General features: G+C 33.0%; 2 protein-coding genes across 2 annotated transcripts; both read left to right on the forward strand.

The window, feature by feature from the left end:
• The first annotated feature begins 10219 nt into the window (after window positions 1-10219).
• LOC100263084 (uncharacterized protein At4g15970) lies at window positions 10220-14576 on the forward strand. Its single transcript, XM_002270757.5, has 4 exons — window positions 10220-10462; window positions 11188-11553; window positions 13006-13484; window positions 14328-14576. Exons 1-4 carry the CDS (start codon window positions 10301-10303, stop codon window positions 14359-14361), a joined length of 1041 nt encoding a protein of 346 aa, XP_002270793.2. The 5' UTR covers window positions 10220-10300; the 3' UTR covers window positions 14362-14576.
• A 10079-nt stretch (window positions 14577-24655) lies between these two features.
• On the forward strand, window positions 24656-55147 carry LOC100240822 (uncharacterized protein At4g15970). Its single transcript, XM_059733999.1, has 5 exons — window positions 24656-24877; window positions 26321-26686; window positions 53174-53655; window positions 53779-53881; window positions 54995-55147. The coding sequence occupies exons 1-4, from the start codon at window positions 24656-24658 to the stop codon at window positions 53828-53830; spliced, it is 1122 nt and encodes a 373-aa protein (XP_059589982.1). The 3' UTR covers window positions 53831-53881; window positions 54995-55147.
• Window positions 55148-72089: the final 16942 nt, after the last annotated feature.

Consider the following 72089-nt stretch of genomic DNA (forward strand, 5'->3'; position numbering starts at 1 on the left):
TGGGTAGATAACCAAGGTATAAGAACTAAGCTTTTTGATAAGGAAATTCTTTTTGAATTTGCTAATCCAACTGTAAGCATCACTCCTTTTAACCAAGAAATTAACCTTGTTGGGTTAGATGTCCCAAGTAAGCTAATAGGCAACCAATTCATGCATAATGACATTTTAAGCATTTCTTTATGCATTTCAAAATTTCAAATTGGGATTTTGAATCAAGAATTTTTATTAAAAATTATTTTCAAAAATTTTGAAAAAATTAAAAATATAACTTTTAAGTATGATTTAATTCGCTGGTATATTATTTTAAAATCTAAGTTTCAAAGTTACTTTATTAAAGGAGATTATTTCAACCCTAATCAGCTATCTCGTGAATTTTGCAGGGTTCATGAGATCATGGCCCCTAAAAAGAATACCCAAGCTTCTAGCTCTCAAAAATCCCAATCCAGTCAAGCTAACCAATCTCCTTCTACCCATAAAATGCTTTGGAGTCAACAAGTTGAAGAGGAAGAAGCACAACTTTTGGCAAAGCTTCATTCTTCTAAACCTATGCATGAATCCAGCCATATGCCTAACAAAATGTTAACCTTATACTATGATCATTCTGATCATTCTAAACCTATTAAGGCAACACAATATCCAGCTACCTCAGGGTCTCAGACCTTTAAGCAGGTTACTATGGCTAATCCCTCTCAAAAGGAATTAGCAACAAGCTCTTCTTTTTCAAGCAAACAAATTGTGGTGGCTGCCAACCCCACACCTCTTTCAACAAAATCAAGATATTGGCAAAATGATTTAAATCAATCTCTTTTAGTTATTGAAAGAGAATTTTTCTCTGAAAACCCCAGAGAGATTGCTGCAAAAGCATTTCAAGAAAATTTTCATTATCCCTCTAGTGATATTTTAAAAACAATAGAGTTTTATGAAGCAGTCCTTATAGAAACTGGTTCTGTTAAGATTAAGCATAACGCTGATAAATTCAGCAATATGGGCTTGGCATTCTCCACCTGCCATATCTATAAGATCCTTACAGTCAAGCAATGGGGTGGAAATCCTAATCTTTCTAGGGAATTTTCTGAACCATCTAAGCCAAGGTTTTTTAACTATTGGGATTATCAGAGAGCATGGTTTAATGCTTTTCTAATCCAGAATAGGGACTTCCATCATTCATGGATGTTCTATTTTCCATCTAAGAATCAGCTTTCCTCTTTCCCATTTTGGTTCTACAGTTGGTGGATTTATTATGGCCCAAATATTAAGATTCTTCCTAAGCCCATTCTGGATGGCTTTGAACTATTCAGAAGTTCTTTTAATATTCCCAGAGAACTTTTAGCTTTTCCCCCTTTACTATTCTTTTTCAGCAAATTTGGCCTGGCTTGGATAGTCCAGTGGGACTATATTATTATTACAGATGAATCAGCAGCCTTTCCATCTCTGGGAAGGACTTTTAAAACTAAATGGTGGGATGCATTGAAAAATGATGCATCTACTGAGGCAGTCAAGCAGTATTTCCTCAAGAACCCCTCACAAGTCTCAGCCAGTGATGATATGTCTCAGTTTCTCCTCAAAAAGCAGCAGTTACAAGCCATGCTCGCAGCAGCTAAGACCCCTCAAGAGTTTCAGAAAATCCTTGATGAAGGAAGCTCAAGCTTTTCCCAAGAAAATTCTTATGCAGAGTCTGACGATTCTACAAGCTACCTTCCAGACAATGGTGATGACTGTGAAGGAATCCTTCCTCCCATAAGAAGATCTAAGTAATCATCAGCCTTTTGTCCTCCATCAAAAGTATTTTACAAGCCTTGCAGTTTCTGTTCCAAAAGCAGCAAGCATGTGTCTTCAGAGTATAAAGCAGCTTGCCAGATGTCTTCTCAGCCGAAAAAGGGTGTTTCGGAGTTTTTCGGTATAAAAGTGAATCTTACTATTCACTATTCACTATTCACTATTCACTATTCACTATTCAAGCACGGGTCTACTGTTCATGGTTACTGTTCAAGATTCCTTTTTTGCCTATTTAAGGAGGCTCGGGCCTCATTAGTAAGCACGTTCAATTTTAAGCTGAAGCTCTCCCTTCTTTCTTCTTTCTCTCTCTCCCTTCTCTCTTCTCTCTCTCTCATCATGTAACCTCTTCAAGCTTTCAAGCTTTCTTCAAGCTTTCCTCCCTTGTCCATTGTAAGATATTTCTCCTTATGTATAATATAAGTATGTTTTGATTACCTCCTATATGGATGGTTTTTAATTAAGTTTTATTTTTCATTTTATTTTATGTTCTTGTACCGCCTACATGGTCGGTTTTAATTAAGCTTTATTTTTAAGTTTATGTTTTCATTTTATACCGCCTACATGGTCGGTTTTAAGCTTATTATGAACTAACAAGTTTTTGGTTCCTTCTCTTTAAATTTCTTTGTTGGATATCTTTTGTATTTTCTAACCCTCTTCTTTGTTTTGAATCACTGAATCAATCTTTTTGCTGCAGAATATCTGATGACGGGAATCCGCAGCAATGAGATGCCTCATGTTTATATATATGTCAAAAATTAAATCTAGATACAAGAGATATACAAGTAAAGCAATCCAGATCAAAATATATAAAAATAAATATCAACACTAAGCATAAAGAGGAGGCGGAGGAGAAGCGGAGCTTAAGGCGCCTTGAGAGCGGATCCACAAGATAATATAAGTGAGCTGACCTTGGATCTCAAGGAGCTAAGTGTCCTATGAGTCTATTCTTAAGTGAAGATGAGCCATGGAATCCATGATCTCTCAAGAATTTGAGTCGACTGAAAATGATGCAATGTGAGAAGCTTGGGATGTACTAACATGATTAGGACTGGAGCGAGTCCTTAGAGCAAGCTTTGGAAAGTTAACCTATGGAACTAAAGCATCATGTTCCATCACTTGGATCTCATCCTCCTCTACAAGAACCTCCTAAGCTAGTGTGGCATCTTAAGGACCATGGTGAGCAAGGGGTGCCATGGGATTGTACACATGGCTATAGTGCTTGGCCTAAGAGCTCCCATTTAAAAAGGCATGAGAAGCTTGGAGTTGGGAACCTCAGATTACTCTATTGCCATGCCTTGGATCTCATAAGGTGCATACATCTATCCCTAGGCATCTCTAAATCTATCGCAACAAAAACGTATGGCTATAAAAACCATATTAGGATAAAGATCTAGAGATATAGTATTCATACATGTGATCTGGATGCTTTCATATCAAAATCCATCCGATGAAGAAGAAGCTTAAAGAGTCCGAAGGTCTCATGCGTGCACCCAAGATTTTTCGCTCGATGACTCAAACCACGATCTTGACACTCCAAAGTATAGACAATGGAAGAGAGAAATCTTTGGCTCTCTCTTTCTCTCTATCTCTCTAGAGGTGGAAGATGACTAACTGAAAGTCATTAGGAAATTCTAACCCATAAAGGGGTATTTATAGGGTTACCCATTAAGCTTAAGTGACTTAAGTCTATTAAGGTTAGGTCACTTAATCTACCCTAAAACGGGTTCTAATTGATTAATTAACCATATAGGGTCATCTAATTAATCAATTAGCTTAAACCAAAGACTTTGTTCATTATCCCCTATGCAACTTTGTGTAATTACCAAAGCACCCTTATGCACAAGAATGAATCTAAAGTCAATTCAATCCTCATAAATCGTGACATCATGGTATACAACCTTAGAGAAAGGACCTTTAGGACCCATAGGAGTTCTAGCTCCCTCAAAATCCAATTATGAAGTTGATTCAACATTCCACTAAAAAAAATCAACTGCACTCCAATACCCTATGTAAATAACAATGAGATGAAACTTAGGTCTGTGACCTACTATCGACTATATGCAAACTTCCCATGAATTGAAGTTCGTAATCTAACATAGTAGTTCTATCACCTATCAAGATTACATCTCCAAGCCTTGAGTTATAGATCCCACTTATTATGTGATCAACTAACCTACTATAGCTCCAAGGAGCATATGTTAAATTCCACTAAAAGAATTACTATGGCCACAAATTTCGTTATCACATGTCCTTTGGATCATCTAAGAAGACACAATGTCTCAATCCCATAAGATATCATGGTGCCTCTATTGAGAATACTTGTTATCATCAGTCTCCACCAATAGTAACGCAATCCATAGGGACATATGACCACTTTAGGGTCTCACCCATAGGTAAAAGTCTCATGTTGATTTTGGCATAGACTCAATATCATCTCAAGGTTGAAAATCCATGCAATATAGTAGTTTGGTACAATTGATAGCCTTGCATCATGATTCACCATAGGTCCTATCTAGTGTGCATCACATACATTAGTGCACTCACCATGGGAAACCCATCCCAACAACCAAGATAAGTCATCCCTCCAATTGAAAAGTGGTGCATTATAGTCTCTACTAGATTGCACAAATCCATGAATCAATTGTAGGCAACTTATCAACTTACAAGGAACCCATGACTTGTATCTCCTATGCAACTCATAATGCACCCAAATCATGTACAATGTAAGATATATGGGTTGAATACTCAAATCAATGTCAATACACTAAAACGATAGCAAGAGGATAGTTAGGTCTAACTTTGCTACATCATGTCTTGCTTTTAGGGGCTCAAACCCAACACTTGGGACCCTAAAGTAGGATCGATCTTGAATCTAACATCCTCTAAGATCTAAAAAACAAGGAGGGTGAATGGAAGGCCACCGCCTTGGTAAAAAGGATCATAGTAAGGGACCATCACGTCTAAGATGACTTGGTTGATGTCGAATTGCTGGCCATTGAGAATGGCATGAATGAGCCTAGCAGACGAGCAACGAATCTAGTTACGATGAGTGGAGGGATATAAGGTATACATGAAGAAGGAAGAAATGAGCCATGTTGGCTTCAAGAAACCAACAATGGAAATATAGAAAGGCATCGTAGAAGAAAGTCGGAATGGCATCAAGCTCCCCTCGAGTGAGAGCCTATACCTTTGGAGAGAAAAAAAACGTGTGCATCAAGTCAAGGCATGTCGAGTACACACGTGATGGATTGGGAGGAGACAAAGAAAGACTAGTCATAAATAGTCACTTTGAATGTGACACCGACAATGATAGAGTGCATGTCCGCATAAAATATTTGTACTAGGTGGGATAGTAGGTCCCTTGAAGAGAAAGCAAAGTCTACTATTCTCGCTCATGAATAATGGTGGGGAGATAAATGTCCTGGGAAACATAAAGGTTAATAGGACGCTCAAGTTCAATGCGATAATCACATAAAGATGCATAAAAATGATCACGAGCCTCTTGAAATTGGAAACACTCCATTAGGAGGTCTCTCAAGTTGAAAGGACCTTAGAGAGTGATGCCCTGAATGGGCCCAAGTGACCCAAGAGGGGCCCTCTCACGTTAGCCCCCATGACTAGCCATATAAAGTAAATGGAATGTGAAAAGACGAAAATTGAGAGAAACTAAGAAAATTGTGAAATAAAACTAATTCACTAGAAATGATCTAAAAGATGCACTAAATAATACTATACGAACAAAAACGCAAAAAACAAAGCAAACTAACCTCAAATGTCGAAAAGACGGAAAACCAAAGCGCTTAAACTAGTTAGGATGGATGGAAAGTGAATATGGTGCACTGGAAAGGCCTTTTATACTTTGTAGAAACACTCAATGTAGATTAGTGCTCAAGTATCACGACTGTTGGAAGCGGCGTTGCAAACAACTTATAGCGCTCGAATGGTTTGACCACTAGAAGTAGTGTTGGATACAACATATAGGGCTCGAGCGCTTAAAGCGTTGAAAATGAGCACTTGAGCATTAGTGACAATGATTGAGCGCTTGATGTAGAAACTCAACACTAAGAAAGAAATAAACACATACCAAACACTTTGAAATTGAACTAATCTACAAAAGAACTGAAAAAATGGCAAGAAAAACACCTTAAGACAAAATCATAATGCTCTTAAACTCTCAAAATTGATTGATCAGTAATATACCAAGTGAATTTCCTAGATAGCATACATCAATCCCTCAAGAATAAAGTTTCAACCTCAAAGTTAATCTCAACTTCAGTTTAGAAACCTAATGCATAACTATTAGTGTATATGAGGGCCAACATAGAAACACGAGTGTTGATTTTCAAGGGAATACGACTTAATGTCTAGTCCTATATTTTGAAATCGATCACTTAAAAGAGATCCAATCATGCATTTGGTCAAATTAAAGCATACATCCAATCAATTTGTTCTAAGATCGTTGGATTGCTATTTAACATGACCTTGTTAATCTACATACAACACAACTTGACTTACCCTTAATTTGATATCATATATTTCTTTTTTTTTTCTTTTCTTTCTTTCTATTTTTCTTTTTATTTTACTTTAGAAAGTAGAGGCATTATACACCATGCCTTTGTATCTATTCATGGTTGTCTTTATATCCAGTTTGGGGGTGTTTCCAAATGTTGCAAATGAGCAACTTATATTTAAGAGCATGAATCTTGGAAAGTGTATGTACCATACAGAGAATCACATGGACAAAACTAAATATAACTATTAGGTTCCCAAAACATCTCATCTCCTTCCACTCTTTGTACATACACCTTGAACCACAAGCCCCCTCACTCCTCATCAGTATCTCTCTTCTTCCTCACATATCTATCCACCATGTATAATATTTACAATTTCATCTCCATCTCATAACCTTTACCCCTCATGACTTAGAATATTTATAGAAATATTCATAATAATTTTTCTTATTGTATAAGGAAATATAATATTACAATAGGATATCAACTTAGGAAATATTTTATATAATATTCTTTCTAAAAAGAAATCTATACTAATTAAGAATTTGGAACACTTTCCAATAATTTCTTTTATGAGAGAGTGCATAGTAATTAAGACTCTATTTTGTGTGATATCATTAGGCTTTATTTTAAGAGTTTAACTATTTATTATAATCAATATTTTATCACAAAATTGGTAAATGAGGATATTATTACTGCTTTAGATTACGTTGACAATTTTGTTTTTAGTATGCACTAGTTCCAACTCTACTTACTTCTTTAGGTCATTACCATCATGATCAAGTTCAAGCTAATCAAATGGTAAATTTGATAGAGGTAAGTAATTTGGAGTATTATAACAATATGACGACTATTAAAAATAAAATAAAATTGAAATTCAAAGGAAAAATACATGAAAAAATAGTAGAAACTGGGAAGATAGGAGGAATGTTCAAACATTCCCCTTAAATGTCCCACAATTGTTCACATGCTCAACCAATACTCAAATGGCTCTATGAGCGGTTCAAATGCTCAATAATATTTTTGTAAGACTTATGGTTTCTAATGATTATATATAACCAAGGATGAAAATATCAATTTGAACGAATATATCAGTAACTCGATTTTACGAATATATTGGGATATATCAGAAAATATCGTGGATATTTTAACATAGAATATCGATGAAATGAAAATTGATCAAAACTCATCAAAATGTTGAAATTTTAAAAAAAAAAATAATAGAAGAAGTAATAATAAATATTTTAAAATTATTCTATTGAAGAAATTGATACATGTATGATATAATTTGTTATACTTAATAATATTATTGCATGTGTCAATAAAAAATATGAATTTTGTAAGTGTACATTGATTATTAAGTTACATTAAATATTATTTGACAATAATATTATGACATTGATAATAATATGTTCAACTTGAAAATATATTTAATATTAATGATGATACATGAATGATATTTTTTAATATTTATATTTAATTATCATATAAACGGTATAAAAAAGACTTATTAAAAAAATTATAATAATGGTTTTATATTTTGGTAATCAATTAAATGAATTTTAAAATAAAATAATTAGAATTAATTTATTTATTAAAATATTCTTTTAATATTAAAACTATAATATTTGTGCACATATATAACTAAGGGCGAGCTTCACCTAGTGGTTGCCAAGGGTTCAATTTAAACGTTCCTACCTACAAAGTTAAACTGTTTTTATTTTTATGGTTTGACTTTGTTGAATTCCCAAAAAATTAGGGAAAAATAACTAATAAATGCTATAAAAACAAGAAATATCAACAAAATATGTTGATAAATTTCGAAATTTCAAACCTTGTATATAACTTGTGTAAATAAGTCATTGAGGATTTCTCCATAAAAACCTAGACTTTAAGTTAAGGTGGTGTTGATGTACATATTGAATGCATAGGCAGTACTTTTGCCTTATAACTCCTTACTTTCAAACTTTTTATGATTATGTCTTTAAAGCCCTTTTAGTAGAAAGATATGCGGTTGAAGTGCTGTGTTAAAAACGTAAATGAGAAGTATAGATGCTAACTAGTATGAAGTCTTTTGAGAGTACATACATCAAAATCAAATAAAACTATTTATATTTAGTTGATTTTATTTACAATTATATATGACATGTGGTTTTAGATATGTAGGGTTCGAGGATACTTTTTTTTTTTAATTTCGTGTGTAACCCACCAATGTTCTCTATGTTAATTGATTTATTTAATAATTCCCAAAATATAAGAAAATTAGGATAAGATTTTAACTTAAAATAAAAAGTTTGGAATACTTATTTACCTATCGCTTATATTCTAAAATTAGTCCAAACCACATTCTTCTTTATTTTAACCTAACCTGACCATACCAAATGTTTAAGAATCAAAGGGGATGGATGTCGTAAATTTCAAGCTAACACCCTCCCAAACCTCCTCCTCTCTCTCTCTCTCTCTCTCTCATTCTTCTTCATTTTAAGTGATAAGAATCAAAGGGGATGGATGTCATAAAAATATTTCAAGCTAACACCCTCCCACTTGCGTATATAAATAAGAGACAACCTCCTCTCTCTCTCTCTCTCTCTCTTTCTATGTATATATATATATATATATATAAATGCAAAAGTCTTCAACTGCCACCAATAGTTTTTGGTCATTATGTAAATTATCCCTACCATTAAAAGTATAAATTTCTAAGTCTATATATATGTTGTGTATTTTAATGTGATGATTTTGAGTGTTGTAGGGAAAAAAAAATCTAAGTCTTATATGAAACAAGTGGGAAATCAATATTTTATAGGAATTAAAAGAAGACAGTTGAAGGGTGGCTATATAAAAACATATTGTTCTAGATGAGGTGACGAAGTCAAGGTTCATAGTCTCTGCGTGTCAAATAGGAAATACGAGGACTTGACCCTACTCCTATCATTTCTTGCTTTTTCTTCTTTTGATTATAAGTCATTCATCACTTAATAATTTTTATATCTACCATGCTAATAATTTACCTTTATCTTATTATTATTTTTTATTTTAGAATTTAATATAAGCTTTGTTGTAATGGTATTAAATAAAAAACCAAAATTTTAGAAAAATGTTGATCTCTGTCTTAAAATTAACATAAAAAAGAAAAAAAAAAAAGAATTGTTTAGGTGTCATGTAGAAATTTTCCATTTAAAATCACCTACTTCCAAAATTGTAATTTATTCAAACATATTTTGATGAAATTAGAATTAAAATTATAAATTTAGGGTGATGCCCCTCACGTGTTATATTATGCTCAATCAAATATTTCAAAATCAATCAAAATTATTCAGCAAGTAAAGATAATTATTTTTAAATATTAATACTTTCTATAATGTGGGGTCCAATCTCATGAGAAAATCCCGTCCATTCCTAATTTTTGTGGAAGAAATTGAAGGATGGACTTGCAAATTGCTTGCATTAAATTCATTGATTTGACTTGTCGGGCAAAGGAGAAGACTTGAAAGCCAAATATCACAATTACTTCCTCCCTCTATGTGTTCTGAATAAATAAAAAGAAAAAAAACATATAATTTTAATTGGTATCAATTCTATTTCTAGATCATAAACTCCACAGAAAATCAAACTGTAGTGTTAAAGACCTTGTTTGGATCATTTTTAAGAAATCAGTTTTTTTTTTTAATAAATAAAAAAGAAAAAGGAAAATTCCATGGGAATCATGTGTTTGGGAATTCAAACCATCAAAATAAACCAAAAGTATGTGAAAGTGAAAAGTCTGTTGGCAATTCAAGCCATACAAGCAAACAAAGAATTAGAAAAGTCTTCTGATTTTGTTATTATAAGTAATAAATAAATAAATACATAAGTGTCATGTGAGTGGGCCTTTCATTGTCAATTTCACTATCTAAGACTTCATTTATTTTATTTTTGTTTTTACTCATTTCGTACAAATTCGGTAGCGCAATCGATATTCGTTCATTGGGGTAAGGAGAAGAAGATTACTTCCACAGAGAAGCACAGACGCCATGGAAGTTATTACAAGCGAAGCCAAAACGGCGTCGTACGACACCACCCTCCTCAGAAGAATCGTTAAGATTACAGTGTTTACGGCTGCCTTTGTTGTGGTTCCATGCTTCTTCTTCTACAATTCTGCCTTCTCTTTCCAGTTTCTACCCATCTCTGCAAAGGTTGGTAGTTCCCTTCTTCTTCCTACTCTTTTTTGAGGGTTTTTTGACCTTTTTGTGTTCTTTTATATATATAGAATGAGTTATGGGCAAATTCATGTGAAAAATAAAATGTTTTAAGGGTAATTTTTAGATGAATTTTTATGGGCAAATTCTTTTATATGAAAATTGTATCTGTTTGTGGACTTTAATAATTCATTAGCAGAAAATAACAGGGCTATATATTTCCTTTTTTAAATTTTGAGTTAAGCTATTGTGGGAAATTAAATAATTCATTGGAGAAAAAAAAAGAAAAAAAAAAAAAGGAAGCATCTCAAGAAGATTTTTCTCTTTTTTGGCTTAGCAAAAAGAGAGAAATTTAGCTGAGAAAAATCGCCTTTGTTTTTTTTTTTTTTTTTTTTTTGTTAATATTTATTTAAAAAAAAGCTTAGATAATTTGGAGAAAAAGTATAGGGCAAAATATGTGGTCAATTACCAATCTTTTATATGATTGAGAGTGATGTTTAACTATTTAGTGGATTGAAAGAGAAACACATTTATTTATTTATTTATTTATTTATCTTTTTATTGTGAAAATTAAATAAAAAATTTACAAATTTTATTTGATTTTGTTTTGAGTTTTCACTAATATAAAAATAAATAAATAATATTTTATAATACACGTGTGGGAATTCTATGACTTTTGGAAGAATTTTGACTAATTAGTTTGATTTCTAACAATGTTTTAGGGGAAGGAGGGATATAAATTAGATAAGATTCTGAAAAATGCAGCAATGGGAGACAAAACTGTGATCTTAACAACAGTGAATGAAGCATGGGCAGCAAATAATTCATTACTTGATCTATTTCTTGAGAGCTTCAGAATTGGAAACAACACCCAGAGGCTTTTGAATCATTTGGTGATTATAACGTTGGACCCAAAGGCGTACGCTCGATGCACAACTTTACATCCCCATTGTTATGCTCTCAAAACCAAAGAGATGGATTTTTCAAAGGAAGCCTTCTTTATGAGTCATGACTACTTGGAGATGATGTGGAGAAGGATTGATTTTTTGCGTTCTGTACTTAAGATGAGATACAACTTCATTTTCACGGTACTACTACTATTCCTCCCTCTCTTGATTTTTTTACATAGATTTTTAAAGGGGGAAGGTTTCACATTACATGTAGGGCTACAAATTTTTAATGTTTTAGGGCATATGCAACTTTTTCTTTTTTCCTTCTAACACATTTACGGTGCAACGACCAATATTCTGAAATCAAGAATTTGAAACCTATTCTTTAATTTATTAAACTCACATGTAAACCTAAAAAATAAAGATTACACATCAGGGAGGGTGTTGAAAAGCATGATTTGTATTATCGACTTAGAACTGGTTGTTCAACATGATATTAGATTCTTATTTAATGGAAGGTTTATCATTTCATGTTTATTTTTTCAATTTATTAAGTCCATGTATAAGTCCAAAAAATGGAGGGTAGTGCACGTGAGGGACCCATATGTAAACCCAAAAATGGAGGCAAGAGAGGGTATTAGAGAACATGATATATATTATGGTCCATGTACAACCCCATACCCGCATGTGGTCATAGACAAACAACCACGATCGGTCTCTTTTGAGCTTTAATAAATTAGGGAAAAAAAATATTATTTAGTGAGGTTCAAGTATATGACCTCCCACTATACAATATTTTAATACCATATTAAATAACCAATATTTCTAAAAATTTAAGTTTGTAAGAGTTAAGTCTACACAATATATCATGCTCTCTAGCATTCTGTTTTATATGTAGTTTCCATTTTCAGGCTTGCATCTGACTTTAATAATTTGATGAAATAAAGATAAATCGGTCATCTTATTCTTTAATTTGTGAAAAGTTTACAAATAAGGCTTATATCTTTCAAACACTCTTTCACATATATAGTTTCCATTTTTGGGCTTTCATCTTGGCTTAATAAATTGATGAAACAAACATACATTGGTCATCTAATTCTTTAATTTGTGTAAAGTTTAAAAATAAGGCTTACATCTCGACTTAATAAATTGATGAAATAAACATACATTGGTAATCTAATTCTTTAAAGGCTTACATCTCGACTTAATAAATTGATGAAATAAACATACATTGGTAATTTGATTCTTTAATTTGTGTAAAGTTTAAAAATAAGGCCAACATCGCTCAAACACTCTTTCTCATATATAGTTTCCATTTTTGGGCTTACATCTTGGCTTAGTAAATTGATGAAATAAACATATATCGTTCATCGTATTCTTTAATTTGTGAAAAGCCTAAAGATAAGGCTTATATCTCTCATTTTTAATGGGTCATCTTCATTATGCATCTTGCTCTAATTCTATATATAAAAGGTGGAATAAGGGAGTTAACTCTAGGGATGACAATGGAAACCCTTTAATCGGATAAGCTTAGGAAAGCATAAATGGGTTAAGATGACGATGTAATTATTTTTCTTACATTTTCGGCATCATATAAATAATACAATTTTTAATTTTTTTAATGATATAACTAATTATGTCTTGTTTTAGGATGCCGATATTATGTGGTTTCGAGACCCATTCCAACGTTTTGATTCGAAGGCTGATTTTCAAATTGCATGTGACTACTTCAATGGCAACTCCAGTGATGTAAACAACTCACCAAATGGAGGTTTTACGTATGTGAAATCCAATGATCGAACCATTAAATTTTATAAGTTTTGGTACTCCTCGAGGGTCAATTATCCAGGGAATCATGATCAAGATGTACTTAATAAGATTAAGCATGATCCATTCATAACTAAGATTGGATTGAAAATGAGGTTCTTGGATACGGCTTACTTTGGTGGATTTTGTCAGCGTAGCAAAGATCTTAATCTCGTTTGCACTATGCATGCAAATTGCTGTGTTGGACTTGGTAACAAAATTCATGATCTTGGAATTATGCTTCATGATTGGAGAAAATTTACGTCATTCACACCAAATACAAATTCAACTTCATCATCTTGGACGGTTCCACAAAACTGCAGGTACGTACTATATATATAAAATATTTAATTAACCTTTTTTAAAACTTTTTTCACCTTTTTAAGAAAAAAAAAAAGAAAAAAAAAAGAGAGGGGGAGTATGTTTTACTTTTTTCCTCCATTTTTTTAATAATATTTTTTCCTCATTTGTTTTCATGGTATCCAAATATAAGGAAACCACTTACCTTTATTTTTTTTAGCTAGAAACTTTTTAAAATAAGAAAATAAAAAATCTTCTAAAAATCTCTTCCCAATTAAATTTATGCATAATATTAGGTGCAACTTTTTGACTCTCTAAAATCCCTTTCTATCTATTAAAAGAGATTAAGAGCGTGTTCGGTTTTTTACTTTTTTATTAAAAGTAATTTTCTTTCAAATTTTAAGTTATTTGTTTGTTTTACTTTTATGACTTATTAAAAAATTTTGGCTGAATAGAAAAAGTTATTCAACCAAAATTAAAATATTTATTTATTTTAAATAAAAAAGTAATGTGTTGGTTTTTTTAATTTTTAATATTTAATAAAAATAAAATATTATAAAAACAAACAATGTAATGTTTAACATTATTTAATTTTAAATTCTATTTAAAATTAAGAAAAAAAACAAACACCGACTCCATCTTTTTATCAAAAAGGATTTAATGCCTAAGTTTTTTTCTCACCTAACTTAAACTCCTGGTGAGACGTTTTTTTCATGTAAGAGTTTCAACATTTAAAATTTATTAAATTGTAAACAAACCCACTTTGATATAATGACATTATTTATTCATTTATTCATTTATTTATTATTTAATTATTTAGCCGGTACATTATTTTTATTTTATTTTTTGTTGTTGCTGACATCCAGTCTTAAATCCTTCCATGAGCGTCATTCACCATAGAAGACCAATGCTGATAAGGGAAGCAACTATTTCTCGTATTGCACAAGTATTTTTTTGGGTTCAAGAAGCATATTAGCTTTTATAGATTGGTTTGTTCATGTTTCCATTTTTATTTTTATTTTTGTAGTTATTTAATTGAATTCTTCTTTAAACACTTATGGTGACATTAAATTGTATTTCATTTTATAAGTTTGATGTGTTATTAAGATGTAATTACACAATCTTGTACCACGTGTGATTATGTTACATAAGTTTTGCATTACTTTTACTAACACAACATGTTTGATAACTATTTTTTAAAACAATTTTATGTTCTACAGAACAAAATATCATGAAAACTTGTTTGGCAATAAAAACTTTTTTTTTTTTTTTTGTTCTTAATAACATAAAATATAGTGTTTTTAGAGAATATCTTTTAATTGTTTTTTATTTTTTTTCACTTGTTTTGTAAGGACTTTTTAAAAATAATTATACAAATATTGACCCGTATTTTTCACGTGTATCCCCACTTGACAATGATACTCGCTTTTTTATTTATTGAAAATTTGATTTTTTTGAAAAAATATTTGGAGTCGCCACTTATTTATTTATTTATTTATTAACAGGAAAACAAAACAAGAAAGAAAACTCTATGTGACTCCTTATTTGGAAAAGACATGTCTGCAAAAACCGAATTTGGATTTGGGGGTCAAGTTACCTATTGGGAAAGTACGGTGATGAGTCATAACACCCCTCTAAGCTCGTATACGTACGGTCTCTACTAAACAAATTAAGGGAATTATGACAATTAATTAATTAATCAATCATGAATACCAATATTAAAAGAATGAAATAATATACACAAAAATGATGACAAAATAAAATTACAAGAATGTACAAGACAATAACAATAGAATTAGGCAAATTGATTTATTGAACTAATTAGAAAAAATGATATTAAAAAAAAATAGTTTTTAAGAAATTTCAAAGGATTTTATTAAAAATGATTTTGAATTAATGATTTCAATTTATTTATTTACAAAAAAGAGTCAATTTATTTTCTCAATTTCATTTGTGTTCAATTTTTTTTTTAAAAAAAATTATTTACAATTATTGTATCAAAAGAATTTATTACAAAATTTCAATTTGGGCACCAAAATTATTTTTTTACTTGCTTTTACTATTAAAAAAAATGAATTTTTATAATTTTATTTACAAAAGTATTTCAATTTGTTTTCATTTAAGAAAAGTGACTTATACAAATTGGGGACACAAGAAGAATTGGGGAGGAAGAAAAAAAAAAAAACAAAACGGAAAAGGTCATTCAAATGGAAAATAAAGCAACCTCAATGAAGGATGACATTGTATACATACATACATGCACTTATTCTTTTCTGTTCTTTTTTTCCTCCATTTTTTTTTTTTGCTTTTTTATTTTTATTTATTTTTACTTGCACATTCTCTAAATATCAACAAACGAGCTCCACTAAGAATACATAATGAAATGGATATACTCTCAAATAATGATGTACATGAACTCTCTATGACAAGTTGACCTTCTAAACTAAGGATCTCCAAACCAATGCCCATGAGATAGAAGTGAAAAGGGACATGATCGTCTTCCATTCATTGAAATGTGAAAGATCATCACTCATGGCATAGAAAGAAATGCGATGACAAAGACAAAGGATAGAACAAATGATATAAACAATGAGGTATGATGAAAAACAAAAAGCCACAGAAGCAAAAATTTGATTTCATGAAAATAAAATGCCACATAAATACAAATGAATTAACCAAGGGGCATTATTTATATAAGAAGATTGAGTTAAACTAGTTAGAGGATCACGAAAGTAAATAAAAATATAAAAAAACTCAAAACCCTTTTTTCCCCCTAAATCATTCTTGTTATCTTGAGTAGGTAGGAAAAATATTCAAAAGTAAAATAAAGTTTAAAATTTTAGAATGCATTAGAAAAATAAAATAAAATCTTTTCTTTTTTATTTTTCATTGGCCAAATAAAAAGTTTTTTTTTCTAAAATTTTCCCTAAGAAACCAAATAAGTACTATTATAAAATTAGTACCTTTCAAGAAATATGACTTAAATGAGGTCCAAAAAAGTTTAAATTAAGTAAAAATGAAAACTCTATGGAAAGTATTGATAACTATCCTGGTGATATTGATGGTGTTCAGTTCCCTTCTTCTCACATGGGCATGGATGACACATTTGAAGGGAACTATGGTAGTCAAGCATAGCAGAGCATTTGTTTCTGACCTGTTGCTGAAATAGTTCCTGGGGAAGCGAGGACCCCACATGCATTATGTGCCAACAATACTTGCGTTTTTATGTTGTGTGCTGTAAGCCATCTGCTTTTCTATGTCTTGAACATTAGAAGTATCTTTATGAATGCGAGTCCAACAAGCTTTTGCCATGCGTGCAGGGTATTCCCCACATGCATGCGGTGCATGCATGCATGGCTACATGAAACACTCCACCTCCCACCCTCACAAGAATCTATATACCCATCACCACACCAAATCCATTCCTCCTCACCACCTCTCCTCTTGCACGCACCCGTGGCCATCTTTCAATGTTCATTCATCCTTCATCCCACTTAAACTAACCCATTCTTCTCTTCTTTTCCATACCCATGCATGGCACCAATTCTTTCTAAACCCATTTCTCACTAACTTCCTCACACCCGTCTCCACATATACCCATCCTTCATACCTATATTCCAATGCCCATTAAACCCATTCTTCATCCTTCACATTCCACCTTACCCCTCATCAAAATCTGTCATCATACCCTCACATGTCCATTTTTTAACACCACGTATCCGCTTTTCACTCATACCCATTAAACCCGCTTCCTCTCATCACTTTTCTCTTCAAATTGATAAATTTGCACACCTTTTGACATTGCTTTTCTAACACCATGCATCCTGGTGGAAGATCCATATATACTTTTTCAGATAACTCGCCATGCAGAAAGGCATTTTTCACATCGAACTGTTGTAATGGCCAATCTAGGTTTGCAGCTAAAGACAGTAATACTCAAACTGTGTTGATCTTAGCTATAGGTGCAAATGTCTCTGTGTAGTCAATTCCATAAGTTTGAGTGTACCCTTTTGCTACTAGTCTTGCTTTAAATCGTTCAATAATACCATCTGCCTTGTATTTCACAGTATAGATCCAACGACACCCAACTGGCTTCTTTCCTGGTGGACATTCTACGAGTTGCCATGTTTCATTTTTCTGCAATGATTTCATCTCTTCATTCATGGCTGCTTTCCACCTTGGATTAGCTAAGGCTTCCTGCACACTGTTAGGAATAGCTACAGTAGATAATTGATTTACAAATGACTTATTTGATTCAGACAAACGATGGTTAGACACATAGTTGCTCATGGGATATTTGACTTTGGTAGACAATTTAGGTTCATATGTGGGTTTAGGAATACCTCTATTATGACGAAGTGGTAACCGTTTCATGAATGGATCAGGTTCCAAATTAAGAACACCCTCAACAGATGACGATTGGTTTGGTATTTCAGTGAAGACATCTTCAGACCCAAATTGTTGACCACTCATATCCAACTCACCCGCTTCCTGGTTCACTAGTTTAGATTGTCCAGATTCATTCTCCTCAGAGATATGATAATCATAATCGAGAGTCTAAATTTCCTTATGGTACTCTCCCTGAAGTTCAGACTCAGATGAAAAATACATTGAATCTTCATGAAACACCACATCCATTATAATATACATTTGTCAAGTTATTTCATGTAGCAAAAACACCGACATCTTATTAGGGAGAAGCAATCACATCTGCCGCATACTTGATCAATCGGGTACCTTCCAGCTCAATTAACTTCCAAACACCTCTCCAAGCTCTTACTAATGCCGTAGTTGCCCCAATTGTCCCAAATCTACCTCCTCGTGTTTTTGGTTGTGTGGCATTTGTGCATCTACGCAAACACCAACGCACCAAGTTAACTTCCCATGCATTGCAATGTGTGTTTGTTGGATATGCATTGCACAAAAAGGGATATCAATGTTATCATCATTGTGCACTAACCCCATTTCCCGATACTGCACTGTCGTTTGATGTCAAGGTACACACCCGCTCTCACTCTAGCCATTCTTTATGCGTGTTTTAATTCTCATGGGTGCATGATCATGTTGATATTCATTTATCTCTTTATTAATTGTCATGATTACTTTATTTTATTAGTAGAGACCCATTTTTAGGGACTTAAAAGGGTGTTACGGTTTTTACCGTACCTTCCTAATAAGTAACCTAACCCCCGAGCTCGACTTGGTTTTTCACAAATCACATTTTCCAAAATAAAGAGTCTCGCTTAGGGTTTTCTTTCTTATTTTGTTTACCCTTTAAAAATAAAACAAAAATAAGTCGCGACTCCAAGTCATTTTTCTAAAAAAATAAAAATAAATCATTTTCAAATAAAAATCAAGCTCGCCATCGAGTGGAAGTGCATGAACCAAAATGCGGGATCCACAATATTAAATATATGTTTTTACATAGAATTCAAAATAGAGAAAAAATTGATTTATTTTATTTTAATGCTTATTAAATTTATCTTAAAAAATGGTATATATTGATATTTTAAAATTTAAATATTTTTATTCCTTAGCTAAAGTGTAAATATTAATGGACAATACTTTTTTTTTTTGAAAAATCAATATGGTGTTTTCAAAATCATAGATTTGGGATATATAAATATACTAAACTCAAGCTCAATCCATTATCATTTTTTTTTTAGTTTCAAATTGAGCTCAAGGACACAAAGGCAAAGGCCGATATTTTATGTATTGGTCTGGCTAAACCGATATTTCAAATATATCGACGACTTTGTTGGCCACTAGCATGACACGCCAACAAAGATTTACATTTTTTCCCTAAAATTTTTAATGAGGCATGGTAGGTCGTGGCCTAGTGTCGACTAGGATCATCTTAATTTGTAATTGGGCCCAATTTCACCAACCATCACGTCAGAGCCCAATATCTGTGTTGATGTGTTATGGGGCACTAAGCTATTAGATATCAATCAAGTTATTCATGGGTTAGTTGGATTGATCATATTATATGGCTTTAAATTGGATTGGACTGAGCTCACACAATTTTTTTTTTTTAAAAAAAAAACCGAACCAGATCGATCGATTCGACTATATCTACCATTTGCTAGTCACAATTCCATGTTTAGTCTAGTGAATTGAGTCGAAAAATGGTTGAATCAGAATGACACTGTTCGAACTAGACGAACCAGATAGTTCAACCAATTTAATTTATTTTTTCCCAATAACAAAACGACGTCATTTTGATGAGTATAAGACCGACCTCTCTCTCTCTCACTCACTCCCCCTCCTCCCCATGCATGACTGTCCTAGCTGCTAGCTCTCATTAAGCTACTATCGCCAGCCACTGGTCGGTCGGATGTCACTACCGATCCAACTATATCTACCATTTTCTAGTCACAGTTCCATGTTTAGTCTAGTGAATTGAGTCGAAAAATGGTTGAATCAGAATGACACTGTTCGAACTAGACGAACCAGATAGTTCAACCAATTTAATTTATTTTTTCCCAATAACAAAACGACGTCATTTTGATGAGTATAAGACCTCTCTCTCTCTCTCTCTCTCTCTCTCTCTCTCTCTCCCCCCCCCCCCCTCCCCCCCCGGCAACCCAGCAAAGCCTTGTACCCATGACGTGTGGTTGCCCTAGCTCCACCGACAGTAGCAAAAGGTTTCATTTTTATTTTTTAAAATATAATTTTTACGTTTATATTTAATGTCTTATTTTTTGTTGTTTATAATTTTGATGTTATGTTTAATATTTAATATTTAATATTTAATATTTATAAATTTTTTCATTTTTTTTGTTTATTTATTGCACATTTTAATTTATTCAATTTATTGAAAAGTTAAAAATTAGGAATTAAAATAATTTGTTAGTTTTCATATAAAATCTTGATTTTTAAATTTTAAATAAATATTTGATTTGAAAGTAAATTTCTCATTTTGAAAAAATTTTCTTTTAAAAATTTTATAAATTTGAACTCTTTGATTTTTTAAATTGTTGATGACTTGATTTTTTTTTTAAATTAAATTTTCAATGACTTGATTATTTAATTTTATGATTGAAATTGTGATTTTTATTTACAATTTGATAGAGAAATAAAAATATGTAATCAAACTTGACCTCATCCTCTGGTTAATTCAAGTACTAATTCACAAACAACTAGAGACAAGATTGACCCTGCATGGGAGCATGTTTATGAAGAAAGATATAAAAATGGAAGGAAAGCTCTTGTTTGTTTGTATTATAAAAAGTTTGCAAAAGGTGGGGGTATTCATAGAATTAAGCAACACCTTGCTGGAGTGAAAGGGGATATTGGTCCATGTAAATCGATTCCTCTTGATGTTAGATTTTGAATGGAAAATTCTTTGCAAGAGTTTGTGAATTCCAAGAAAGTAGCCCAAGAAGCATATGAATATAGAAATTCTTATGGTCCTAATGTGTCACAATTTGAGAGTGATATGACAAAAGGTGAAGAAGAGGTTCAAGAAATGCAAAATCCTATGGTAGCTAGTAGTAGAAAAAGAAAAAAAATCAACATTGGATAAATATTTTGCACCAAGAAATACTCAAGGAGCTCAACCTTCCATGAAGAGTGTATTAGCTAGGAAAAAAAGCTATTTAGAGAGCAGATATGGTAGTTGGGAGATTGTTTTATGAGGCATGCATTCCTATTAATGTTGTGAATTCCTTCTACTTCAATCCAATGTTGGATATTATATTTGTAATTGGTTTTGGATATAAAGGTCCAAATTACCATCAGTTGCGGGTTAATCTTTTAAAGAATGCCAAGAAGGAAGTTTAGTTACTTGTGGACTCTTATCGTGCAATTTGGGCAAAAGTTGGGTGTACAATAATGGGTGATGGTTGGACAGATAATAGACAAAGAACACTCATCAAGTTCCTTATGTATTGTCCTGAAAGAATATCATTTATGAAATCTATTGATGCTTTAGATATTGTCAAGGATGCAACTAATTTGTTTCAGTTATTTGGTAAGGTGATTGAATGGGTGGGTCCACTCAAAGTAGTTTATGTAGTGATTGATAATACAACAAATTATGTGGCCACAAAGAGATTGATTTCTTAGAAGCATAAACACATCAATTGGTCACCTTATGCAGCTCACTGTCTTAATTTGATCTTTAAGGATATTGGTAAGATGGACCATGTTGCTAAACTTATAAGACGTGCATCAAATGTGACAATTTTTGTGTATATTCATGTTGCTTGGTTAAGTTTGTTGAGAAAAAGAGAAGGATAGGCAGAAATTCTCCGACCTGGTGCAACTCGCTTTGCTGCTATATTCATTGCTCTCAAGAGTCTTCGTGATCATAAACATGACTTGCAAGCTTTGGTGACTAGCAAGTTCTTTATGGACTTTAGATATTCAAGGGATAATAAAAGCAGAGCTGTAGTTTCCATCATCTTGGATAATAGATTTGGGAATGATTGTTTGATTGTTGTGAATCTTATGTCTCCACTAATGCACTTATTGCGTATTGTTGATTGTGATGAGAGGCCTTTGATGGGATATGTGTATGAAGGCATGTATAGGGTCGTTTGGGCATCAAGAAATTATTTAACCAGAACAAAAGACTATACAAGCCTTATATAGAGATCATAAAGCAACATTGGGATCAACAACTAAAAAAAAACATTCATTTAGCAGTTTATTAGTTGAATCCATGTTTCTAATATGATTAGAAATACTTTTGTAATAAGCCAATTGTTATTAGAGGCGTCATGGATGTTATTGATTAGAAAGTTCTGGAAGGCAAGCTTGATACGATGAATGAAATGAAATGAAGTTGTTTCGTGATCAATTGGGAAGTTTTGAAAGAGACCTTGCTTATTCTTCACGTGAAGTACTTCAACCTAGTCAAAGATAATTTTAATTTATTAGTGTGCTTGTTCTTTTTCATTAGTTACCTACTTACTATTTAATATTTTAAACTTGTTAATGATTTTTTTTTTCTTATTTTTAATGTGAAAATGGTAACTAGATGAATGGTGGAGGCTACATGGATACAATGCACCACATTGCAAAAGTTGGCTATTTAAATATTGAGCCAAACTGCACTGTCTTCTAGAGGTGAGAGGAATTAGAGTGTCATTGAATGTATACATACCAAAAGAAGGAATAGATTGGAACATCAAAGACTTAATGGTCTCGTATACATTTATTACAATTTGCGGCTAAAAAATCGGTATAAATGCTTTCTTAGTTGTTTTGAATTTAAATTCTTTCATTCACAATTATGAATAATTATACGCTTTTCTTTTTTAGGTTCTATAACAAGAAAAGAACCTATGATCCCATTGACTATGCATGCATTGATGAGACCGATTTTTGGATAGTTGATGAGGATCGACCAGTGGAGCTAGATGTTGAAGATTTGGAAAATATTCTATATGAAGAATGGTCAATTTCAATAAATGAATTGGAAGGTTCAAGTTCTTCCATTGGTTAGTAAAATATTTAAACTTATAAAAGTTCAATAATTATATTTTTTTTTCTTCAAAAGTGATTTCTTGTTGATAGATATTCAATATTTTTGTAGATGATGAGGATGGTGGTGGCATGGTTGTAGATGGGCTTGATGTGGAGAACTTTGGTTTTCCAAATGCTCATTTTCAATCTCCATATTCCAATTTCCAAAATGAATGAGGACATGAATTTTATATTTATTAGTATGAAAAAATCTTCATGAATAATCAAACATTGACATGTTATATTTTGAGTATCTATTTAAGTGTTGTAGTTGACATTTGTATTATATATTATGGATAATGTGTTAAGTTAACAACTCTTTGATAATTTGGTAATTGTTGGTTTATTGCTTATATTTGGACGTAGGATAACAATGGTTTGATTATTTGATAAATATTAGGTTTACTGACATTATGAATGTATAACATCTTATATTGTGTTATATATATGATATATGATGATTGATGACTTCTATAGGTAAAAAAAATTTATGAAAAACTCAAGAAATGGAGTAGATGTTGTCAAATTTTAGATAGAATTTTTTTTAAAATTTTAATTATATATATATATATATTATTAAAATTAAAAAAATAATAATAAATTCTATCTAAATTTTGACAACATCTATTCCATTTCTTGACAACATATATATATATATATATATATATATATATATATAATGTTATTGGTTCAACCACGGTTTGACCACCAGTCTGACCAATGAACCGTGAACCGTCAACTTTTTTGGTTCAGTGACCAGTCCGATTCTAAAAACATTGATTATACTATAATTTAAATAGCAAATAGATAATATTTCAGGATCTTTCTATCAACATGAAATTATGGATGTAAAAAGGTATGGTTTGATTGGCCTTTAGAGGAAAAGTTAAACAAACCAACTTGGTCAATTTATACTTGAATAAAAAACAAACCAACCTTTTATTGATGAAAAAAAAATTGAATCCAACCAAACTTTGAAAAGTACTTAAAACCAATTTGATATATTTATAAATTTTTTACCCAAAATATAAAGATTGGATTTAAAAATTAATTTGACTAGTCTAATATGACATTCCAAATTACTTTGATCGGTTTTGCTTGGATTAGATAATTTTGATTGATTTTTGGATTTTCACTTATGCCTAGATGAAATAATATTGATATTCTTTCTTTAAAAATTTTTAAAAATAAATAAAATAAATATTATTATATACTATAAATTACAAATATTTAAAAAAAAAAATTATGGGTTAGATGTGAGTCATGTAAACCTTAAGTTGAGGCTAATCCAAATTAAGTTTGAATTAAAATAATATAATTCAAATCCAATCCAAATATTGAAACTCATTACATAAACCATATAAATGTTGAATTGGATTTAGGTTGGGTTATTTTGTATAGATATCCATTGATTGGGTGTGTACGAGTTCATTTATACATATCATGCAACTTGGTCCATTATGATCTGCCAAAATGAAAGCTGTTCTGATGTACAGTAAATTCCACTCTTCATCCATGTTTATTGCTAGCTATTTACTTCCTCTTCATAATTGTATTACAAGAATCGACCTATTGCATGCATTAATATGGTACGTACCTACCTGACAAATTTAAGAGCCCCCAATCAATGTACTTATCTTCTTCATCATTTCATAAGCTACTTACAATACAGAAAAACTCGGCCCCCCCTTCACCATTGCTTCTCCAAATTAAGAATACCATGATTACAGGCGGTGCCGGTGGTGGCGGCAGAGGTGGTGGTGGTGGTGGTGGTGGTGGTGGCGGAGAGAAAACATTGTTGGATAGTTCGGGGGTGGACATCCGCCGCCTGTACCGGATCGCTAAGATCATGTTGTTTATGGCTGTTGTTGTGCTTCCTGGCATGGTCCTACACAAGTCTGCCTATTCCTCCCAATTTCTACCCGCCTTGATTTCTAGATCGGTGAGCAACTTTATTATATGATACATATCAAATTTCTACAATTTTAAAACAGGAACTGAATGTTTACTATACTCATATCCTAGTCTTTATTTTTATCCAAGTAAAAGATTTCTGATAATGTTAAGACACTTTAAAAAAAAATTATAAAAACAAGAAATTTATAAGACATCTTTGGGAAATATGACACTTTGTTCCATATAGGAGATGTGAACTTTAATCTTGAAATCGTTTTTTGAAGATATGATTTTATCGAAATTAAAATTAAAATACTCAGCCAAAATTTCAAAAAACTCAAGTGATTCAAAACTATCTTAGTTGAACCACTTTGCTTTTCATTCATAATTTCAAAATTTTTGTATGAGTTGAAAATTATATAGTTGGATTCCTTTGGGAGTTTAATATTATATATAAATAATTTGGAATATAGTATGTATATATATATATTAAAAAAAAAAAAAAAAGTCCCAAAAGTTTGAGAAACATAACTACTTGGAACGGTTTATGTGAACCTCTCACCTATATTTCTCAATCTATTCAAAATTTTCTCTTGGGACAAATATGGTCCAAATATAACAAGACTTAGATGGTTAGACTTATGATCCATGAATATACAAATATATTTTCAAGGGATTCATAAATTTACCAAAAGTATCGTTGAGGGATACAAGAATAACATGATTAACCTTAAAATCTCTACACTCTTTAGGATTTTTAATTTTTTTTAAATCCTACCTAAAAATTGGGGATGGACTTATATCAAAGATCCATGATATAAGTCCCCAATGCTTGCAACAAGAGCAACATAACACGCACAATGTACATCAACATGAGTGCCTAGAAAAGCATCCCAGGGCATACGAACAATGCCACTAGGCAAAAGTATATTGTGCCAAGGAAAGTACATACTATTATTACTCAAAACGTTTGATTATGGTTGACTTACTTTTCCTTTATTTATTTATTTATTTTTATTTTTTGAAAGAATAATGCAATGTGAAAGGAGGTTATGAGTATAAGATATATATATATATATATATATATATATATATATATAGCAAAACGACATGATGCAAATATTTTGCTTCAAGTGTTGTATTAACATTGTATAGGCTAAGCATATTATATTTAGAACTAATACTAGATTTATCCTTTTGAGAGAGAGTAATGAAAAGGCTGGTAGGCGAATCAATTAATTCAAACATGTAAGAGTCCTGCATTGAAGACTATATAACATACAACCATTACACTAATATGAAATTTGAAGGGATGCCTTCCTTCTGTATCCTGCCATTATCCTACATAACAATTTTGTTTCATTATTATGATAAATGAAATTATAACCTTATAATTTAAATATTTATATAAGTATAATAAAGGAAAACAGTAAATATCTTTGTTTATAATTAAATTCTATTAGTGACTAATTCTTAACTAAAATTTTAGGAGCTCAAGGAATCTCCGTTGGATATAGTTTTGGAAAAGGCAGCCATGGGAGATAAAACTGTCATTTTGACAACTGTGAATGGAGCATGGGCAGCAAATAATTCATTACTCGATCTCTTTCTTGAGAGCTTTCATATTGGAAACAACACCAAGAGGCTTTTAAATCATTTGGTGATCATAGCATTGGACCAAAAGTCATATGCTCGATGCTTGGCTTTACATCCTCTTTGTTATGCTCTCAAAACAGAAGGGGTTGATTTTTCTGGAGAAGCATACTATTCCACCCCTAACTATTTGGAGATGATGTGGAGAAGGATTGATTTTTTGCGATCTATTCTTACCATGGGCTATAGTTTCATCTTTACGGTATTACTCTCTTCTCTTCTCTTCTCTCTCCGTCATAATATGAACTATTTATTGTATCGTAATATTATCAGAATATGCTTTAATGTGATAATGGTAGCTACGATGACTAGTTTAATGCTTGATTATTTTCAAACCATTAACATTATGTTTATATTATTACTAGATGTAGCATGTAGAATGCAGATGTTTCAATTCTCTGATGCTATGAAGTGCAATAGAAGTAAAATGATTCAAAGCGATTCAGAAGGAGAATTTTGAGACTCCGTAAAAGTTTGTCAAGATGTTGAGTTTGAAGCACATTGATATGACTAAGGATTTGAAGTAGTTATAAGGAGGTTAAGAAAAAATAAAAAAACATAAAATTTAACCTTTCCAACCCATGCTAGATGATATCTAAGAAATGAAGACGTTAAACACTTGAACAAAGAAAGATAATACACTGGAAAGCTTGAGTGAATGCAAATTTGTTTTAATAAGGAACCTTTAAAAAGACATTCTATTTTTTATTTTTGAAAGATTCCATACAAGGGCTTGGTCAAACAAGGGCTTTCCCTATTTATAAGCCCCTAAGAAATATTCTAAAATGTATGGGTTTCTGCAGACTCTATAACCATCCTACGCTAGGTACACTATGTAATTCTGGAGCATTCTAGATACTACTAGCTCTTACCTTAATTTAAAATTTTCCACAATGTTTCCTTTATCCAACTTCATATAGGAGTAAACACTTTTAGAGGACTCCAAACTCTTCTAGAAGATTCTATAATATGCCTTAGTGGTTTTTCATGTAGCATCTTGAGCAAGTTCCAAAACCTTCTTACCTAAATATACAAGGATGTCATTTATGTAGGGTCAGTAAGCAACATCTTTGTCAATGTCCTTATCAACTCTTGAAACTACTATAAAGCCTTTAATGAATCTAATGTGGCCTCACTTTCTATTAGTCCCTTTTAGTATATTATGTACTTTATTAATGAAGTTAGCCTTTTTCTTAGTGCACTTAACAATTCACTTTGAGTATATGGATTCCTTTCAATGGGAATTCTCAGGGTATATATGGCCCTTATTTGCTAACTTTTTTTTAGAATAGTTCTAAAAGAACAATTTTTGAAAATTGTTTTCTAATATGTTGTCAAACAAATGTCTGCTTAGAACCTGAAATATTTTTAACTTGTTAATTTCTATATTTTAAAATGTTTTTAAAATAACTTTTATGTTTAGTGCTTTATTTTTAATCATTTTACATGTTTGTATAGTTAATTTTTAAAACAACACATAGAGAACGAGTGAAAACAAATAAAAAAACATTATCTAAAAACACCATGTTAAGTTTCTGATTTTAAGAATATAAAATTGTTTTATGTTTTTTGGTTGACAAATGTGTTTTCTTTTTTTTTTTTCCTTTTTTTTGAAGAGTATAAATTGTTTTTGAAAATAGTTAACAAATAGGCCCATAATTTTTGTTGAGGGGTGGATCAAAGTGATTGCAACATTTTGAAGTTCTAGTAGAAACAATCCATAACCATTATAAGTTAAACCAATTGATATCACATAGAAAGAGCATTGGTTTGTTGGTATAATAGGGAGTTTCTAATCTTCAATAACCCCTTTCTCCACTATCAAGGGTCACACATCATGCTCTTCTTAGAACCTTGATACCCTTATGCTCTTGCAAGACCAGACACTCCAATGAACTTTCTTGTTTTACCTACAGTGTTAGTTGGTGGTCTTCTCCTTGGTTCTAACTTATCCTTATGACTTACCATAAGTAATGTTGAAGTTAATTTCTTTCCCACTAGTGCATGTCCATGCTCCAGTAGCTTTAGCTTTGAAGAGCCTCTCTTCCTATAAATCACCAATGACTCTACAACTACTATACCTCTAGTGATCCTCCATGAAGTGGAAGATAAGTTCCTCTTCTATGATATTCAAGATCTTTAGAATGAAATATGAGAACTCCTTTACGTTTTATTGAATAAACCTATTATGTATTAACCTATTCATGTGCTTATGTACCAATTAAGAGATAACCTTAGGGTAGAATTGCCTTTTGGTTTCTATCTTGTAGTTTGCCTATAACTCTTTATAGTGCACAAGCCTCTTTGATTGTTAGCATACCTCCAATGTCCATAAAGCTTTAGTGCTAATGAGGTAGAGCATTGTGGTATGCACCTTTTCTTTCTTATCTAAGAGCCTTAGTGCCTTAAAATGCATTTCCATGTGTCATAAATAGTTATCCAACTCTTTGGAATTAATATTGCCTTCGAATATTTTTGGCTTAGGCACCTCCACTCTAGATTCCTCTTAAAAAACCAAATCCCTTACAAAAGGATGCTTCTTTAGGTAACTACTTGTTATCGAATGTTCATATCATACTTATCCATCTATGTTGCCCGTGTCTTCATTTTTTAAAAGACATGTACTTCTTGTGTGACATTTGGACTTGAACTAAGTTGGGAACTCTTCCTTTCAGCTCTTGAGTCTACTTCCTAAGGGCCCTTAAGCTCTTCTCAAGGCTTTGTTCTAACAAGTGTTAGGATAGAGCCATTAAAAGTATTACATGATGTAACAAAATGTGGAATTCATTATTTAATTATATTTTAGTTTCACTTTTATCTATCCTTAGTTCATGCATTACACTTTATGAGCATTTTTACTTGCATCTTTTTCATTGTACGTGACTTGGGTGCATTAGAAGTTGCACGAAAGATCTAAGTCATGGGTTCCTTGCAAATAAATGACTTGTTCACAACCGATTCATGGGTCTAGGCAACCCATTCGAGGTTATAGTGTGCTACCTCCTAATTGGAGGGATGATTGGTTTTGGCTATTAGGAGAGGTTTCCCATGGTGAGTGCACTAGTGTGTATGGTTACACATTGGACAAAACCTACGGTGAGTTATGACTTAAGACTATCAAGTAGTCATGACCTCAACAAGCTGCTTTATTATGTTGTCTCTCAACCTTGAGGGAATATTGAGTTTGTGCTAAAGTTATCAATGGTTTTGACCTACATATGAGATCATAAGTTGATCATATATTCCCTATGGATTGGGTCACAATTGATGGAAACCAGTAGCAATAGGTATTCTCAATGGAAGCATCATGATATTTCATGAGATTGAGACAAAGTGTTCCTTTAGGTGATCCTAGGAGGTGTGTTCATGGAAACTATGGTCATAATAGTTCCTTAAGTAGAACTTGACACAACCTCTTTGAGAGCTAAGACATGTCAATTAAACATACAACAGGAAAATCTGTAACTCAAGGATAGTAGAGGTAGTCTTGAAAGGTTGATATCTTTCACCTTGTTAGACTATGGACACCAATTCATGGTGAGACTAAAAACAATGGATAATAGGTCACGAACTTGAGCACACAATGTCTTATTGTTATTTACATAGGATATTGGAAGTCAGTTGATTCTTTATAGTGGGATGTTGAATCTACTTTAGAATTGGATTCTAGGGGAGCCAGTGCTCTTATGGGTCCTAGTGGTCCCCACTCTTAGCTTATATACCCTATTGGCATAAGTTATGAGGGTCAGATTAGATCTAGGTTCATTTTTATGCATAAGGTCATTTTGGTAATTATGCAAGGTTGAACAAAGGTAATTGAGCAAGGTCTTTGGATTGGGTTAATTGATTAATTAGTAGGCCCTATGAGGCTAATTAATCAATTAGTACCCAATTTAGGCTAAATTAAGTTACCTAAACCCATGTGGGCTCAAGTCAATTAAGCGTAGTTATGAACCCTATAAATACCCTATAGGGGTTAGGGTTTCCATCACTTTTATCTTCCAGCATCCAAAGAGAAAAAGAGAGCCATAGCCTCCACTTTTCTTTCCTCCTCACTGAAAGTGTGTCAAAAACAAGGTTGAGTCATTGGGCAAAAGATTGTGGGTTTACAAGACTTCCAACAACTTCGAGGTCATCTTCAACACTTGAAATTTAAGGTTTAGGAACATCCAAACCTAAAGGTTAGTTCTTTAACCCTAAAAATCAATTTTTTGAAAATTTAATATTATTACCGTTGGTTAGATCTAAGATGCCAACAACAAGTCCATCATTTCTCACATGTCCACCATGGCTAACTCCACATTTGCAATCCTTATCTCCATGTTGGAAATGGAATCACAAGACTTATATTTTTGTCCTCTTCTCAATCCCGATCTTCTTCCCCTGGATTAGATTGCTAAATATCAATTTTTATTTCTATTTTTTACTTTCAACATGCTTCTTTCCTTCCTCGATCATAAGAATGCATCATAACCATGCTTTAATACACCTTATAATGAACTTAGGCCTCTTCTAAGAATGTCACTAGTAGCACTTCTAGAAAACTTATGTTGGCTTAATATTTCTAAGTTAGTTTTCTAATATATACTAGAAAATGTTTAGACAATGAAGATGTTGGGATTGAGCCCTAGAAAGCATGACATGATGTAACAGATAGAGATTCATTTATAAATTTATTTATTTATGTTTCTTCATTTCCCTTTATTATCCCATTTGCATTAATTGGTTATTTGAGCATACATGCCTCACATCACTTGTATTGTACATGACTTAGGTGCATTAAGAGTTGCACAAAAGATCCAAGTCATGGGTTTCTTTTAGAGTGATGAGTTTTCCACAATCGGTTCATGGATTTGGGTAATCCATTTGAGACTGTAGTGCACTACCTCCTAATTGGAGAGATGACTCGTCTTGGTCGTGGGGATGGTTTTCCTATGGTGAGTGCACTAATGCATGTGTACATACTAAACTGGACTCACGGTGAATTATGACATAAGACTATCAATTGTCATGATTCACTAAGCTACTATACTGCATGGACTCTTGACTTTGAGAGGATATTGAGCTTATGCCAAAATCAACAAGAGGGTTTGAACTATGGGTGAGACCCTAAGGCGGTCATATATCTCTATGGATGAGGTCACTATTAATGGAGGTTGGTTGCAATAAGTATTCTTGATAGAGGCACTATGATATCTCTCGGATTGAGACAATGTGTCCCCTAAGGGGATCCAAAGGACATGTGATCTACAAGACTATGGTCATAACATTTCCTTTAGTGGAAATTTGGCATATGCTTCTTAGAACCTAAATATGTTAATTAATCACATAATAAGTGGGATCTATAACTCAATGATTGGAGAGGTAATCATGATAGGTGATAGCACTACCTTGTTAGATTATATACACTAGTTCTTGGGAAGTTTGCTTGTAATGGATAGTAGGTCACAAACCTAAACTTTGTCTCATTGTTATTTACATAGGGTGCTAGAGTGTAGTTTATTCTCTTTAGTGGAATATTGTATCAACTTCAAAATTAGATTATGAGGAAGCCAATACTCTTATGGGTCCCAATGATATCTACTCTGACCTCGTATACCATGATAACAAGGTTTATGAGGATTGGATTAGCTCTTGGTTCACTCTTGTGAATAAGAACATTATGGTAATTATGCAAGTTTACATAGGAGATAGTGAACAAGTTCTCTAATTGAGCTAATTGATTAATTAGATGCTCTTGTGTGGTTAATTAATCAATTAGAACCCGTTTTAGGCTAGGTTAAGTGACCCAAGCCTTGGTGGGCTTAAGTCACTTAAGCCTAGTAGGGGAATCTTATAAATACCCCTTAGGATTTAAGGTTTCCATCACTTTTTGGTGAGAGTCGTCTTCCACCTCCAGAGAGAGAAAGAGAGAGAGAGAGAAAGAGCCTAGGATTCCTCAATTTTAAAGCTCACACTTTGGAGTGTCAAGATTGTAGTTCAGGTCATTGAGTAAAAGATCTTGGGTGTATGAGACCTTCAGACTTTTCAAACTTCACTTCACTAAGCAAAATTGATTTGGAAACGTTCAAATCAAAGGTAAAGTTTTCTACTAACTTTTCTCTAGATCGTACATAGTTAAAATTTTTATTTTTGCTTTTGTTGCATAGGATCTAGTGCCCTAGGGTAGTTTGCATGCACCTATATGATCTAGGGTATGGGAATAGATATATCTAGGGTTCCTAGTAATTGGTATCCCTGGGATAGGATTTTACATGTTTGATTTGCTCTAAGGTGAGCTAACTCTATTTTGTAGGGCTTGTTTTTCATCTCATCGCTCTAGGAATGAATATATGTGGGTTTTCTATATAATATGATGGTTATAATTATGATTGGATTGTTTGTTTTTCCTAGAATGGGTTGTAAGCTCTGTGTTTAGGAGCATAGGATTTTTTCTTGATTGTAAAAATCTCTCTTTTATTAGATTGGTTGTAAACTCCATTAATGGGGTATAGGATTTTTGTGATGTAAAATATTATTATTATTATTATTATTATTATTATTATTATTATTATTATTTTACCAATCTTGTAACCTATGAAAGGAAAGAAAGCAATCCATGACATCAATCATGGCTATTGTGACTCCCACTCTGACCAAGGTAAGTTTTTGATGTAGAATATGCAAAAAAAGCAGCCTTGGGTGTGTAGGAAAGGGATACAATGCTCGAGTGTTGAGATTAGCACTTGAGAGGCTCGGGCACTTGAGCAATCACTTACAATACTCGAGCAATATGAGTAATCAAGTTGTGTTTTTAGCAGTGGTAAGTTGCTTCTAGTGTCCTCAAAATTTCTTAGGCATTTGGGTGCTCAAGCGCAAGTGACAATAGATTGGTAGTAAGGAAATGACAACAACTAAAAGTAGCAAATTGAGATCTTTGAAATAGATTAGGGTTTTTAAGTAACTAACCCTATTTTTGGTTGTAGATATAATTTTTATAAATTAGGATTTTTTTTTATCCAAATGGGTTACCCATTTTATGTAATAGAATCTCTAAGGCCATGGGAAGCAGTTTATTATTTTATTATTTATTCTATGCTATATTTTTATCTAGTATGTGTTAAATAAATAATAAATTTTAAAAAATTAATTTTGGATTTTTCTTAAGGAAAATAAGTTTTCATGAGAAGTTTTTTCCAAGGTTATTTTTCTTTGAACTAATTGTTGTTAAAAGATATTGTTATTCCTTTTTGAATTATCCACTTAGTTGGATAGGTGGTTTTCCATGCTTTCATTGCTTGAGAGAAAGAGAACTACACCTATCATTGGTCCTCTAGGCTCCTCCTCTCAGCCCTTGAGAGGAGGAAATTGTTTTGTATATGGATAATCCAAGGATAGAGGAATAAGAAAACAATTCTTTTAGCATAGGAGTCTCAGTTTAAGAAATAAATAACAAATTTAAAAAATATCATGATAGAGAATTTATTTTAAGAAATGTTATTAGAATTACTAAAAGTCTCTCTTTTCAAAAGATTAAGTAGGAGAAGACCTTAGCAAAGTCCAAAACCTCTACTGTCGAGTTCATTTTGATTTAGGTTCATCACGACCCCCACGGTGGGTTAGGCGCTAGGAATCAAGGGACATGGACTCTCCTTATGGACAAGACTTAACATGTCTATAGTGGGAGTAATCACCCCCCACAATGGGGTTCCTTGGTAACATTGGTAGCTCAAGGACAATGGTTATACACTTAACATTGGATATGAAGTGGTCAAATAACCCCACTCAATCCCACTTGCATAGTCCATGGGTAAAATAAAAAGGAATATTAATCTTGCATTTGGATACCATTCTTGGTTAAGGCAGGGAAATCAATCTAAGGGGGTCTCTAGATAGTAACAAGGTCATAGCCTGCCTCAAGTAGGCTTGATTCTTATGATATTAGGATATCTTACAAAAGGATATGTAGTTTGAGAGCACTACATTTTTGCTAAACTAATTACCAATTTGTTGTGTATACTCAATTAATTAATGCATGGTTTTATTTCTATTACAAATATCATGTCTTATAATCTAATTAATCTTATTCTCACTACTAATAAGTTGATTAAACCAAACTATGTGGATTGGAAAAGGAATTTAAACATAATACTCAACTTAGAGGAGCCAAAATGGTTAACTCAGGAAATTGTTCCCTCTACCCCTAATGAAATTCCACTTAGGAGGAGAAGGACAATTATCATAGTATGCAGAAGGCAGATCAAAAGAGCAAGCGTATTATACTTGGATTTTTAGATAACGTGTTGCAACATTAACATGTATCTATGCTAACAACTTATGATATCTTTATTAGTCTCCATTAGATGTTTGGTGGCAAGGGTAGGTCAGTTAGGCAAGTTGCTCTTAAGGCTATTATGGATACTAAGATGTTAAAAGGAACTCCCATTAGAGATCATATAATTTGTATGATTAGACTCTTTAACGAGATGGAGATCCTTGGAGATAAGATTGATGGGGAAACCTAGGTTGACATGATTCTAAAGACCTTGCCAAATTCTTTTAAGCAATCCAAGCTCAACTATAATATGAATAAGATGGTAATGAACTTAATCAAACTAATGAGGGAACTCCAAACGATTAAGGGGATTCTTAAGGATCCAAGATTCGTTTAGCCAAAAGAAGAACACTATAGAGTCCACCAAGTATAAGGGAAAGTTCAAGGGCAAGGGGAAGAAGAAGAAAAGCAAGGGTCAAGGTAATTGTTTCCTTCGAGGTCTGAAAGGCCACAGGAAGAATGAATGCCCTAAATTCCTAAAGAGACAATCAGGTATGCATCATTCTCTTCTAGCCAAATCATGTTTAGTGTTAGATTCCACTCATTCTCTATGGATAGATTTTTGAGCCACTGATCATGTTTGTAATTCATTATAAGGGTTTCAACTAAGAAAAAGGTCGAATAATAGGGATATGTACTTAACATTAGCTTCTAAAGTAAGAGTTATTATACGGGTAGTGGGTACCCTTATCTAATAATAGTCTTCTAGTTTTAAAAGATTCTCTTTATGTTCCTGAGTTTAGGAAGAATTTGATTTTTGTTTCTAGTGTATGTAAACTGAATTATTCATTTTTTTTATGTATAGTAAACAAGTTTTTAGAAATTAAATGATTCATTTACATGCTCAAGATCATTGATAGATAGTCTTTATTGTGTTTCTCCGTTATCTATTTTACCAAGTAATGTGAGTTATCATATCTCATGGAAAAGAAAGGAACCTAACACTAATCAAACATAGCTTTGACACTTATACCCAAGTCATTAATTTAAAAAGGATCTAAAGATGGTTTAAGTATGGAATTTTACCATCCTTGATTCAAGAGGATCTTCCATTTTGTAAACCTTATATAGAAGGTAAAATGACGAAGAGGCCCTTTACTACTAAAGAATATAGAGCTAAGAAATGTTTGGAGTTAGTGTATATTGACATGCGTTGGCCTTTTAATGTCCATACACGAGGAGAGCATGAGTAGTTCATCATGTTTACAGAGGAGTACTCTAGGTTCAAATATGTTTTCCTAATCCGTAGAAAGTATGATGCCTTGGACAAATTCATTGCATTTAAGGCAAAATCGGAAAACTTTACTACTAAAGAATATAGAGCTAAGAAATGTTTGGAGTTAGTGTATACTGACATGCGTTGGCCTTATAATGTCCATACACGAGGAGAGCATGAGTAGTTCATCATGTTTACGGAAGAGTACTCTAGGTTCAGATATGTTTTCCCAATCCGTAGAAAGTATGATGCCTTGGACAAATTCATTGCATTTAAGGCAAAATCGGAAAACCAATTGGGTAAATGTATCCAAGCACTTCAATTTGATCGAGGTGGTGATTACATGTCTAATTAGTTTGATTCTTTCCTCAAGGAGCATGGGATTATATCCCAATTGAGTACACCTAGAACTCCATAAAAAAGTAAAATAAAAATGGAGTAGTATAAAGAAGAAATCGAATATTAATGGACGTGGTGAGATCTATGATGAGTTTCTAATAAGTTCCTATATCCTTTTGGGATTGTGCCTTAGATAATGTTGGTTACCTTCTCAACCTATTACCTTCCAAGTTGGTACCTTTAACTCTCACAGACATGTGAAAAGGTCATAAACTTAGTTTGCAACACATTCACATTTAAGAGTGCCCAACACGTGGGCTGAAATCACAGATAGACAAGTTGGAAGAAAAATATGAGGTATGTCAGTTTGTAGGCTATTCAAAAGGAATGAGAGGAAATTAATTTTATAATCAAGTCAACTAGAAGGTATTTATTAATACAAATTCTAGATTTTTGGAAAATGACTATATGATAAGTAATAGGACAAAATGTGATATAGATTGGAGGACACTTGAAGACACTTTCACATTAGCACAAGTTACTATGGGTCTAAAGGTTCCTACACCTATCATTCTAGTCAGTTCTAGTATACTAGTGCCTTGTCATAGTAGGAGGGTTGTTATACAACCGGACAGGTTCATGTATTTGGGAGAGTCCTTCGAGACAATTCCAAAAAAACATGAGACCGATCCTATAAATTATGATAAAGTAATAAGCAATTATGATGTTATTCCTTAGCAAAGAGCTATGTAGGCAAAGTTAGAATCTATGTATTCTAATAGAGACTAAGATCTTATAGAAGCACCAAAAGGGACAAAACCCAGAGGGTGTAAGCGAGTTTACAAGAATATGAGAGGGGTAGATGGAAAGGTTGTGATGTACAAGGCTAGATTGGTTGTGAAGGGTTATAATCATAAACCTAGTTCTAACTATAAAGAGACCTTCTCAACAATAGCCATGCCTAAATACATCATAATACTCTTATCTGTTCTGGCACATTTCGATTATGAGATATAGTAAATGGATTTCAAGACAATGTTCTTGAATTGTGATCTTGAAGAGAGCATTTATATGATGCAACCAGATAAATTCATAACAAAGGGCCAAGAACACCTTGTGTGCAATGTGCATAAATCCATTTATGGATTAAAGCAAGCATCTTGCTCATGGAATAGGTGTTTTGATCAGGCGATCAAGACTCTTAATTTTGATCAAAACAAGGATGAGCCTTATGCGTGCAAGAAGATACAAGAAAGCATGGTGGTGCTTTTGGTCTTGTATGTTGATGACATTCTACTAATTAGGAATGATATAGGGTTATTGTCATCAATCAAGATTTAGTTATCTACTTAGTTCCAGATGAAAGATCTGGGTGAGGCACCATAAATTCTTGGGATAAAGGTCTTTTAGGATTGCAAGAATAGGAAGATTGTGTTGTATTAAGCCACCTATATTGAAAATATTTTTTTCAAGTATGTGATGCAAGACTCCAAGAAGGGTTTGCTACCTTTTAGGCATGGAGTGCCCCTTTCTCAAATTAGTGTCTTAAGACAATTGAGGAGAAAGATCACATAAAGGCAGTACCCTATGCTTTTATATTGGGTAGCCTTATGTATGTGATGTTATGTGCTAAACCAAATATTTGATTTGTTGTAGGGATGATGAGTAGATATTAGTCCAATCCAAGCATGGAGCATCAGACGACAATCAAGCATATATTCAAGTATCCTCAAAGAATGAGGGATTATTATATGTTGGTGTATCATTGCAATGAGTTGTTATCCCTTGGGTATACAAATTCAAACTTTCAGCCTAATAGAGACTCTTATAAGTCTACCTCTAGTTTTCTGCTCATTCTAGGAGGTGAGACTGCTAGTTGGAGAAGTGTGAAGCATCTTATATTGCTTACTCCACTATAGAAGCTAAGTATGTTGCTACTTTTGAAGCAAAAAAGGAAGTTATTTGGCTTCATAAGTTCCTAATTGGACTAGGGGTAGTTTTCTTGGTTGTATCACCCCCAATACTGTTTTGTGATAATAGTGAGGTGGTGAAATAGTCTAAAGAACCAAGAAACCACCAAAAGGGTAAGCACATTGAGAGGAAGTATCACTTGATAAATGAGATAGTAATGAGAAGAGATATGACTTTGGAGAAGATTGCTTTTGCAAAGAACCTTGTAGATCCCTTTATGAAGACTTTATCTACTAGAGTCTTTAATGGTCATAGGGATAGCTTTGGTATCAGATGTGTTCCTAACATGCTTTAAGGCTAGTGGGAGTTTTTTAGGATTGAGCCCTAGAAAGCATGACATGATGTAACAAATAGAGATTCATTTATAAATTTAGTTATTTATGCTTCTTGGTTTCCTTTATTATCCCATTTGCATTAATTAGTTATTTGAGCATACATGTCCATATAACTTGTATTGTACATGACTTAGGTGCATTAGGAGTTGCACAAAAGATCCGAGTCATGGGTACCTTGTAGAGTGATGAATTGTCCACAATCGGTTCATGGATTTGAACAATCCACTTAAGACTATAGTGCAATACCTCTTAATTAGAGGGATGACTTGTCTTGGTCATCGGGATGGTTTTCCTATGGTGAGTGCACTACTACATGTGATGTGTACTAGACTAGACCCACTATGAACCATGACATAAGACTATTAGTTGTCATGATTTACCTGATGGAAAAATCCTAGATCTCTCTATTTCCCATGCCCAAATTAAATTAGAAACATGCTTGACTATGCTAGACATTTCTAAATTCTATGCACAATGAAAAATTGCATTTTTAAATTTTATATCAATTTAAAATAAGTAAATGAAAATCATACCTAAGATTCATATGTTCTTGAGTCAACTCCACGTGATGAAGATGAAGATGGGAGTCATAGGAAGTCTTATGAACTCAGAGTCTTTCACCTAATTACTCGAAGCTTGATCTTAACACACTTCCAATAGGGATGAAAGAGAGGGTAAAGATTGTGACTCTCTCTATTTAGAGGTGGAAGACGGCTCTCTAGAAAAAGCCATGGAAACCCTAACCCCTAAGGAGGTTATTTATAGGGTTTCTAGTGGGTTTAAGTGACTTGAACCCACTAAGGGCTTGGATTACTTAATCTAACTCAGAATAAGTCTTAATTGATTAATTAAACCAATAGAGCCTATTAATTAACCAATTAAACCAATCCACAGACCTTGTTCATTTACCCCTATGAAACCTTATGTAATTACCAAAATTCCATTATGCACAAAAGTGAACCTATAGCTAATCTGACCCTCATAACTTGTGCCAATAAAGTATATGAGCATATAACGGGGACCACTAGGACCTATAGGAGTACTGGCTCCTTCAAATCTAATCCTGAAGTTGATTAGACATCCCACTACAAATAATCAACTGAACTCTAGTATTTTATGTAAATAACAATGATACACCATGTGCTTAAGTTCGTGACCTACTATCCATTGCATTTAGTCTCTCCATGAGCTGGTGTCTATGGTTTAACAAGGTGAAGGCAATTAGCCTTTCAAAACTACATTTACAATCCTTGAGTTATGGATCCTCCTAATATGTATTCAATTGACATATCTTAGCTCTCTAAGAACATAATGTAAAGTTTCACTTAAGGAACTACTTTAGCCATTGGTTTCATAAACACACCCCCTTAGGATCACCCAAGGGGACACATTGTCTCAATCCCATGATATATCATGGTGCCTTTATTGAGAATACCTATTCCTATCGGCTTCCATTAATGGTGACCCAATCCATAAGGAATATATGATCAGATTATGATCTCACTTTATGATCTCACATGTAGATCACAACCACTCTTAACTTTAGCATAAACTCAATATTCTCTCAAGGTTGAGAGACAACACAATGAAGTAGTTTGGTGAAGTCATGACTACTTGATAGCCTTAAGTTATGGCTCGTCGTAGGTCGTATCTAATGTGTAACCATACACACTTATGCACATACCATGGGAAACTTATCTCGATAGCCAAGACCAACCATCCCTCAAATTAGGAGGTGGTACACTATAGCCTCTTATGGGTTTTCTAAACCTAAAAAACTATGAACTAATCATTTATTTGCAAAAAATTCATGACTTGGATCTTTTGTGCAACTCTTAATGCGCCTAAGTCAAAGATGCAAATCAGAGTTCTTATAAGATATAATGTATGGAAATAGGGTAAATAAAAGTGAACTAGAACTTTATTAAATAAATAATAAAAATCCACATGTTTATTGCATCATGTCATGCTTTGAAGAGCTTTATCCTAACATTCTCCTACCAGCCCTCAAAGCATCATGCATCTAAAGCATACTAGGTACACATCTAACACCTATGCTATCGCTGTGACCATCAAAGACTCTTCCTATCAATATCTTGGAAAAAAAATCTGCTAGGTTATCCATAAAAGGTATCTTATCAACCACTACATCACCCCTCTGAACTATCTCACAAATCAAGTGGTACTTCATCTCAATGTGTTTATCTTTTTCTGGTTTCTTGGTTCTTTAGACTATGTCATAGCTCCACTGTTATCATAAAATAGTATCATGGGTTATACAACCAAGAGAACAACCCTAAGTTCCATGAGGAATGTCCTAAGCCAAACTACTTCCTTTGCTGCTTTAGAAGCTATAATGTACTTAACATCCATAGTGGAGTTAGTTGTGTAAGAGTGTTTCACACTTCTCCAACTAATAGTCACATTCTCAAAAGTAAAAGCAAAATTAGAGGTAAACTGATGAAAATTCTTATCAAAATGGAAGTTTGAATTTGTATATTCTTTAGGTACTAACTCATCACTCTAGAACACAAACATATAATCCCTCGTTCTCTTAAGATACTTGAGTATATGCTTGACAATTGTCTAGTGTTCTAGAGCTGGATTTGACTAGTATCTACTCACCATACTTATTACAAAGCAAATATCTGGCCTAGCACATATCATCATATACATAAGGTTACTTATTGTGGAGGCATAGGGTATTGCTTGCATGTGCTCTTTCTCTTCAGGTGTCTTAGGACACTAATCTTGAAAAAGAGAAATTCCATGCCTAAAAGGTAACAAACCTTTCTTAGAATCCAGCATCACATACTTGACCAAAAGCTTATCTATGTAGGTAGCTTGAGACAACTTTAGTTTCCTATTCTTATGGTCCCTAAGGGGCTTAATCCCAAGAATCTATTATGCTTCTCCCAAATCCTTCATTTAGAACTAAGTAGATAACCAAATCTTGACTTATGAGAATAGTCCTCTATCATTACCAATTAGTAAAATGTCATCAATGTATAAGACCATAAAGACCACCATGCTTCCCTAAACCTTGAACCATCCTTATTTTGATTAAAGTCAAAGGACTTGACTAGCTAAATGAAACATTTGTTCCATGAGTGAGATGATTTTTTTAATCCATATATGGATTTATGCAACTTGCATACCATATAATTTTGGTCATTTGCTATGAAACTATCTGGTTGCATCATATGCATGCTCTCATCAAAATTGCCATTAAAGAATATAGTCTTGACATCCAGTCGTCATATCTCATAATCGAGATGTGTTGCAATGGATAGGAGTATTCTGATGGACTTTAGCTTGGATACCGGTGAGAAGGTTTTCTCATAGTCGAAACCAAGTTTCTAATTTATAAACCTTCACTACAAATCAAGCCTTAGAAGTTTCAACCTTTCTATCTACTCCCCTTTTCCTCTTGTGGACCCACTTGCACCCTATGGGTTTTATCCATTCAGATGCTTCTACAAGTTTCCAGACTTGGTTAGAATACATAAATTCTAATTCTACCTCCATCGCCTTTTTCTAAAGATATGCGTCCACATTGCTCATTGCTTCATCCTCTAGAATGGCCTCGAAAGACTCTCCTAAATACATGAATTGATCTAGTTGTATAAAAACCTTCTTACTATGACGAGGCACCAATGTACTAGAAACAAGAATGGTTGGTATTGGATCCATAGTATTTTGTGATGTTATGGGAGTCTTATCTTATGTTGTCAAATCAACCTCACTCTTAACCTTATTACACATTATATAGCCATCTTCCATAAATTTGGCCTTTGTATTCACAAATACCTTTTGGTTGACCTGACTATAAAAGTAATAACCCCTAGGACCTTTAGGATACCTAACAAATTGACAAACTTTTGATCTTGGTTCCAACTTATCTACCTTTGGTTTTAGCACATGTGTTGGGCACCCCCATATGCGAACAGGGTGTAAACTAGTTTACATCCTATCCACATATCCATAGGAGTCAAGGGTGTTGATTTAGATGGAACTAAATTAAGAAGATATCCTACAGTTTCTAAGGCATATCTCTAAAAGGATGCAGGAAGTGTTGAAAAACTCATCATAAATCTCACCATATCCGTAAGAGTTTGATTTCTTTTTTCTGCTACTCTATTTTGTTATGGAGTTCTAAGGGCACTCAACTAGGATATAATCTCATGCTCTTTAAGGAAAGAATTAAACTCACTAAACAAGTACTCTCCATTTCGGCCATATTGAAGTACCTCGAAGTGTTTGCCTAATTGCTTTTTGGATTTTACCTTAAATTCCTTGAATTTAGCTAAGACATTGGATTTCCTATGCACAAGGTAAGCATAACCATACTAGAGTAATCATCTGTGAAGGCAACGAAATACTCATACCCACCACGTGCTTGGACATTAAAAGGTCCACACACATTAGTGTCCACTAACTCCATACATTCTTTGGCTCTAACTTCTTTAGAAGTAAAGAGCCTCTTGGTCATTTTACCTTCTATGTAAGATTATCATACTGAAAGATCTTCTAGAACTAATGAGGGCAATGTTCCAAACTTGACCAGTCTTTAGATCCTATTTAAATTAATATGACCTAAGCGTAGATGTCATAGATAGGTCTGATTAGTGCTAGGTCCTTTTCTCTTAAGTAAGATATGATTATTTTCAAGAACATATAACAATGATATAGGAGTAATATGAAAGAGACTGTCAACCAATATACCTGAGCAAATAAGTGAATCATTCTTTCTAATAGAAACATTTTTTTTATTGAAATAACATTTATTTAAACTAGAAATTGATCAAATTATTTCTAAATTCAAATACATAAAAACTAGGATAATATCTCCCACTTCTTGCACAACTATCCTAGCAGTAGATGCTAAAGTTAGGTACATCTCTCTCTCATTCAACCTTCTCCTTAGTTGAAACCCCTATAATGAATTACTTATACGGTCAGTGGTCTTGGAATCTATCCACTAAGAATTGGTGGAATCCAACACTAAACACAATTCAACTAAAAGTGAGTGCGACATACCTTACTTTTTCTTTAAGAAATTAGGACAATCCTTCTTCAAGTGGACTTTCTTACCAAAGATGAAACACTTGCCCTTACCTTTGCTCTTTCCTTTCCTTGTCTTGTTCTTTCCCTGTTTGGATTTCTTGAAAAATTTCTTCCTCTTTTTAATACAAGAAGAACCTGAAGAATCTTTCATTGCCATGTGAACACCCTTAGAATCCTTAAGAATCCCCTCAACCATATAGAGTTCCTTCATTAGTTCTGGCAAGCTCATCATTAACTTATTCATATTATAATTAAGCTTAAACTGCTTGATGGGGTTCGATAAGGTCTTTAGGATCATATTGTTAAAGAGTGCAATCATACAAATCATATGATTTCAGTTCCTTTTATCATCTTGGTGCTCATGATGGTCTTTAGAGCAACTCGACTAGCTAGCTTGCCTTTGTCACTAAATATCTCTTGCAGGCTGAAGAGAATCTCATAAGTAGTGACAATGCCCATGTGTTGCTATTGCAAAACATTATTGAGAGACCCAAGTATGATACAACGAGCCTTCTCATTTGTCTTTGCCACCAGGAATGATCATCTTTCTCTTCCTATGTAGAAAACTCATTGGGAATGGGTGGAGCAACCTCTTAAGTTACCTATTTCAACTATTCTAGTCAATATAATTAGGTTCAATCAACTTATTATCAGTGAGAATAAGGGTGACAGGGTTATAAGACATGATTAAGAATTCCATGCATTGATAAAGAACTAAGCACTCAAGGTAAAATATAGTAATTAATTTAACAAAACTTTAGAGCTCTCAAACTACATATATCCATGCAAGGTATCCTAGTATCCTAAGAATCAAAGGCAGTTCATGACTCTTATTACTAAGTAGAGACCCTCTCTAATTAATCAACTTGCCTTAAACCTCTAAAGGTTATCTTAAGGCATTGATTAACATACCTTCGTGTTCAATCCTTAGCACATGCAAGTAGGACCACTTTAGGTGATTCTACACTTTATGTCTAAGTTAAGTGTGTAACAAAGATCCTTGATATCAATGTCACCAATTGAAGAGTTTCAAATTTAGGATAGGCTACTTCCACTACAAACATGTATAGTCTTATCCTTTTAGGATAGTTTATATCCCTTGATTCCTTGGGTCACGCCATCTTTAGGATGGTGATGGGCCCAAAATCAAGATTGGCTTGATATTAGAGGTTGTGGGCTTGGTAACTATGACCCGTTCCCACTTAATATTTTGGAAGAGACACTTTAAGATCATTTTGGTAAACATTTTAGAATAAATTATCTGTCATGAGAATTTTCAAAATTTTTATTTAATACTTGAATCAGAACTCCTATGCCAAAAAGGGATAGCTTTCATATTTCTTATCCTTGAACTTTCCTTTTCAAATAAAACAATTTTCTCCTTCTCTAAGGGAGAGGAGAGCCTGGAGGACTAATTTAGGTGTCTTAAAAGGAGGGAGGAGAGCCTAGAGGACCACTTATCCCAAATAAAGAAAGTTCCAAAAGGAATTTGAAATCCTAATTAGCAACAACCTATTCCTTAAATAAATAATAATAATAAAATATCTCTTAAGAATTTATTCTTTTAAGAAAATCCAAAATTACCATTTTGAAAATATTATAAAATATTTTCCAAATATTTCCTAACACATGCAGTATATAAAATATAAGCATAATTTGGTAACTTGGGGATTTTGTTGCTAATTTGGTAACTTAATAATTGGATTACCAAAATCCAAAAATACCAAATTGTACCTACAAAAAAAAAAAATGCTTAGTGGCATTTACAAAAGTCCAAAATACCCATACTACCAAACAACTGTCATGAACACTCGAGCTACTAAAATTTTTCAAGGACGCTTGAAGCACTTTTGGCACACTGGATATGACGTCATTGTTGGATTGATTTGTGCCCAGCTGGTGTATGCCCTGTTGATTGGTGTTCAATCAACTAGTGTGCTTTGATTTCAGTCCTCAGACGAAAGTAATCAACAAAATTTATAAACCTATTTCACCATATACTAGGGTAGCATTAGCTAGCATAGCATAGTAGCTCTAGGATCGTCCACAGGGATGGGTTTTCAAATTACAACTGATATTAGTTCAAAAACTGAATTGGTGCTTTTTCTTTTCAAGGTTAGCTTTAAAAGAAAACATAAGTATGTGTGAAAAGGTTGGTTTTAAGTGAAACAAAAAATAAAGTAACTGAAATTACTTACAAAGAAAAGTGCTTCTTGGAGTTTTAGATCACTAGGCTCAAGTTCCTTATACAAAAAGGGAGATTCCGGTCACTTGGATCTTTTCCTCGCATTGGGGATTTAACATATAGTTATTTCCCGAACCGGTGTGGTACAAATGCTTCCCCTTAATGGATTCAAACACTAAATCCCTGTCACTGAATCATCTTGCAATGGTTCATACCTTTTACCTGGTATTGGCCATTCAAGGTGATCCTCAACCTTGGATTACCCGTCAAAAGCTCGCAAGAGATAACTAATAGATGTCTCCCAAGAGTCCAAAAGCTTACCAAGTGTTGGTTATTCTAGATAATCCTACCTTTAAACCACCTCCCAAAGGCTCGTAAGATATAAACTAGCGGATCTCAATGGACGGAGTCCACTTACCTTACCAAGTGTTGGCCCAGGTGATTTTAAGGGATTTTAAGTTAACTAAAAAGATAAAAACCATTAACGGGTCACACTTTCTCTTCATTAAAAATTGAAACAACGAAACTTCCACTTTTGTATCCGGAACCTTACCTAGCTTCCTTCACTCCAAGAAACAAAAAGCCTAGCCACTCATCCTCTAGGAAAACATCCTCAGAGTTTGATTTTCTAGAAATAAAAATAAAAGAGAAATCAAAATGAGAAGGTAAGGCAGAGCAGAGCTCTGTGTATTACTTTCTAAAAAACTATACAAAGTTCGTCTTTGAGAAAAAACTTCCCCCGAGATCTTTTTTAAAAGAAAATTACAATAGATATTATCTAGAAAGGCTATTCACCCCTTCTGCTAACTTCCCAACCAAGAAAACTTGTCATTGGTGGGTTACAAGGAGAAAATAAGGATTTACACACAAATATTTGAAGATAAATATCAAATGGAGTCGATGCGCAACTATCTCAGATTACAGGTGGATTTCGCAAGTTGAAATTGTCCATTTCGCAAATTGAAATTGTGGTTTTGCAAGTTGCAAAATTGTCCTGCAACTAATCAGCTCTCTGTTCTACAACAATTCATTTCCTCTTTCTATTTCGCAAGTTGCGAAAATTTTGCAAGTTGGATCCCACAACTTACAAAATTGCTAGATGGTTGATTTCTTCTGTGATTTTCTTCCTTGCATCCTCGTTTGGCTTTGGCAAAGGGTTATGAAGCTCCAAAGCTTAGTTTCTTCATGAATTTGAGCTTCAACTTGCTTTTCCATGAACTATACAAAGATCTCCCTCATTCTTGGATTGCTTTGGTGATCAAAAAGCTATGAAAAACACCAAAACTTAACACAATTTGATTAGAAACGATTGCAAGGGTCCTTAACATGCCAATTGAGTTAAAAGGTAATAACTACTACTCAAAAATGTTTAAAAGAGTTAATTACAAGCTATAAAATAGCACTTTTTGAGTAGTAATCATGGATGCAACTTACTATCGCTACATGCACAACTCGATTGGTCCTAGTGTTGGATGCACCACTTGATCGCTTGAGGCACTTGAGCATTAATCCTAATACTTAAGTGTTATTGCAGATTTCCAAAACTCGAGAGCTAGTTCTTGAGTTTTCCAACAGTTATTTTCTACAAAAACTTCTTTCTTCTAATAGGATTAATGCACGATGACTTTGTGATGCTTCAGATTGCTTTCATACTTCCCAGGAGTTAGAAAGAATGATAAAAATAATGGATTTTTACAACAAAATCCTATACCCCAAAGAATTAAAGTTTACAAACCATTCTAAGAACAAAAACATGATTTTTACACAAGAACAAAAATCTTATGCCTCTTATGAAGCTTACAAACTACCTAGGAAAAGAGAACCAATAATCCAAATAATTATTACATCCCCAACAAAAAGCAATCACGATTATAATCATCATATTAAAACAAGATCATAACATAGAATGCACATAAGTTATCCTTGAGGTCATGGGATAAACAAAACACCCTGTAAAACTAAGTTAGCACATCCTAAAATAGTTCTAGCAAGCTTCCTAACCTATGGCTCTAATACTAGTTGATGAGAAAATCCCTGATCTTTTCATTTCCTAAGCTTGGATTAGGTTAGGAACATTCTTGACTATCCTTGTCTTTTCTAAATCCTATGCATAGCAAAAAAAAATTGCATTTCTAAACTTCACACAGATTTAGAATATGCTAACAAAAATCATACTTAAGATTTAAATGTTCCTGAATCAATTCCATGCAATGAAAATGAAGAATGAAGTCATAGAAAGTGTTGTAAACTCGAAGCCTTCTATTTGATGACTCGAATCATGATCTTGACACACTTTTGATGAGGATGAAAGGGGAGATGAAGGCTATGGCTCTCTCTTTCTCTCTATCTCTCTGAAGGTGGAAGATGACTCTATAGAAAAAGTTATGGAAATCCTAACCCTTATGGGGGTATTTATAGGGTTTCTAGTGGGCTTAAGTGACTTAAGCCCACCAAGGGCTTGGATCTTTTAATTTAGCCCTAAAATAGGTCTTAATTGATTAATTACCCTATAAGGCCTACTAATTGATCAATTAACCCAAGCTAGAGACCTTGTTCACTTACCCATGTGCAATCTTATGTAATTACCAAAACACACTTATACACAAAAGTGATCCTACAGTCAATCCGGCCCTCATAACTCGTGCTAACAAGGTATATGAGCTCAAAGCGAGAACCACTAAGACCCATAGGAGTACTGACTCCCTCGTAATCCAATTCTAAAGTTGATTAAACATTCCACTATATAGAATCAACTTAACTCTAGTATCCTATGTAAATAACAATAAAACACCATATGCTTAAGTCTGTGACTAGTAAATCCATTGCATTCAGTCTCCCTATGAACTAGTATCTGTAGTCTAACAAGGTGAAAGCTATTAGCCTTTCAAGACTACCTTTATAATTCTTGAGTTATAGATCTTCCTATTGTGTTTTCAATTGACATATCTTAGCTCTCTAAGAGTATAATGTTAAATTCTACTTAAGAAACTACTATGACCATAGTTTTCATGAACACACCTCCTTCGGATCACTCAAAGGGACATATTGTCTCAATCCCTTAAGATATCATGGTGCCTCTATTGAGAATACATATTGCTAGCAACTTTCATCAATAGTGACTTAATCCATAGGGAATGTATGATCAGATAATGATCTAACCCATAGGTCAAAGCCACTACTAACTAGTGCACACATCATGGGAAACTCATTTCGATAGCCAAGATCAGTCATCTCTCCAATTAAGAGGTGATACACTATAACCTCTTAGGGTTTTCCTAGACCTATAAACTAGTTGTGAACTAATCATCTATTTGAAAGGAACCCGTGACTTGGATCTTCCATGCAACTCCTAATGCACCTAAGTCACATACAATGCAAAAAAAATAAAAATTGTAGGTTAGAGTGTTTACAAGATATAATGCATAGAAATAAGATAGATAAAAGTGAACTGAAACTTTATTAAATAAATAATAAAAATCTACATGTTTATTACATAATATCATGCTTAAGGGCTCTATCCTAATATCACCAAGCTACTATTTTACAAGGACTCTTAACCTTGAGAGGACATTGAGCATGTGCCAAAGTCAATAGGAGGCTTTGACCTATGGGTGAGACCCTAAGGTTGTCGTATATCCCTATAGATTAGGTCACTATTGATGGACGTTGGTGATAACAAGTATTTTCAATAGAGGCTTCATGATATGTCATAGATTAAGATAGTGTGTCCCCTTGGGTGATCCAAGGGACATGTGATCTAGAAGATTATGGCCACAACATTTCCTTTAGTTGAAATTTTACATATGCTCCTTAGAGCTCGAGTATGTCAATTGATCATATAATAGATGGGATCTGTAACTTAAGGATTTGAGAGGTAATCTTGATAGTTGATAACGCTACCTTGTTAGATTATGAACACTAGTTTATAGGGAGTCTACATGCAGTGGATAGTAGGTCATAAACCCAAGCTTTGTTTCATTGTTATTTACATAAGATACTAGATTGCAATTGATTTTCTTCAGTGGAATGTTAAATCAACTTCAGAATTGGATTTTGAGGGAGCTAGTACTTCTATGGGTCCTAGTGGTTCCTGTTTTGAGATCATATAGCATGATGACATGGTTTATGAGAGTTGGATTGGTTCTTGGTTCACTCTTATGCATAAGGGTGTTTTGGTAATTGAGCAAGGTTGTAGAAAAGATGGTAAACAAGTTTTTTGGATTTGATTAATTGATTGATTAGATGACCCTGTATAGTTAATTAATCAATTAGAACCCATTTTAGGTTAGATTAAGTGACCTAAGCCTTAGTAGGCCCAAGTCACTTAAGCTCAATAGGGAACCTTATAAATACCCCTTAGGGGTTAGGGTTTCTATCACTTTTTAGTGAGAGTTGTTTTCCACCTCTAGAGAGAGAGAGAGAGAGAGAGAGAAAGAGAGAGAGAGAGACTAGGATTCCTCTCTTCCAAAGCCCACACTTTAGAGTGCCATGATTGTGGTTCAAGTCATTGGACAAAAGATCTTAGGTGCACAAGACCTCCGAACTTTTCAAGCTTCATCTTTACTAAGTAGAATTGATTTGAGAACATTCAAATCAAAGGTAAAGTTTTCTAATAACTTTTCTCTAGATCCTAGATTGTTAAAAATTTTATTTTTGCTTCCATTGTATAGGATCTAGAGAGCTAGGGTAATTTGAATGCACCTATACAATCCAGGTATAGAAACAAAGATATCAAAGGTTCCCAATAGAAGAAGCTAAACATTTGAGTAAAGAAAGAGAACACACTACAAAGTTTGAAGAAATGTAAGCACTTGAAGGAAGAGATCACACTAAGGAAGTTTTACAAGTCTTATTACTTACAAGCCTTGGTATTATCAAAATGAAAATGTCCCCTATTTCTAGCCCCCAAGGAATATTTTAAAATGCATAATGGAGTTTTTAGAGACTCGTTAAAAACCTCCTACATTTTCTACACTATATCACTATCTTTGTATTTTGGAGTATGTTAGATACTCCTAGTTGTTGTCCTACTTAAAGTATTCCATAATTTTCTAAAGACTTCCACCCAACTCTACAAAGGACCACACACCTTTCGAGAATTAGAAACTCTTTTGGAAAATTTTAAAATGTGCCTTCAAGTAATCTTCCATCCAACAATTTGATTTACTTTTATAACTTTTCAACCATACTATATATACAAGTGAGGATATCACTTGTATACAATTTGACATTATGATTACACCCAAAGCTATTAGAAGAGTAAGTTCTTTATTTTATAATTTTCAAACTAGGAAGATTTGTTTTATATTTTATTTTATTATATTATAATACTTTATAATTTTTTTAGGCTACACAATTTTTCTTAATAAAAAATTATTTTTGTTTTTTAAAAACAAATTTGGATAGAATCGTTAGTCGGTAGAGACTATTGTAAAACCATTAGATTTTAACCTAAAAGTTCAAGTTATTAAGAAATGAAGTAATAATAATGTATATCAATACTAAACCTCATATGCAACCTATTCATTCATGTATGATCAGGAAAAATGGAAAATATGTGGATGAAAAGGCTTGAATCTGTCACAAAATACTAAAGTTCTAGTCTTAAAGGAAAATTGTAAGCTAAAAGAGGTTTTTGCTACTTTCATCCATATGGAAGTGAAGAAAAAATCGAAACTATTTTAACAAAATTCAATTAAAGTTATTTGGTAATTTTAAAAATACTAAAAGGAGCTCAAATCTTTTTATTAAGCCAAAATCATGGAAAATTTCTTAGTCATGAAATTCTTATTCTTAAATGGATGACTTTCATTTTCATTGTTGTTCCTGAACATGGTATTAATTGGAGTGATAATATTTCTAAGTTTAGTTTACTTGTCCTTTAGGCATTAATTTTGAATTTTTTCTAGTTATTCAACTTTCATTCTTTCTTTTTCTAAGTTAGTTTGTATATTGTTTAGAAATTTTTGTTATTCCTCTTGTAGGCTTACTATCAAATTCACTATAGATCATTCATTTTCTGTAAAAGAAATTACTTTTACCTATTCTCTTTCTATCTCCATACTTGCAATTATACTATTGAAATGTTTCTTACATGCATATTAAAAAGATTAACAAATTGGGAAGTAAATAAGATCACTACTTTCCATATCTAACTTTTGTACCTATATCTATCTAAATGTTCATGTCAGTAAATCTACATGAGCTTTAAACATGTATGGTCCTGAGTTGCTTAAGATATATAGTGCGATCAGGCTCTTGTGGTTTTAATTTATTAAACTTTTTACACATATTAGCATTCTTTGTGAGTGGAAACATAGAGTTGTTACCTTTTAAGTGTCATCATAAGACAATTTATTTAATTTTTTTTCAATGACCATCATAAATTTTAGAACTACTTTTTTCTAATCAAACGGTGGACAAGAAAATTAAAATTAGATAAATGAGAGTATATGTTTTAGTTATTAATAAGTTAGGTTCAATTGATGACGACAAATGATAACTAAAGATTCATTGAGTTGAAGTGCACTTCATGACTCAAAACAAATTGAAGGTTGAAGGTCAAACATATGATTTATTAAATACATCATTTTTATACCATTATGGTCCAATTTCATATTTGGATAAATAAATAAAAAATACAATCTTCTTGGTATGTATTAAAAGGAAATCTGTATGTTAACCAACCAAGATAGGAGCACAATGCACTTGAAGGATTTGTTGTGCTAGAACCATCCTTTGTAATAAGAATTTGATTTAAGATCTACCTAATAATCATCTAGCCTAAACTTCTTTGGTTGGATCCCAAGAGTTAAAATGAAATGAATGCTTCATATATCCTTTCTATTAGATATGCATTCTTTTTCCTTAATTTGTGAAAGTTTATTGTGTGAAAAAAAAAATGACCCATATATTAATGGCTTACCATCTTCTTTCCTTTTTTATAGTGTAATGTTCAAAACACTATAGCATGGAGAGAGTAGCCTATTCATGTTTATTGCATTGTAAAGGATTATATATATAAATTTACTATTAGCCTAGTAAAATAGTTTTGTTAGATAGTGATAGAACTCTAAATTAGAAATATCTATATAATTCTACATAGTCCATCCATAAAATATTTTCATAATTTAATTTATATTATACTTTGTTTTGATAGATCAATAGGTTAATTCTTAAGGCTAAATTTTAGCATTATTCTTATAGATTTCTTCTTAATATATACATTCATGTTCTAATCCATTATTTAGTTCTTTCTATAGGATGCTGATATTATGTGGTTTCGAGATCCCTTCCAACATTTTTTCCAAGATGCCGATTTTCAAATTACATGTGACTCTTACATAGGAAACCCTTATGATGTCAACAATCGGCCAAATGGAGGTTTTACTTATGTGAAATCTAACAATAGGACAATTGAATTTTATAAGTTTTGGTATGCTTCAAGAGTAAATTATCCAGGGAATCATGATCAAGATGTGCTTAATAGGATCAAATATGATCCTTACATTTCCCAAATTGGATTGAAAATAAGGTTCTTGGATACAACTTATTTCGGTGGATTTTGTGAGCCAAGCAAAGATTTTAATCTAGTTTGTACAATGCATGCCAATTGTTGTTTTGGAATAGACAGTAAAGTTCATGACCTTAGAGTTATGCTTGAAGATTGGAGAATATATATATCATCCCCACAAAGTAAAAAAGCATTGTCAACACCATCTTGGAGGGTTCCACAAAATTGCAGGTATAGTAGAAAAATAATATTTTGTCATTTAAATTTCTGCAAGGTATACAAAAGTCAAAAAAGAAATTTCAAAATATCATTCATTTTAAAAATATTTTATACTTTTGGCCTATTGATATGCAGTCTTGCATCCTTCCATCCACCGGAGAGGAATGTTAAAGAAAGCAACATTTAACAACATGGTTTACACATATCAACGCTCCAAGAATAAGTAGTCATTTTAAAGGTAAAACTTTTAGTTTCTTTGTTCTTGATAATTTTTTTTTTTATCATGTTCCCTTTTCAAGGACTCTTATGAAAAACTTTATTTGGATTTTACTTTGATTTAATTAAAATGCACTCTAATTTATGGTTTAGATGTAGAGTAAATTTTGGTTATATAGTTTACACATTATACACTTGACTTCTATTGCCAGAATTTTTATTAACTTGATTTATTTTTCTATATTTTGAAATTAACATTAATATATAGAGTAGATACTAAGGATAAGAATTTAACTTGTTACAAACTATTATATAACCACTTATGTTTGATTTTTTTTTCATTTATATGATAGTTGTTTATACTTGATTTTTTTTTTTTTTACTTTTATTTATAAAACACACTATATATAAAGGCATTGTTTGAGACATCTTCTTACCTATAGCTTTTATTAAATTTGAATTTGAAACTCAAGTCACAATTTAAAAGGAAAATTTTCATATAATAAATTTTCATCAAACAAAAATAGCTTCCTACACATGCCAAGCAACTTTTTAAGAGAAGCAAACAATGACTTTACTTCTTTGTTAAATTTCTTTTTAAATAAAATTACTCAATCATGGCTAAAAACCCTTATTTGACTTATTAACAAAAATATTTTGGGGAGCAAATCCAAATGAAGATTAAAGTAGGCACTATTTTATTAATTTTAAGTGTATAAATGTTATTATCAAACTTAGGGATTTATGATTTTGTTGCCTTTATTATGGATGTAGGGGACTTTAGTTTAGATTTCGATTTAATATTACACACAAATGGTTTTGGGTTAGTCTATGAAGGACGCAATATGGTTAATAGAGATGTGGTCCCTAAAATGAAAAAAAAAAAAATACCTTACATGGTTTTTTCATACATAATATTCTATTAGAGCATTATTAATATTAGAATTAATTAGTACTAAGATTAGTATTATTCTCATAGAAAATTTGCAAAAAAGGTTTTTCACACAAGATATCTTTGTTGATGTATACGTATACATATGCAAACACAATCTTTCATACATTTCTTAATTAATAATATGTTAGCATCTATCTTTTATAATGCTCAAACTTTCAACTCATACTTTCATGTTTTCAGGTTTTCAACATCAATGCTTGGTGAAGAAATCTTAAAAGGAATTTAGTTATGCTTCTCAAGTATGTAATTTCCCAAATTGTTGATTCATAAACATACATTAGACTTTGGTTTTGGATTAGCAACTATTTTCCAATATAATGACTTATAAAAATGCTTCTTTAGTTTATATTTATGATCATACCTTTTCTCATCAATTTAGTTGGACGCATGCATTAATGATTAAATGTGTATATGGATAGGTTATTATCCTTTTATATTAGCATAGGCAATTAAGACTATAGGGATCTCATAGAAGTTCTCACATGCAATAGTTTAGGAATTTTATTAGTTCTAGGAAGCCAAATCTTAATCTAAATTTTGACATCTAAACAATGATTTTAAACATCCTTTACATATGGATGAACATTTAAATAAGACCAATTTAGATTAATATGAAATTGTACAATGTTGATGTAAGATGGTAATGTACATTGCCATAATTTTTATGAATTGTTTAGGTTTATTATCTCTATATGGGATAGATTCAATTTTTATTTTATTTTCAAATACAAGCACAAGTTTTCCATAATTTTTAATATACTTTCTAACTATTCAAGTGTGGTCAAATTTGATGTCAAAATAGATCAATTTATGAAAAAAAAAATCATAGGAAGTTAGAATTCCAAATCAACTAAAAAATTTATTCCAACAATTATGTTAGTATGCTTTTACACATCCTACCAATTCCTTTCTTTCATTCTATTTGCACTTAGTTTTATATATATTTTCATTAAATTTTGGTAATTGAAAATTTTGATGCAAAAAATCTAAATTGATATTGGTTCAATTAATGCTCCAACTTCATAAATTTAATTATTTTTTCCACACAAGCTTTTCTTATATCATAGGCTAAATCGTGGCATACAAACAAGTCTAGGTTCATATAAACAAGAGCACATTTAGCATTAGTGGGTCATTAGTTAAAGGCCAAATAATATGATGACTTGCAAATTGATTAATTTAAGCCTAAAGATTTGGTTTTCTTTTTCTTGTAAAAACAAATATGAACATCGTTAGGAAACCCTAGATTGCTCCATTCCCATGCCCTAGATCCTTAGGGTGCATGAAAATCTATCCTAGACTCTCTAAATCTATTGTAACAGAAAACTTGGTATTCAAAAATAATTAAAATACCATAGAAAACATAGATATAGAGAAAAATGTCATATACTTGAAATCTGAATATTCCCGAATCAATACCAGTTGATGTACAATACTCTAAAGTTGTAGTACATCTCATAAATGTAGTAGCTTTCCAGCTAATAACTCTTCTTTAAGTCTAGGCACTGAGATAATGGAGATCTCAGGGTTGGATGCTAGGGTTCTCTCTCTAGACTATAGGAAGAAAGTAACAAAAGTTAGAAACCCTAACCCCTAAAGAAGTATTTATAGGTTTACTACTAAGCTTAAGTGACTTGAACTCACCATGGCTTTAGTCACTTAATCTAACCCAAAAAGGTTGTTAATTGATTAATTAACCCAATAGGGCTCCAATTAATCAATTAATCCAATCTAGAAATATCATTCACTTACCCTTGTGTAATCTTGCATAATTACTAAAACACCCTTATACACACAAGTGAACTAAAAAAAAAAACTAATCAACCCTCTCATAAATCATGTCATCAAGGAATATAAGCTCAAGCATGGACAATTAAGACCCATAGGACATACCGACTCCCTCATAATCTAATTATGAAGTTAACTCAACATCCCACTACACAAAATGAACTGCACTCAAGTACCATATGTGTATTACAATGAGACACCAAGTGCTCGAATTTGTGACATGCTATCCACTGTATACAATCTCCTCATGAACTGGTCGTTCATAGTCTAACAAAGTGAAAGCTATCAGTCTTTCAAGACTAACTTTATAATCCTTGAGTTACATTGTGGACTTGCATTTTTCACATGCATCTCCACTTGATGGCAAAACTCGTTTCTTAGGTGAAAAAACTATATTTTTATAAAAACTGGAGTCACCACTAATTTTTATTTATTTTTTGAAAGGGAAAATAATATAAGCAAGAAAACCCCATCAAATATAACTCCTTAAGTTTTGGAAAAGCAAGTCTTTGAAAAACATGAGTCTAGGTCCAAGGATCAAGTTACCTATTGGGAAGGTACCATAAAGGTAACACCCCTTTAAGCCCTAAAATAAAGGTCCCTACTAACAAAGTTGAGGGAAGCATGGCAATTAATTGATGGATTATGGATAACAAGGAAAGCCTAAGGTGATTTTCTAAATCCTAAGAACATGCATGCTAGGCAAGCCAAGTAATCATTTTAAAACACAAACATAAAGGAAAAATATTATGCATACCTAGACTGCAATTCGAAGCACTATCATAAAACATCAAGGTTAGTTTAGATAACATAACATACAACATACATTTCATCCTAATCGAAGGATTAAACAAAAATCAATGCAACTAATAACAATATTAAGAAGATGTTCATACATTAAACATGCATATATGTAGAATTAAGAAATGAAAGATGATGGGTGTACCTGAATAGCAAAAATTATTTTTTGTGTGATTCCTTAAGATTAAGAAGGTTAAAATATGTTACAATAACAAATAATAAGATACCTAATACTAACATGTGTGGTATATATACAACATAATGGAAATGACAAAAGTCTATGGAAAATATCACCTATTCACAAGAGACATGCATACAACTCATTGCTAAAGTTAAACTAATGCATAAGATAGCAAAAAGTATCAAAATTAAAGACTAAGATGGTGTTTGTTTTTGGTTGAATAGAAAAAGCCAAATATTGTTATCAATAGGTGAACTAACATAACTAAAGTAAACTTGTTATCAATAGGTTCAATTTAGTTATGTTGGTTAATATCAAGTTACTTTTAGCTAAATAGAAAAAGCCAAAATTTTTTAAATTTTCTATTCAACCAAAAAACAAATACCACCTTAGACAAGACATTCAACAAGAGGTAGAACATTTGTTTTCACTTCAAAAAAATTTTAAAAATATATAAAATCATTATTTTATCATAAAAAAAGTCATACAACATCCTCATTGTGTTTATATTGCAATAAAACAACCAATGTCAAGTTATGAGATTCCAATTAATTTTCAATTGAACAAAAATATTTTGGAAACCCTTCTTATTATAAATTCTCTATTATGAGATTTTCCAAATCCATTATTTATCTTTTAAACCAAGACTCATATGTTAAAAGAATTGATCTCTTATTCCTTATCAATAAACTATCCAAATAGAACTATTTCCTCATTCTTTCTATGGAAGAGAGCCTAGAGGACCAACTATATGTATAGTTTTCCTTCTCTCATCGAAAAAGACCAGGAAAACCTCTTAAAGTTCAATAAACGGATAGTTATAAAGAAATAACAATCTTTTTAGCAACAACCAATTTAAATAAATAATTTTGGAAAAATCTTCTCATAAAAATTTACTAAGAATACCAAAATACTTTTGTTTAGGTTTGAACACTTATTTTAGTAACTTTCTTAATTATAAATTATCTGTCATGAATTTCCAAAATTAACTTATTTTCTTTAAATTGGAATCCTGTGCAAAATATGAAAAATGTTATTTTATAAATATTTGGAAAAATAAAGATTTTAATCTTAGAGATCTCAAAGATTTGAGAAGATTTTAAATAAAATTAAAATCTTTAAGAATTAATTTTAAAAAGGTAAGAAAGCTCTTAGGCTTTTTCCAACTAATCTTTTCTTTAAAAATAAAATTCCTAAACATGCACATTCCAATTTAAATAAGTTTTCCAATTTTTTAAAATGCATGAAAATTTATTTCCAATTAAGAATACCAAAATGTCTTGAAGCCACATATGAAATTAATCAAAATCATATAATAAAAATAAGGAAAAAAATTAAAAATAATATTTCCCATGGCCTTTAGGGATCCTGTTGCATATTTGGTAATTAAAAATTGGATAAAATCCAATTTATCAAAAATAGCATTGCAACCAAAAATAAGGTTAGTGAAAATAGAAAACCCAAAAGACCTAATTGCCACCAAAATGGGCCAAAAAGGAGAAACCCAAAATTCAGCCCAAATAACCAAAAGGAATTGGATCCATATGCAATCTCGTAACAACATGCTATTTGTGTAGCATTGCTTCGATTGGTCATATTTCCCTCATTTCAACTCCAAATTGTGATCCGTTTAAAGTGTTGGATTCTTGAATTCCTAATATTCAAAACCATATGCGATATGCACGAAGAAACTTGGTAAAAATGGCCCATATTGTGTTGTCATGCACTTTGCACAATCTTGCTTTAATTGGCCATATCTCTCTTGTTTCAACTCCGAATTATGATTTGTTTGAAACATTGGATTCCTAACTTCAAATCCATATATGTCTTACTCCAAGTAAGTATTGAGAGGTAGCCTCGATTTTGAGTTAAAGTTGACATTACTATGTAGCCATGGATCTCAAAACAAGAACTTCCAAGAATCCTTCTTTCTTCTTTAAACACCAAAGAATCTCAAAAAGAACCTTCAAGATTCTTTCTTTTCTCTTGAGTCACCATAGATGGATACAAAAAACTGATATTTTTACAATAATAAAAATTCATATGCTCCTATAAAGGAGCTTACAATCCATCTATTGAAAAAAAATATTTTTACAATCAAATAAAAATTTAATACCCCTTGTCAGGTGTATAACCTAATATAGAGAATCAAAATTCAATTAAATCATTAAAAGCATTTCATTCAATTGAACAAATAACAATCAATCACAATTATATTCATTGTATTGGCATTCATTCATCCCTTTAGGTCATGGGATGAATAAAACAACCTGCAAAACAGAGTTAGCACAACCTAGAACATATCTATCATGCTAGAAACTACCCTAGGACTTTGATACTAATTGAAAGGAACCTCGAATCACTTCATTCTCATGCCCTGGATTCCAATGGGTGCAAGAAAATCTATCCTAGGCTCTCTAAATCTATCACAACAGAAAACCAAGTATTCAAAAATCAATATTAATACCACATAAATCATATATCTAGAGAATAAAGTCACATATCTTTGATCTGGATGTTCCCGAATCAAATTTAATCGATGTAGATAACTCCAAAGTCATAATGGATATTGTAAACAACAGATCTTCCACCCAATGACTGTTTCTTGTGTCTAGGCATTGAGATGGTGGAGATATCAAGGGTGGAGGATTAGGTTCTCTCTCTAAATTATATAAAGAAAATGGCAAGACATAGAAACCTTAACCCTTAAAAGGGTATTTACAAGTTTCCTACTAGGCTTGAGTGACTAAAGCTCACTATGGGCTTGGGTCACTTAATCTATCCCAAAAAGCTTGCTAATTGGTTAATTAATCATATAGAACCTTAATTAATCAATTAACCCAGTTGAAAGATACCACTCACTTATCCCTATGCAACCTTGTGTAGTTATCAAAACGCCCTTATACGCAAAAGTGAACTAAAAACATTCAACCCTCATAAACCATACCATCAAGGAATATGTGCTCAGAATGGGGACCACTAAGACCCATAAGGGTACTAGCTCCCTCAAAATCAAATTTTCAAATTGACTCAACATCCCACTATAGATAATTAACTACACTCCAGTATCCTATGTATATTACAATAAGACACCAAGTGCTCAAGTTCGTGACCTACTATGTAATGCATGCAGACTCCCCATGAACTAGTGTCTATAATCTAACAAGGTAATGCAATCACCTATCAAGATTACCTCTTCAATCCTTGAGTTATAAATCCCACTTATTATGTGATCAAATTACATACTCCAACTCCACGGAGCATATGTCAGATTCCACTAAAGGAATTACTATGACCATAGATTTCATGATCACATGTCCTTTGGATCACCCAAGGAGACACACTATCTTAATCCCATGAGATATCATGGTATCTCTATTGAGAATACATGTTACCATTAGCCTTCATCAACAATGACCCAATCCATAGGGATATATGACCACTTTAAGGTCTCACCCATAGGTCAAAACCTCCCGTTAATTTTGGCGCAAGCTCAATATCCTCTCAAGGTTGAGAGTCCATGCAGTATAGTAGTATGGTGAATCATAATAATTGATAGCCTTGTGTCATGATTCACCGTAGGTCCTGTCTAGTGTCCATCTCATACACTAGTGCACTCACCATGGGAAACCCATCTTAATGGCTAAGACAAGTCATCCCTCCAATTAGGAGGTGATGCACTACAATTTCTATTAGATTGCCAAAATCCATGAACTGACTGTGGACAACTTATCTACTCACAAAGAACCCATGATTTGTATCTTCTATGCAACTCCTAATACACCCAAGTCATGTACAATGTAAGAGACATGGGTTGAATACCCAAACGAATGTCAATACACCAAATGGATAGTAAAAGGACAATTAAGTCTAATTTTGTTACATCATATCTTGCTTTTAGGGACTCAATCTCAATAGAATTAACTTTAGAATTAGATTTGGCTAATTCACTAATTTGACAATCTTGTTATTTTAATTAATCAATTAGAACCCATTTTGCGCTAGATTAAGTGACCCAAGCCCTTAATGGGCTCAAGTCACTTAAGCCCAATGGGAAACCCTATAAATACTCCCTCAAGAGTTAGGCTTTCCAATTTTCATCTTTCACTATCTAAAGAGTAAAGAGAGCTTTAGCCTCTACCTTCTCAAAAACCCTACTATTTGAGTGCCAAGGATTAAGGTTTAGTTATCGAGCGAAAGATCATGGGTTTATAAGGTTTCCAACTACTTTGATTTGCATCTTCATTGAAAGAAATTGATTTTGGAATATCCAAATCAAAGGTAAAGTGTTTTAGTGCACATATCTAGATCATTTGATTGATAAAAATGCTATTTTTGTTTCCATTATGTAGGATCTAGAAGCCCTACGAAGTTTTCATGCACCTAACCTAGTCCCAAGATAAAGAATGAAAAGATTCGAGATTCTCTATAACTAGTATCACATCCTTAAGTTAGCAAAAAACATGATAGAAAATTTTTAGGATGTGCTAACTTGGTTGTGTAAGGCTTGTTTTTCATCCCATATTCCCAATGATGAATGGGTATGGATATTATTTTTTATATAATGGTTATAATTATGAATATTTGTTTTTCTCTCTTAGATTGGGTTGTAAGCTTCATGCTTAGGAGCATAATATTTTTCTTCGGTTAAAAAAACTTAGTTTTTACTTTCTAGATTGATTTTAAACTTCATTTTGAGGAGTATAGGATTTTCTTTGTAAAAGTTCATTTTTTTTTAAATCAATCTTATCACCCAAAGAGAAAGAAAAAGCATTCCAAAGGTGTTATCATCATCTACATGGAGTTAGAACCAGACAAGGTAAGTTTTTTGGTGGAAAATGTTCAAAATCACTGTAAAAACCAACCTCAGGTGTGCAACTATAGGATGCAACGCTCGAGTGCTCATATTAGAGCTCAAGGTATGGGAACCATTATTTTTATTTTTTTATGTTATGTTTATTTTTATCATGTGTTAAAGAATAATAATATTGTGTGAAATTAATTTTGGATTTTGTAAAGAAAATAAATTTTCGTTGAAAGTTATTTCCATTGTTATTTTCTTAAATTGGTTGTTACTAAAACAAAAAAAATAGGTTGTTGATATTTTTCAACTATCCACTTGGATTTTAGATAAGTGGTTCTCTAGGCTCTCCCATTCTAAGAGAAGGAGAACAACACCTATGGTGGTTGTCTTTCAAGCTCTTCCACCCTAAGAAAAATAGGTCACCTCTTAGTCCTTCAAATCCTTCTCCCTAGAAGAAGAAAGACTTTTGTAACTAAGGATAGTTCAAGCATAGGAGTCCTTGTTTAAGAAATAAATAAAGGATTTTGAAAATCTTATGATAAATAGTTTATTTTAAGAAAGATTAACAAAATCACTCAAACTCTCTCTTTTCAAAAGAGAGAGCATTAGCAAAGCTCAAAACCTCCATTGTCAAGCCCATCTTGATTTAGGTTCATCACTACCCCATTGATGGGTTAGGTCGTAGGAATCAAAAGATACAGACTTTCCATTAAAATAAAACTAGACAAGTTTTTAGTGACAACAACCACCCCATTGGTGGGATTCCTTACTTAGTGACATTGATAGTACAAGGACAATGGTTATACATTTAAATTTAGATATGAAGTGGGTGAATTACCCACCACTGTCCCACTTGTGTAGTCCATGAACCACATAAAAGGTATGTTGATCTCGTCTTAGGTACTTTCATGGCTAAAGCAAGAAGATCAATCTAAGAGGGTCTCTAACTAGTAATGCGATCATAACCTGTCTACCATAGGCTTGATTCTTATGATACTAGGATACCTTACAAATATATATGTAGTCTTGAGAGCTTTATGTATTCTTATTTTATTAATGCATGGTTTATTTTCCGTTATAGATACCATGTCTTATAATTTGATTAATCTGATTCCCACAACTAATAAATTGACTAAACCAAGCTATATAGATTGGAAAAGGAATCTGGACATAGTACTCACTTCAGATGAGCTAACATGGGTAACTCAAGAATTAGCTTTATCTCCTCTTAATGAACATTCCAATCGGGAGGAGACTGATACATATCATAGTTGGTAGAAGGCGAATCAGAAAACTAAGTGTATCATACTTAGGTTTTTGGATAATGTGTTGCAACATCAACACGTGACTATGCCAATAACTTATGATATTCTTAGTAGTCTTCATAAGATGTTTGGGTGCAAGACAGATCAACCAATTGCCTTTAAGATTGTTATGAATGCTAAGAAGTTAGAAGAAACTCCCATTAGAGATCATATGATTCATATGATCAAACTCTTTAACAAGAAAAAAATCCTTGGAACTGATATTGATGGGGAAACCCATGTTAAGATAGTTTTAGAGACCTTGCTATATTTTTTCAAGTCGTTTAAGCTCAATTATTCTATGAATAAGTTGATGATGAGCTTAATTGAACTAGGGACCAAAAGAGGTATTCATATGGTAGCCAAAGGTTCTTTAGGCTTTTCTAGCCAGGAGGAAAAAAAAAACACTTCAGAGATCACCAAGCAAAAGGGAAAGTTCAAGGGCAAGGGGAAGAAGAAGAGCAAGGGATGAGGTAAGTGTTTTCTTTAGGGAAAGAAAAGCTATTGGAAAATAAAGTGCTTAGTTTTCTTGAAGAGATAGTCAAGTATGTACCACTCACTTTTAGTTGAATCGTGTTTAGTGGTAGATTCCAAAAATTCTTGGTGGATAGATTCCAAGGCCATTGATCATGCCTATAATTCTTTACAAGTGTTAGAAGGAGAAGTCTAAATGATAGGGACATGTACTTGACATTAGTTTCTGATACAAGGATTGTTGTGTAGGTAGTAGGAGACATTACCCTTATTTTACATAATAATTGTCTTCTGGAACCCAAAGTTTGTCTTTATGTTTCTGAGTTTAGAAAGAATTTAATTTTGGTTCTTAGTTTTATGTTGTAAAGGTAATTATTCATTAGTTTTTTTATTATAAATAGGTTTTTATTAAAATGAATGATTTGTCTATATGGTCAAGATCATTGATAGATAATCTATATCATGTGATTCCATTCTCTGTTTTCCTAAGTAATAAGAATTAGCATATCTTACTTTAAAGAAAAGAACCTATCACTGATTAAACATAACTTTAACATTTACGCCTAGGTCATATTAATCTAAATAGGATCCAAAGACTGTTTAAGTTTGGAATATTACTTTCTTTGATTCTAGAGGATCTTCTAGTTTACAAATCCTATATAGAAGGTAAGATGACCAAGAGACCTTTTACTACTAATGGATATAGAGCCAAGAAATTTTTAGATTTAGTGCATACTAACATTTGTGGTCCTTTTAATGTCCATGCATAGGGAGGGTATGAATACTTCATCACATTCACGAATGATTACTCTAGGTTTGGATATGTTTAGCTAATGCATAGGAAGTTTGATGCCTTAGACAAATTCATTGAATTTAAGGTGGAATCAGAAAACCAATTACGTAAACATATCAAGACACTTTGATCTAATCGAGATGGTGAATACATGTCTACTCAATTTGATTCTTTCCTCAATGAGCATGGGATTGTATCCATGTTGAGCGCACCTAGAACTCTACAATAAAATGGAGCAGTGGAAAAAGAAAATTGAACATTGATGGACATGGTGAGATCTATAATGAGTTTCTCATCACTTCTTACATCCTTTTATGGTTGGAGAATGTGTACATTCTCCACATAGTGTCTTCCAAGTCGGTATCTTTAACTCTTAGGGAGATGAGGAAAGGTTACAAACCTAGTTTGCAAGATATTCACATTTAGGGGTGTCTAACACATGTGCTAAAGCCAAAAGTAGATGAGTTGGAGGAAAGGTCTAAGGTGTTCTTATTTGTACACTATCCAAAAGGAATGAGAGGACATTACTTTTATAATCAACTCAACCATAAGTTACTTGTTACTACAAATGTCATATTTCTGGAAGAAAACTATATGATGAGTAATAAGGCAAAATGTGATATAGATTGAAGAGCAATTGAAGACACCCTCACATTAGGACAAAGAACTATGTGTCCAAAGGTTCCCACACCTACCATTCTTGTTAGTTCTAGTACACAAGAGCCTTGTTATAGTGGGAGGGTTGTTGTACAACCAAATAGGTTCATGTATTTAGGAAAGTCTTTCGACGCATTTTTAAAGGAATTTGAGACTAGTCCCATAGATTACAATTAAGCAATAAGTAGTGATGATGTTATTCTATGGCAACGAGTAATTGAGGCAGAGTTAGGATTTATGTATTCTAATGGGGTTTGTGATGTTGTAGAAGTACTAGAAGAGATAAAACTCATAAAGTGTAAGTGGTTCTACAAGAAGAAGAAAATGATAGATGGAAAGATTAAAACATATAATGTTAGGTTGGTAGCAAAATGTTATATTTAGAAACCTAGTTTCGACTATAAAGAAACTTTCTCATTGGTAGCCATGCTCAAATCCATCATAATAGTCCCATCCATTATGACACATCTCAATTATGGGATATGACAAATGGATGTCAAGAATATGTTCTTGAATGGTGATCTTGAAGAAAGCGTCAATATGATGAAACCAAATAGATTCATAACAAAGGGCTAAGATCACCTTATGTGCAAGTTTCATAATGGATTAAAGCAAGCATCTCACTCATGGAATAGGCATTTTGATCAAGCTATCAAGACTTTTGATTTTGATCAAAATGAGGATGAGCCTTGTGTGTAAAGAAGATGTAGACAAGCATAGTGCATGGTGTTTTTTGTCTTAAAATATGTCTATCTAATCAATTCTAGATGAAAGATCTAGGTGAAGCGCCATATATTCTTGGAATGAAGGTCATTTGTTGCAATAATAAGAAGATTGTGTCATCTCAAGCTACGTATATTAACCAGCTTTTGGTCAAGTATGTGATGTAAGACTCCAACAATGGCCTACTACCCTTCAGACATGGAGTGTCTTTTTCTCAATATTAGTGTCCTAAGACAACTGAGGAGAAAGATTGCAAGAAGGCAATATAGACCCTCCATTTTGTCCTCTTAGTAGATGTGACACTAGGTGTCTTCCCATACTTCTCTCTTAACTCGTTGTCATCCCTTGGTGGCCCGTTGACACTTATATAGTTTCATTTTCTAAGCCACCTTCAGGGACCCTCTATTGAGAGACTCATTCGAACCCACATTGTGACCTTGGCCACTCTTCGTCCTTAGGTTAGATCCCACTTAAGTTCACCTTAACCCACTTGCCCCTACTTAGTTTTGCTTGGCCTACCTAGGTCACCTTTTAGGCATGTCTTGTATGGCTTCCATGACTTGTTTTCATACGGTCGCATCACTTTTATTTTTCACTTTTTATTAATTTTCATTTTTTTATTTTATATATTCATTTATTATTACTATTATTATTATTATTTTGGTAATTTAATTTTTGCGAATGTTTCAACATAATTTTTTTTTAATGAAAAAAATTTTGGTAAGTTATTTTTATTATTAATATTATTATTATTATTATTATTATTTTGGTAAATTAATGTATCAATATAATATATATATATATATATATATATATATATATATATATATATATATATATATATAATGGTATGTATGTAAATAGAATTTATTGGTTTTTTTTTCATTTTTTTTCTTTTTCTATTTTAAAATGAAAATCAATGGGGATTTAATGGGTTTTCTTTTGTACAATGTCCCTCCAACTGTAGCCACTTTATAGAAAGGGTCTTCAATTTTTGTGTATTTTATTTACTCTATATCATCTATCTCTTGGGGGTGTTTCTCAAAAAAAAAAAAAAAAAAACAAAAGAGGCTTGTGCTTGGAAATGGAAGACATGGGGAAATGTTTTGAAAATGGAGATGAGAAGGCGTTTCAAAAAAAAGAAAAATTGGGGAGGTGGAGAGAGGCTTTCAAAAATGAAAGGTTAGCGAACTACAAGAGAAGATTAAAAAAAAAAAAATTGGAATGGAGCAAAGAGAGACTGGAGAGATATAAGAGGAATAAGACGTTTAAAAGGAAGAGTAATAGGGAAAAAAGAAATGGGAGACGTTTGGAAAGGGGAAGAAGGGAGGTTTTCAACATATGTTGAGCTAAGATATAGAGCGAGAGGGATCAAAACTAGAGTTGAAGAGGGTTCCAAAGGAAGAGATAGACTTGTAGGAAGGGAGAGTTGGTTTTAGAAAGGAGAAAACACATAATGGAGCTGTCTTGAAGGGGATCAACATAGGTACGATTTCTATAAGCTGTTGATTCCTTCATTTTCATATCATTTTATTATGTCTTATGTGTATAATGGGATTTTATTTTGATGCCCAGATGTGAGCATTAGAGGCTTTTGCATATTTTTCTAGAATCTTAGTTTGCTTATGCCTCTTTTATGCTTGATTTCTAACCAGTTTTTCGAGGCTCTGTTTTGAGATTTTATATGAGATATTGGCATTCATATCTTGATTTCTCTTTGAAACCCATTTGAGATTCATTTTGGCCCATCCTTGCATCTAAGCCCATTGATTGGAATAGGTAACATGGCTTTGGTTGCTTTATATTTGCTTCATTCATTTGTTGTTCTCTATTTTTTTTTTTTATTATTATTCCCCTATTTTTGGATATCCTACCTTGTTGCACACCAATTGGCATATCCTATTTGAGGGAGTTGGGTACTGCAAACACCAAACATGGGTTTGTGGATGTAAAGGATGCATATGCAACTATAACCATCATCTCTCTCCCTCACCTATAGCTCCGCCCAGTTACTAACGTCCACCATGGGTGCATTACACCTCCTCGTCTTCATTCTCTCCATGTTCATTGTTTTTGTCAGAGCTCGTAATATTACCGATATGCTCTCGCCATTCCCGGAGTACAGCCTCTTCAAGAGTTGTCTCAGTTGAACTAAGCTTGTCCACTAGATCAACAGTCGCCAGCCACTCACCTACCTTGTCCTCAACAATGCCGCAATGCCAGTGCTGGCTAGGAAACACCCCCCTCTTCGTCATCAAAAAGGCTCTCATGCTCCTCATGGTTTTGACCTACTAATACGACAAAAAAAAAAAAAAAAAATTATTTTATTCCTAAGCCTTAATGTATGTAACCCCTTCAGCATGGTCACCCAAAAATCTCCATACAATTCATCCAAAAATGCCTCCAAAGCCTCCATCAAAATTCCAGTTACTTACCTGCCCATGAACCCCACCCCACGCGCATGTGATCATCATACATGGGTGTGGCTAACCTTTTTTTTCCAATTTGTTGTTAAGCCTCTACCATACCCACTACCAGCTGCTCATTCCACCACCATACCCATTTCTCCACCTCTCAATACCCACTAAACCCATTTCTCTCTCTACCTCCTCTACTGTTCATTCTCCACGGAACCCAACTCCTATGCATCCCATGGCTCACCCATGGCCACTATATGGCCATTCTCCAGCTCACATGCAGTCCACGACTCACCCATGGCCACCATATGGCCATTCCCTAGCTCCAATGCAGCCTACGGCTCATCGATGGCCACCATATGGCCATTCCTCAACTCCCATGCAACCCACAACTCACCCACCTATGGCCACCATATGGCCATTCCCCAGTTCACATGCAATCCACGACTCACCCATGGCCACCATATGGCTATCCCCCAACTCCCATGCATCCCACGACTCACCCATGGCCACCATATGGCCATTCCCTAGCTCACATGCAGTTCACGACTCACCCATGGCCACCATATGGCCATTCCCCAGCTCCCATGCATCCCATGGCTCACCCATGGCCACCATATCGCCATTCCCCAGCTCACATGCAGTCCATGGCTCACCCATGGCCACCATATGGCCATTCTATAGCTCCAATGCATGCCATAACTCACCCATGGCCACCATATGGCCATCCTCCAGCGCACCATGCACTAGTCACATGCAATCCTCTTTTTTTTTTTTTTTCCCTTCTTTTAATGCTAAAAATTTATTTATTTATTTATTTATTTATTCTTTTTTATTTCTCCATTCTCAAATAACTCTTTAAAAATTCCATTTCAAAAAAAAAAAAAAAAACCAGATTTCAATCTTCAAATGATTTCCAAAAATACCATTTTCAAACAATTTTCCAAAATTTCCAAAATTCCAAAATTTCAAATTTAATTTTTAAACTACCATTCTCAAAAAATTTTCCAAAATTTCAAATTTAATTTTTAAAATACCATTTTCAAATAATTTTTCAAAATTCCAAATTTAATTTTTTAAAATACCTTTCTCAAATAATCTTCCAAAATTCCAATTTCCAAATTTAATTTTTAAAATGTCATCTTCAAATAATTTTTCAAAATTCCTAAATTTCAAATTTAATTTTCAAAACTCCTATTTTCAATATTTTTTATATAAAAAAATGAACGAATAAGTTTTCATAATTCCAAAATAATGGAATTTGTGAGATTAATTCATGCAAAATAAATTGGACTTTGGTGGGGCCCAACATTCATAACATTTCTTTCGAAAATAACTCAAGTGAATTGTATGGTTGATATTGTTTGATTTTGATCAGTTTTGTGTGAGATATTTTACACTTATCATTGTGTACTAACTTTGTTTCATGATAATGCTTTATTACCTACTGCCAAGGTACGCTCTCGCACTCAGTTTGTTTATTTATTCGTCATCATGACTTGTTTTTTATCTATGATCATTTTGGTATCCATTGATTTCCTTATCAATTGTCACACTTGTTTCACCTTATTTAGTAGAGATCCATTTTTAGGGATTTAAAGGCGTGTTACGGCTTTTTTACCGCACCTTCCCAATAAGTAACCTGACCCCCGAACCCAACTTTGGTTTTCCATAAACCATTTTTTCTAAATAAGGAGTTACACTTAGGGTTTTCTTTCTTATTTTGTTTTCCCTTAAAAATAAAACAAAAATAAGTGGCGACTCCAAGTCTTTTCTAAAAATCATATTTTCACTAAATAAATTAAAAGTGAGTCGCACCATTGGGTGGGAACACATCGAGCTAAAATGTGAGGTCCACAAAATGGTGACTCCACTAGGGAGTTTGAGGGTCAAGCTTGAACTTAAGTTGAAGCAAATGTGGCGTTTGATTAGGTGATTGATGGATACCTTCTCTTTGTGCTTTTCTATGCTTGAGTGATCATAGCAAATTGAGGATTTGAATGTGGCATTTTTCTATGCTTGATTGTTATATCCATTTGCGACATTGACATGGTGATGATATTAATTGATTCTTTTCCTTGTCTTAGCATATTGATTTTTCTCTTGCCATAATTATCCTGCTCACTTTGACATGTATGCTCATATTGTTGTACATCTTGTTTGTCTTAGTGTTGATTCTCTTGCTTGTATATTATCTTGATCATCTCTGAGTATGTTATCATTGTTTCTATTCATCTTGATTGTCATATTCTCATTGAGCTTGTGTGTGGACATGGATGATATATTTGCGCCCTGCTTGATTGTTTATTGCATGTCTTCTCTTCTCCTGTGTGTTTGCATGTTGCTTGTCTGTGTGGGTCACACATCTATCCCCTTACCTCCAACCCTCTAGTTTCGGTCATTTCCTTCATTTTGGCTCTTAATTTTGGAAGTGTGAGGCCTTGTGTATGTTTATTTCTCTGACCGAGCTAGTGGTTAGGAGTAGGGTCTAGGGATGGGCTATATCAATGTTTGGGAGCATTCTGGAGGAGGTCAACCTATTGATGCTTATTAAAGTTCGATCTTCGAAGACCTGTATAGCCTAGAGCTAGATTTCATGGATATTTGTGCGAACAGTATGTTTCTTTTTCTGTTTTAGCTTCATATGGTTTTCAGATGCACCCACACTGCTCACTGTGCACTCTAGTTGACTATTGAGTGTTGAGAGTTACGACAACTTTTACCATAGGAAACCCCCTGAGATGTCAAGGTAGTGCATGTGTAGAGGTGATGACCATCTTGCATGGAAGCGCCTCGTTTCTTCGGAGGTGTGCAGAGGGTTGCGTACCACCGAAGGGTATGATCGCTTATGATAGGGATCCTTTAAATTCCACCATTCCCCTTTTGGAGCCACCTTGGCCTTGTAGGTTGAGCCTTAGATCCTCCCATTAGGATTCCCTTTCTACACGTGGGTGCATCTATGGGCCTTCAGAGCCGGGTTAGAAGTGATAGGTTTAGTTACCTTCTCAGTAGTCTCTTCTATATTTGCTTAGAATTGGATATCAGTCTGAGTTCCAGGGTTACCTTCCAGCATAGTTGATAGACATTCCTTATAGAGTTTCCATTACACTGTATCTTATCTAGTATTTCCACTATTGTAGGAATATTGATACATTCGATATGGGTTCAGCTTCTTGGATTAAAGTTAGAGGTAGATTGATCAGAGTGTCAGACTAGCCAGATCAGACAAATATGGATTCGCAAGAGGTTATAGTTGATCAGTTCGTTGCTGCTATGGCTTCAATCCAGGAGGCCATAACTAGTCTTGGTCAGATGATGGATGGGCAGTAGGCC

This window comes from Vitis vinifera, chromosome 17 (assembly GCF_030704535.1).
Source record: "Vitis vinifera cultivar Pinot Noir 40024 chromosome 17, ASM3070453v1".
NCBI classification, from domain to species: Eukaryota; Viridiplantae; Streptophyta; class Magnoliopsida; order Vitales; family Vitaceae; genus Vitis; species Vitis vinifera.

What these genes read in the sequence shown, in the direction of transcription:
- LOC100263084 (XM_002270757.5), top strand. Translation starts at nt 10,301, where the DNA reads ATGGAAGTTATTACAAGCGAAGCCAAAACGGCGTCGTACGACACCACC. An exon ending in TTCTACCCATCTCTGCAAAG is followed by an intron (nt 10,463 to 11,187) that starts GTTGGTAGTTCC and finishes ACAATGTTTTAG; the next exon opens with GGGAAGGAGGGATATAAATT. An exon ending in ACGGTTCCACAAAACTGCAG is followed by an intron (nt 13,485 to 14,327) that starts GTACGTACTATA and finishes GCTGACATCCAG; the next exon opens with TCTTAAATCCTTCCATGAGC.
- LOC100240822 (XM_059733999.1), top strand. Translation starts at nt 24,656, where the DNA reads ATGATTACAGGCGGTGCCGGTGGTGGCGGCAGAGGTGGTGGTGGTGGT. An exon ending in CCGCCTTGATTTCTAGATCG is followed by an intron (nt 24,878 to 26,320) that starts GTGAGCAACTTT and finishes CTAAAATTTTAG; the next exon opens with GAGCTCAAGGAATCTCCGTT. An exon ending in AGGGTTCCACAAAATTGCAG is followed by an intron (nt 53,656 to 53,778) that starts GTATAGTAGAAA and finishes ATTGATATGCAG; the next exon opens with TCTTGCATCCTTCCATCCAC.